The sequence below is a fragment of the Pteronotus mesoamericanus genome, unplaced genomic scaffold, assembly GCF_021234165.1.
Source record: "Pteronotus mesoamericanus isolate MK-2021 breed Mesoamerican mustached bat unplaced genomic scaffold, CSHL_Meso_final scaffold_54, whole genome shotgun sequence".
NCBI classification, from domain to species: Eukaryota; Metazoa; Chordata; class Mammalia; order Chiroptera; family Mormoopidae; genus Pteronotus; species Pteronotus mesoamericanus.
Window position 1 is genome coordinate 25,904,548 of NW_026555321.1, and position 72,089 is coordinate 25,976,636.

Below are 72,089 nucleotides of genomic sequence, written 5' to 3' on the forward strand. Positions count from 1 at the left end.
CGTGTCAGTAAAACTCAGTGTAGCCCAGGTAAAGGAGGTTAGTGAATGGAAAGTCGGGGGCGGGGGAGGGGGGGAATCTTGCCAAGGTAGCACTTTCCTCTGTCTCACTCTTTCTCAGACCTCACAGTGGGCCAGTTCTGCTTCTGCTCCATTTTCCTGACCTTCTCTGCAGGCAGGCTTTCTCTGCTCACTCATCAGAAGAGTATACTGCTGAAAAAGGCTGCTACAAACCTAACTCTAAATAGTTACTTACTTCAAGCCTTTACCATCAACTATAGTTCCGGTGTTTCTTAGTTTGAAATATTGAGAGGAAACCCGCTTGGTGCCTGGACAGCTGGGGAGGTTGAAAATGTCCTTCCTTCCACAAAGATATTTACCTCCTAATCCCTGGAACCTGTGAATGTTACCTTATGTAGAAACAGGGTCTCTACAGGAAGTGACTAAGTGAAGAAGTTTGAGATGAGGACATTATCCTGGATTATTCAGGTGGGCCCTAATAGCAGTCGTATGTGTTGGTATCAGAGTGAGGCAAAGGGAGGTTGGGCACAGACTGAAGAGAAGATGCTATGAAGATGGAGGCAGAGATTGGCGCGATGCAGCCATAAGCAGGGAATGCTCGCAGTCACCAGAAGCTGGAAGAGATAAGGAACGGATTCTCCCTAGGAGCCTCTGAAGGGACCACAACTCTGCTGATACTTGGATTTCAGTCCACTGATACTGATTTCAGATGACTGGCATCAAGAATGGTGAGAATAAATTCCTGTTGTTTTAAGCCACCTAGTTTATTGTAATTTGTTACAGTGGCTGCAGGGAGCTAATACAGCAGCCAGTGGATTCAGTCCTCTTGCATTAGGTGTCCACTCCCTATCCAATCAGTTCTGTCCGGGGGATGTTAATAGGGAAAGAGCCACTGAGGCCTCTCCTTTCTGGCTTTGGGAAAGTAGGTAATTGATCCTCAGAAAAAGAGAATGGCTGGGAGACACCGGGGCATGCATCCCACGACCCTGACGCCTGTTTTCACACCGGGGTGAGAGGAGGTGTTGGGAAGCACAGAACAGCAGTCATGCCTGAATGTAGCACCAAGCCTGGGGCTCTCCTTCCCCACCCGCAGGGAATGAATTAATATACAGAGCTATTAAGGGCAGTGAGAGAAAGGAGGTAAGATTAGAAGATGAGTCTGTCTGTCCCGCTTATTCAAACAAGTGTTCGCTTTACACCTTTCTTTAGCCAGGCCTTAGGATAAGTTCTTAGCACAGGCACCAACCTATTGTCCTGGGGAGAGTAAGACCTGCACATCTTGGACAGCTGAAAGGAAGATAATTAATTATTTTTATAATTAATTATTCATCTAGTCATTTCTTTGACATGTTTGATGTGGACATAGATGTAACAAGCTAGGTGATGTTACAATCAAATAGTCATTGTCTTTATGAGGAGAGGAAAATAAGTACAGATGAATGAACAAAATAATCAGCTTGAGAAAAGGGCTATGAAGGGAAGGAGTAACGTTCTGAGAGAATAAAGTGTGAGTTGAAGGAGATGATGGTGCTGGTGGCAATCAGGGTTTGGACTCAGGAGTTATAGTTCGGGGTAGGAGTTCTGTGAGAAGTTTGAATGAAGTTGAACAGGCAGTTGGATTTAAACTTGGGACTCAGAGAAAAGTTTTGGGTAGGAAATACAAATTTGTTATTTTCAGCCATGGAAACGAAGAGACGTCCTAAGGCAAAAAGAGCACAGGAGGCTCTACACTTAGAAAAGGATTCGGACACTTTTACGTGTGAACAAGAAATTTACCAAAACAATTTACAAAAAGGCTTCCGGGTCCCTCCTCCAGACTACATTTCCCAGAATTCCGTGGAGAGGCCGCGTGAGACCAGGAATCGCTCCCAGCAGCCTCCGGCGCAAGCGGCTTTGGGTAATTATGGCGACCCTCAGAGAGTCTCTGTCGCTGTGGACCCTCCTGACAGGTTCTCGAGGTCCTAAACGGGTCTGTTTCCGGGCCCGAAGTTTTCCCAAGCCCGGCGCTCTGCTGCAGCCGCTTCCTGGGCCCTGCGGGGCGAAAATGCCATGCTGTCGGTTCAGTTCCGAGGCCAGTAAGTGACCGCTAGGGCGCTCTGGGAGCCCAGCCTGCTTCTGGCTGGCGAGACCCACGCGGAGCCCCACCTCCACCCGCACCCCGCCCCTCCCGCAGCGCGCCCTTGCCTTCAGTCGGCCTTCTTCAATACCAGTAGGGCCTGTGAGCTCCCGCGTTTTTCATTCGTTTACCCTCTTAACCAGCAGTGCCGGAGCTCGGCCTTCCTCCGTGCTAAGTGTAGGGGACACGCGTGTTTCCCCGAAGGAACTTTTGGTCCAGTGGGGAGGAGGCAGTGCGTTGTAACCCGGACTCTGATAGGCGAACGCAAATAAGACTAACTCAAAACTAGGTTGCAAGGGCGGAGAGGGGTTCCTGGAAAGGTTAAGACCAAAGTCGAGACCTGGTTAACTATGCTGGGGAAGAAATAAGGAGCATTCCAAGTAGAGGAAACAGCATAAGCAAAAGTCCGGAAATGAGACTGAACACAGGTAGTTTGGGAACCCATTTTGGAGGTAGGATTGATGAGAAGGGTTGGCTATGACTTTGGGTCCAGGTTTAAAAGGAGAAATGTGTTGCCTCCCAAGTTTCTGACTTGAGCCGTTGAGTGGAGAGTGGTCCTATTTATAGCAAGACAGAAGGTTAATTGTAGCAGCAGTTTTTAAGAGGGAAGGTAGAGGAGTGCAGGTAGGGGAGAAAAGGCAGTAGATGAGGTAAAGAGATGGGAAAAGAGGAAGAAATCAACGTTTGCTTTGGACACATTAAATTTGAGGTGCCTCTGAGATTCAAGTGGAAGTGTCCAGTATGCCCACTGATCACTGAATGGTAGCTGAAGCTGGGGGAACGGGTCAGATTGTCTGAGGAAAGGGTAGTGCTGAACACCTGTTGGGTGCCAGCTACTGGGCGCCAGAGATGACAAGAGAGTTCTGGTCTTGGAAAATCACTGTGGCTAGTCGGGGACAGTGAAACAAGCAGACTACCTTGGCATTTTTCCTAATTGATGTTGGGAGCCATTGGTGAATTTTAAGCATGGGAGTGACCTTAATTAAATTTTAAAAATTAATTTTTTTCTGGTTTTATTGAGGTATAATTGACATACAACAGCATGTAAGTTTAAGGTATTCAGCATGATGATTTGAGTTACATGTATCATGAAATTATTGCCATGTTAAATTTAGTTAACATTCATCCTCCTATGTAGATACCAAAGAAAAAATAAAAAAAAATTTAGGATTTACTATCTTAACAACTTCCATATACACCATACAGCAGTGTTAAGTGTAGTGATCATGTCGCATGCCCATCACTGCGTCCGTAGTACTTATCCTATGACTGAAGTTTGTACCTTTTGATCACGTATATCCAGTCCTCCCCCACCTCTGGTAATCAACACGCTGTTCTCTTTAGAGTTTGGGTGTTTTGTTGTCTTTAGATTCCATATATAAATTATATCATACAGTATTTGTTTTTCTGTCTGACTTGTTTCACTTACTATAATGCCTTCAAGATCCATACACATTGTCCTAAATGTCAGGATATCCTGCTTTTTTATAGCTGAATAATAACACACCATATTTTCTTACTCATTCATCTGTCAATGGACATTTATGTTTTTTTCATGTCTTGGCTATTGTAAATAATACTTTTGTGAACATAGGGGTACAGATATCTCTTTGATACAGTGTTTTTGTTTACTTTGTAAATATTCCCAGAAGTGGAATTGTTGGATCATATGATAGTTCTATTTTTAATTTTTTAAGGAACCTTGTGCTGTTTTTCATGGTGACTGTACCAATTTATAGTTCCACTAATAGTGCACAGATTCCCTTTTCTCCACATCCTAGCCAGCATTTGTTAATCTTTTGTCTTTTTGATGCTAGCCATTCTACCAGGTGTGAGACAATATCTCATTGTGGTTTTGATTTGATTATCCCTGATGATTACTGATCTTGAGCACCTTTTCTGGTACCTGTTGGTAATTTATATATCTTCTTTGGGAAAAAAATCTATTGAGGTCCTTTCCCCACTTTTTAAATTGGATTGTTTGTATTTTGGTATTGATTTGTATGAGTTTTTTATATATTCTGGATATCCTCTTACCAAATATATAGTTTACTAATATTTTTTCTCATTTCTAGGTTGTCTTTTTATCATGTTGATTCATTCTTTTGCTCTGCAGAAGCTATGTAGTTTGATTTGTCCCATTTCCTTATTTTTGATTTTGTTGCTTGTGTTTTAGGTATCATATTCAAAAAATCATTGCCAAGACCAGTGTCAAGGAGCTTTTTCCCCTACATTTTCTTCTAGTTTTATGGTTTCTGGTCTTTCATTGACATCTTTAATCCATTTTGAGTTAATTTTTGTGAGCAGTGTAAGATAGGGGTCTAGTTTCACTCTTTTACATGAGTATCCATTTTTCTCAGCATCATTTCTTGAAGAAACTATGTTTTCTTCATTGCATATTCTTAGCTCCTTTATCAAATAGTCAAATATTAGTTGACCATATATATTTGGGTTTATTTCTGGGCTCAGAGTTGTATTCCACAGGTCTATGTGTTTGTTTGTATGTTAGTAACATACTGGTTTGATTACTATAGCTTTATAGTATAGTTTGAAATTAGGAAGTGTGATGTCTCTCACTTTGTTCTTTCTCAAGATTGCTTTGGCTATTCAGGGTCTTCTGTGGTTCCATATACAATTTTTCATTTCCGTAAAAAACACAGTTGGAATCTTGATAGGGATTGCATTGAGTCTATAGATGGCTTTGGGTAGTATGGACATTTTAACAATATTAATTCTTCCAATCCATGAACACAGGATACCTTTTCATTTATTTGTGCTGCTTTCCTCAGTGTCTTATAGTTTTCACTTCTTTACTATTTTATTGTTTTTAATGCTATTATAGATGGTATCTTTTTTAAATTTGTTTTTCAGAAAATTTGTTAGTGTATTAGAAATGCTACCCATTTTTTTAATGTTAATTTTGTATTCTGCAACTTTACTCAATTTGTTCATTTAATGTAACATTTTGGCATATTTTCTATACCTATAGGATTTTTAATATATAAAATCTTGTCATCTGCAAATAGAGACAATTTTACTTCTGCCTTTTCAGTTCTGATGCTCCCCCTCCCCCCCCGCTCCCCTCCCCCCTCTGCTCCCCTCCCCTCTCCCTCCCTTCTCCCTCCCCTCTCTTTCCCCTCTCCCTCTCCTCTCCTCTTTTCTCCTCCCTAATTGTTCTGGCTAGGACTTCCAGTACTGTGAAGTAGTAGTGATGAGAGGGTACCCCTTTCTTGTTCCTGATCTTAGGGGAAAGGCTTGCAACCTTCCACCATTGAATATGTTAGCTGTGGGTTTGTCATATATGGCGTATATCATATTGAGGTATGTTCCTTCTACACCTTAATTTGTTAAGAGTTTTTATCATGAATGGATGTTGAATTTTGTCAAATGCTTTTTCTGCATCTCTTGAAGAAATCATAAGGTTTTTTTCTTTTATTCTGTTAATGTGATATTTCACATTCATTGAGTTGATGTAGAACCATCTTTCCATTCCAAGGATAAATCCCACTTGATCACGGTGAATGATCTTTTTAATGTGCTACTGAATTCATTTTTGTAGTATTTTATTGAGAACTTTTGCGTTCGTATTCATCAGGGATATTGCTCTGTAGTTTTCTATTAGTGTCCCTTTCTTGCTTTGGTATTAGGTTAATGCCAGCCTTGTAAAATGAGTTTGGAAATGTTCCCTCTTCTCTGGTTTTGGAAAAATTGGAAATGATTGGCGTGAATTCTTTAGGTGTTAGTAAAATTCACCTGTAAAGCCATTTGGTCCTGGGCTTTTTTTCATTGGGAGATTTTTGATTACTGATTCAATCTCGTTCTGATTCTCTGTGTCTTCCTGAATTGGTTTTTTAAAAATTTTTTAATTTTTTAAATTACATTTTACATTTAATGTAATTTTGTATTGTTTCAGGTGTACAGCATAGTACAGATTGGTAGTTGAGTACAGCATAGGAAATATAGTCAATAACATTGCAGTAATTATCTATGGGCTAGATGGGTGCTGGAAATATCAGGGAACACTTTGTAAAGCATATGATTGTCTTCCTGATTTAGTATTGGTAGGCTGTATGTTTCTAAGAATTTTTCCAGTTCTTTTAGGTTGTCTAGTTTGTTAGTGTATAGTTAGTTGTTCATAGTGGCCTCATAAACCTTTTTTTGTATTTCTGTGGTATCAGTTGTGACGTTTCCTTTGTCATTTATAATTTTGTTGATTTGGGTTCTTTTTTTTTCCTTGATTAGTCTAGCTAAATGTTTCTCAATTTTGTTTATTTTACCAAAGAACCAACTCTATGTTTTGTTACTCTTTCCAATTATTTGGATTACACTTTTAGGAGATTACTCTGGTTGTTCTGTGGAGAATGTTTTATAGTGAAGTCGGAATAGAGACAGGGAGTCTGGTAAGGAGGCTAAGGCAGGAGGTGAGGATGACCTTGAATAGGGTGGTGACAGTGGGAAATGGAAGATTAAAGAAAATTTATGAGATGTGACAGGCAGTATATTCTGTGTCAGTGCCTTTTTTTTCAAATGGAGATAATCGTAGTATTTATGAGGTAATTGTGAGGGTTAAATGTGCTATGTAAAGAACCTAGCTCAGTAAGTCCTGGCCCATAGTAAATATCTAAAAAATGTCAGCTGTTAGTATTGTTACTACTGCTGCTATTGGCTAAGTGTGGAGGGTAAAGGAAGGTGTCTGGCTCACATGACCTACTGAATGGTAATAAGGTATGGAATAGTAGGAGAAGCAGGTGTAAGAAAGGAGAAAGTTGATGGGGTTCTGCTTTAGTAATATTGAAGTGGGTGTGAGACGTCTGTTGGGTTTTTGGCTGGAAGGTGATCTTGGCTGGAGATTCAAATTTGGAGTCTCCAACATAAAGAAGTAAGTTATAGGAGGCGAGGAAATCATCCACTGAGAATGTGAGAAGGGAGAAAAAGAAGGATGTAGTTCAGAATCATCAGGGACACCAGCAATTACACGACTAGCAGAGGAAGAAGTGGCCGGGAAGGAATGGCTTTCGTTTCTTCCCTAATGGAAGTGGAAATGGAGGTTAGGCAAACGGATGGGCAACCTGCAGGGGACAGAACTGAGATCTGCATCTCCTCTCCTGTCCGTGGCTCCTCCATGAAACCACATGGCCTCTTCAGTATCATGTCCAGTAATCCAGGCCTCTGTTTTCTAGCTGCAACTTTTCAGCCTAGAATTTTCCCCTCCGTGTTTCTCTGTCCTGTTTGGGCCACTGGGAAGCCATCCTTGACCCCACCACACCCTCCTTGCTCCCAGGCTATGTGTAATTCCTTCCTCAGCAGTCACACGACTCCCGCGCCTCGCTTAACTGAGGTGCACTATGATTGCGATTGATCTAGGCTCTAGAATCAGATAAACCTTGGTTTAAATCTTAGCTCTGTCACTTAATAGGTAGGTCTTTAAGCAGGCTCCAGTATCCTCATTTATAAAATTGGGATATCAATATCTATTGTGGGTTGTTCTAAGCAGTCCTGAAACTGTATGTAATGCCTGGCATATAGAAGACAACTCTGTAAATGAAAGCAGCCATTATTATTATTATCATTACTATTATTACATTAATTACTTTTTTCCTGTTGCTTCCTCCACTAGACTTTGAGTGTCTTTTTGGCAGAACTGTATCATCATCATTGTGAATATTCAATACATTTTAAAGGAAGGAATGAACCAATAACTGTATCTCATAGATATTAGCGTTATGTGTATTGAGGTAGACATTGTAGACACTAAATCATTTTTATTGTTAACTTTTCTATGTAGAAGTCATGTTGGCTTGTCATTTTTTCCATTTCTTATTTGATAAAATTATTTTAACAGAATCTGGTAGCTCAGCGATCAAGAAGCCTACATTTATGGATGAAGAAGTCCAGAGCATACTCATCAAGATGACAGGCTTGGATTTGCAGAAGATTTTTAAGCCAGCTATGCAAGAACTGAAGCCACCAACCTATAAGCTAATGACTCAAGCACAGCTGGAAGAGGTACATGGATGCAAGAATATTGGTAGAATACTCCTCTATAAAGGGTTAATGAAGATTTCCAGAGGACCCTCCAGATGCTAATAGTTGTTCTTCCACAGGCAGTAATGAGGGGGAGTTCCAGGCACAGAACTGAGAGAAGGAATATGCAGGGGCAGGCAGAGGATCAGGGAGCAGGGCACAGTTAGGCAGCCTGTGCATGTGGGTCGGCAGGTCTGGGTGTTTAAGCAGAGCATCCTCTGCTCTAAAACCAGTCTGAGCATCCTTCCTTTGTCCTGCTGCTCCAGCTCCCTTCCTGGAGGAACAGTTGTCTTGAGCTGCTTTCAGACTGAACCTTTGGTGAGATTACAAGATCCTTCTGAACAGCATTCTGCTCCAGGTGCCAGGGTCCTCCCGAAGTCATAGGGATTGAGTACTTTGTGAAAAAGGCTTCAATTTATAAATATGTGAAGGATTATTGCTCTTCTTACTAATTCAAAAGTAATTTATAATCATCGCAAAAATTCAAATATCCAGTAGTATTCTATCTATATCACATGAAGAGCCAGAGCCCCCCCTTCACCTCTCAGAGGAACCATTGTTAACAGTGCAATGTGGGGCAGTGCGGTCAGTGGTTAAGAACATGGGTTGGAGTGGAGTAGCCTAGGTTCAAATCCGTGCACTGCAACTTCCCAGCAGTTTACTTAGCATTTGTGTGCCTCTGTTTTCTCACAATAGCATTAACAGAAGGAGGTCACGATAACATCATAAGGTAGTTGTGGACCAAATACATTCAGAGTATTTGAACAATATGTGGCACATAGCAAGCACCCAATAAATGAAGTCCTTTATTCTATCTCAGGCAGCTTTTGGGTCATGGCTCTGCCTCAGAACACTCCTTTGCTGTTTTGAGAATGGTTGAGCCTGTAGCTGGTGCTCTCAGCCAAACCACAGAGGCAAAGACCAGGGCCCAGGAGCCCACTTGCTGGTTTACTCACTGACTCATGGCTATGGCTTCTACTCTTTGTAGTCCTTAGTGTTTTTGATTACTGTCTGCTTTTGTCAGATGATCCTTTGGTCTGCAAACACCTGGCTTTCCTTAATAATATTTTATTTCATTAGGCTACAAAACAGGCAGTTGAGGCAGCTAAAGTACGATTAAAAATGCCACCGGTTTTGGAAGAGCGTACACCAATAAATGACGTGTTAGCTGAAGATAAGATTTTGGAAGGAACAGAAACAGCCAGATATGTGTTTACTGACATATCATATAGCATACCACATCGGGTGAGTATATGTCTAATCATGAATTGATCTTTATTTGAAATACTTTGTAGAGATGGGACTGAGGGACAAGGGTCAACTTCATGTGACCCAGCTGTCTCTGAATCTTCCACACCAGAATTTCTGTGTCTGTTTGAGAATGTTCTGAAAGATACAGCTTAAGGGAGAAGAGAAATGCAGACCAGCCCCACATGATGTGACCATTTCCCTACAGACTATGAACACAGTGTATTTCAGGATGACTGCGAAGAAAGAGACAGGCGTACTGAGACAGGACAAGGGGTTTACAGACAGAAACCCACTACCAGAACACGAATAGGCAAAAATCTTCAAGGATGGAAGAAGGGAGATTCTTCCTGTCCAGGTTAGACTGACTTCCTCAGCTGATGCTTTTTGGAAAGGTAGTGTTTCCTTCCTGAAAATACTTGATGATACCAAAAACCCAGACTACCTTAATTTTTCAGAATTTGCAGTAAAAATGGTGTATTTCCCCAGATAATTTTCAGACAGCACCACTTCTGCTGTAGTTTTTACTCTCTATCTCCTCTTCCCTCGATTGCCAGTTCCAAAAGAACACTCTGACACCTATAAAGTATATCAGTTTTGTGTTTGAACCTTTTCAAGTAAAGAGTAAAAATTGTAATTTCTAATACAGTTCAGCCCACGGAATGCAGTCGAATATTACAGTGCTAGGGTTGGGAAAAGGACCGCCCCACATTAGTCTTTTTATTGTATATGATTATGGTTAGGAGACATGATTCGGGCAACATTTCATGTCTCTGCACGAGCCACCCATATATCTGATACATACATATCACAGGGTTTCATTTTAATTATAATTTTTGCTTGGGGGTGCTTTAATAAATGTTTGCCATGCTGTCAAGGCTGGTTTGTGGGAGCATTCTGTAATCTGAAAGGAAGAAAGGAACTTGAAATTCAAACTATCAAAATAATTTTGAGAAACAATTGTGTTATTTTGACATCTGCCATTATTTATTTCTAAGTGCTTTGTTTGATGAAAGTTTTAATTATATTATCCTTAAAATGCATTCAGATTCTTTATCTCTGAACAGCTGAGTCAGTACCATCCCGTTAATTTAATCAGATATGTATCCATTATCTGCTATATCCACAGCTCTTGAGTAAGTTACTCTGGGTGTTGCAAAGAATTATAATCCACAGTCCCGGCCCTTTTCTGGTTCTATAACAATATCTGAGAGGTGTTAAGAGTCCTGCACATGATAAATTGTCAGTTGACTGGAGTAAGTAGAATTCAGAGAAGGAGGTGATCTGCCTGCCCCGGATGTGGCAGGTGAGAGCGGAGAGACCAGAGGCAAGTGGACCAGTCAGTCTGATACATCTGTGTTCCATGCCACTATGAGGAATCACAGTGGTGTGGATTATATTCCATAGTCTTGGGTCTGTTGCTTTTATCCCCAGAACTTTAAATGTAGATCATAAAATAGTAAAGTCTGTTTAGGTGAGACTTTGTTATGGGGAAATTAAACAATTTGAAAAGGTTTTAAAAGCATGTCTTTTTTCTGAAATGCATTTAGATGAATCTCACAGCTTTTTTTAGTTGAACCATTTTTTATGTATTGAACCCGTTTTAGGACTATAGTTGGCACTTGGTAAATACTTTCATTCTAGATTTCCGATTGTCGGAGGCACAGCAGTGATTAGTGAAGGAAGTGTCAAGTCTTAGCCAAGGTTTAGAGGTTTAAAATTATCATTGAAATCATGCACATGATTGCATTTTATGTTTTCCAGTTGTACTTTATATTGTTGATTGCAAATTATGCTTATAATGGTGTTTAGAGGGGCACAGGAACTAAAAATAAGTCCTCATAAACTCATCCTTGATTATATTTTCTACTTCAGGAGCGTTTTATTGTAGTCAGAGAACCAAGTGGCACACTACGCAAAGCCTCTTGGGAAGAACGGGACCGGATGATACAAGTTTATTTCCCAAAAGAAGGTCGGAGAACTTTAACACCAATCATTTTCAAGGAAGAAAATCTTAAGGTGACTTAGTTTCATAGCATCAGTGGTGATGGCTTCTTTGTTGATACACTTGGCTCTGGTGCTGCTGAGCATTTCGCTTTGGAAGACACAGATAAACATTTCTAATGATAACTCAACCAGAGTTACGTATCTTGTAGCTGGGGCTTGAATTCAGGGATAACAGTTACAAAGCCTGTGTTATTTCTACACACCTCTCGGTGGGCACAGATGTGGCCGATATGTGGGTGGGTAAGCCTGCCATGGCATCAGGATAGGTGTCGAACTCTCATGTTCTTCCTGTCTAATTCCACCTCTGCTGTGTGATTTTAGACCATGTACAGCCAGGACCGACATGTTGATGTCCTCAATCTTTGTGTTGCCCAGTTTGAGCCAGATTCTGGTGAATATATTAAAGTGAGTATATTTTGTAGATTCTAAAATATGGGCTTAAATATGATTATGAGTAAGATTTTTAACCTAGCACAATGAGTTAAGTTATAAACTTTGATAGAGGGTGAAAGAAGGGAGATACTTGAACACCTATCAAGGACCTGATGTTTATCAGACATTTTATCCTTACGACAACCCTTGAGTTAAGAATGAGAGAATTTAAGCTTGAAGAGTGAAGTAGCTTGCTGAAAGTTGCACAGATAGTGTAGAGTTGGGACCCAAACTTGACAAAGCCAGTTCTTTTTTTCAATTTATAACACAGGAACAAACTTAACTACAGTTTACCAAAATGCAGTGTGCATGTGTCTTACATTCAGTTTAATAAGTCGTCATGGAGTAGGTGATGACGTCAGCTGGGGGAGGGGATGCTGTGTCAAAGCTGGCGGTCCAGAGAAGATTGTAGGGAACGGTGCTACCTAAGGATACAGATAACTTACCACCTTAGGTCTAAGATGTTAGGTGCTAAAAGAAGGTTACCATGTGCTCCGTGGGAAGGGTTCATAGGGATCTTAAAGAGGTTCTAAAAGTAAGGTGAGAAGAGGTGTTTCGGGGAGAGGGGACAGTATGAACAGGCGGGAAGCAACAGTGTATGTTTAAGAAATGGCCAGTCATCTGATAGGCTTGTACATGCAGTGTCTATGTAGGGGGTGGTTCAGGATTAAACTAGGGGTAGATGGGTCCCTGTCACAGGCAACCCTAGATGCTAGGCTGAGGCATCATGACTTCAATCAGGGGGTCTTTGAAAGCCTTTGAGCATAGGACTGCCCTCATCTAAGTCTTCAATCTGGAAGGAGAACTGAAGGACTATTAGTTAACAAGATGGAAGGGAGTCGTTGATGGGTAGGGTAGCTGCTGAGATGGGGAGAAAGGGAATGAGTGAAAGGATATTTTTTATTTCTTTTTTTCCCTAGTGACCAAGCAGTAGCAGTCCATTATATTCAGTGGTCTATATATGTAATTGGTGCTTCATAAATAGTGGTTGGCTGCTGAAAATTGATACGGCTATGAATGTTTGGCAGACTCGTTCCAGGCTGCCATGCGCATCTACAGTGGAGGGTTGGTCTAAATCTAACCTACTGGTTAATGATAGTGGAGGCAGGTATAAGTAGACCTGGTTTTGCTTATGCTTCCTTGGGCAATACTCATGCTAGTAAATGTATATCCAGTAGTGCTACTCACTTTATTTTCATGTTTCTGAAAAAAACTGTATCTTACGTGGACAGATTCATCATCAGACCTATGAAGATATAGATAAACATGGAAAGTATGACCTTTTACGTTCAACAAGACATTTTGGAGGAATGGCTTGGTATTTTGTAAATAAGAAAAAGATTGATGGTTTACTGATTGACCAGATTCAGAGAGATTTGTAAGTATGATCTTAATTAGTAAGTAAGAGAAATTCTTACCATTATATTTAAGCTGTTATTTTTCCAGTGATAACAGTGTACTGTCCATTGATAAATAGCTTTCACTTACCTTAGTTTATTTATGGGTTTGTTTTTCCAGCGTAACCCAGTTTTCTGTGTTTGCCTTTGTGTTATGTAAACACAGCTAGATTCTTCGAAAGAGTAAGTGGCTTTGGATCTGTTCTGTATACCTGGATATTGACTTATCCCTGGCATGGTCAGTGCTTGTGGGTATCAGTAAACTTTCCAGATACTCAAAGGGCATTAAGTAAGAAAGTAAATAAGTTGACATAGCTTGGGGGTGGGGGGGTGCGGTGAACTTATTTTCTGGCGGGACTACTTCTAGGGCTTTTCAGTAAAAGTCATTTATGAAAATACCCTTGGTTTTGATATTCCTTGGCTTTTGCAACATCTAAAGGTATTTAAGGTTACCTTACTCAGAGTTGCATGAAACAAAGAACGTCTGTTGTATTTTAGGATGCTCACAGCCTTCTAGCTGAAATAATAGTGTACTTTACAACTTGTGATAAAACAGAAGAGAAAATTCTTTTTGAGTATCTTTCTATTGATTGGATTAGAATGGCCAAAATGACAAGGGAAAGAAACCAACTAAGAAAGTTGGCTTTCCACAAAAAGCCCTTTCTGGACTCAAAAGTCTGAAGTACAAGAAGCAGGTGTAATGAATTGTCACCTTCAGACTAAGGTGTTTTGATTCACAGAGTGTCTGCTATGTTTTCCAAATCATTCATACAAAGGTAAGGCATTTGTAACTAACTAGAAGGTGCCATAGACATGTCTAATAAATACAGCTCATATTTGGAAACCATTATTTCTTATAGAAACAGCATTCTTAACAGGTGGTTTCCAGCCAGCCCACTGCAGCATGTGTAGTGTAAACCAGTGCGGAGGGCAGGAATACAAGGTCTGTCCAGAAAGTATCCATCCATGCACTATGAAAAGGACACTTACTGAAGATACAAAATATAAGAAACATTGTACATAGCGACAGTGGTGCCTCATTCCCCTTCAAAGTGGGCACCTTGGGATCTCACAGTTCTCCCAAATGCCATTGGCTGCCCCATCATATTTTCCTGAAAGTCATTGACATTTTGAAATCTCTTGCCTTTCAAAGGTGATTTTAGTTTTGGGAAAAGTCCCAAAGTCGCAGGATGCCAAATCTGAGTCTAGGGGGGCAGAGTCATCTGGGTGATTTGATGTTTTGCCAAAAAAACTCTGCACAAGATGTGATGCATGTGCAGATGTGGTGTTGTGATGAAGCTGCCCATCACCAGTTGCCCATAGCTGCGGCCTTCTGAATCATTCAAATAGTTTCCCTGGAGGAATGTTCCAGCTTAATGCAAAATTTGATGCAGATTCCATGCTCTTCTGGCCCAGTCCTTTTGAATGTGATGGCCCCACAGTACACATGCTCACTCAACGGCATCTACTGCCCCCACTAAACTAGTAGTGAAGTTGTCATTGTTCACACATATGCATTCCAGTCCACTTGAATTGGTTGCCAGGTTACATTGATGTCACTTCTTGTTATATTAACAATGGCTGGACTTTTTCTGGACAGACCTCGTATACATACTCTCATCCCAAATAAATGGGACTGGCTGGTGGTCATGAGGATACTCAAAATTAAATTGCTTTAGGTGCATGACAACTGACATTACCTGTGAATGAATTTTCTTAAAAGTTTCTCAAATGTAATCATTCTGAACTTATTTTACTATAAAAACGAACTTTTTCATAAGAAATAAGAGCAACTCAGAAATGTCCGAATTTGAACATTTTACTGAGGTATATTAACATGTGATAAAACTCATTATGACATGTAAAACTTACATCTGAAGCAGTTTATTTGCATATGAGGAAGGAGTTTTATTTTTTGAATTTTTTTATTTTTACTTTAAAATCATGTTTATTCTATTACAGTTGTCTCAATTTTTTCCTTTTCCTTCCTCCACCCATCCCACCCTGTCCCCCTCTCCGTCAATTCCCACTCTGTTGTCCATGTCCGTGGGTCACTAATACATGTTCTTTGTTTAGTTCCTTCTCCTTGTTTCCACCATTGTCCTTGGGGAAGGAGTTTTGTGTACTGAGTTAACCTTTCCTACTCTGCAGAAGTAAAACTGTTCTGTGGGAATTCTGTACTGGACAGCTTGCTGCAAATCCCAGGTTAGCCAGTAGAGGGTGCATGTCCTCATTGAATGGAGCCCAGGCCAGAACTTGGATTCAGCAAGCATTTCAGGCTCAAGTCCCACTGTTGGTTTTGAATTGAGATTCTTTTTGAGCGTGTACCTTTTTTAAAATTTCAAATATGGCTGGTCGTGAAACTAAATCGTCCTTTGAGACACAGGCATGAATGTAATGAAGCCTTAAACATGATTCTAATATTACAGAAACCCAGTTAAGCTCTTTACAGGGTCACCCGCTGAAGCTCTAAAGGGATTTATTTTTATATTATTTATTAATAATATTAATTATATTAATTAATTTTTATTATATATTTGAGGAGATACTTTGTTGCCACATTTATTAGACTTTGTTAGATTATAACAGATTTATTATGAACATTTTTGAATTTTTTTCCACCGGAAAGTTTTACTACAGGAGCAGGTCTGGTTTCTCAGTTCCCGTAAGGGATGGGCCTTAGGGTGGATGAACCTTGGGATAAGCCCAGAGCATTTCTTTAAGACGTGAGAAATTCTTTACCTACTCCCGAGTCACCCCGCTCTTTAACCCCTAGCTCAAGTGATAGGAAAGCAGGGGAGGTCAGAGTGATAGCTGGGGGAGCACTGAATTAGGGTGTCCGCACTGCCCCCCAACCGGAAGCCAGTACACAGTAGAACCACAAAAGCACAAGCATACTAGAAGGGTTATTTCTAAATACCCCCTCAGCTTTGAGGTGGTGAATAGTAGGAAGGTGCTGACTCATGAGAAGGTAGTGATTGTTTGGTGAAGGACAGGGAAGATTTTATTTTGTTTCATTGAGAATTTAAGGGTTCTCTTATTTTTTAATTATCTTTTATTATGCTATTACAGTAGTCCCAATTTTTCCCCCGTTGCCCACCTCCACCCAGTACCCCCTCACTCCCTTACGCCATCCCCACATCGTTCATGGGTCTTATGTGTAAGTTCTTTGGCTACTCCATTTCCTGTGCTGTACTTTACATCCCTATGGCTATGCTCTTAACTGCTTATTTGTACTTCTTAATCTCCTTAACTCTTAACCCATTGTTTATAATTTCTAAAAATGTAAGTATAATTCTGAATTGCTTTCTTGCTCTGGCTTCATCTTAGACAGTTGTGTGACACAGACATTAGACCACTGGAGCAGAACCTGGCCCTCCTTTTATGTGCATTTCAAATTTGCTTCACTAGAATTTTTCTTTATAACAGGCTCCTGTAAATACACAGGTAGCCTGGGTGTCTTTCCTTGGACTTCTAGTAGGGGTCTTGTAAAGGCATTTATCCACTAGTTCAGAGTCTCAATGAAAATTTTGTTAGCAGGAAACCACTGCTAACAAACACTTAAAGGCAGTGGCTCTGAGCAGCCCTCTGATGACTAGCTTGTGGCTTATGTGAGATGAAGGTATATTCCTATCCTCTGAGTTGGATTACATTATTATCTGCTGGTGGAGTGGGCTGGCCTAGAAATCATCTACCATTAGGAATGATGTTTCCATGAGAAATGATGCTGCTTCCAAAAGTAATTCAGCCACTTTTAGAATATATTCACTTCTCGAATTGGACACGGCCTGTTGAGAATCCTGCCCTACCTAATGTAGAGTTATGAATCCTAAATTAGCTGATTTCCCGGAAAATTCTTTTGAAAATATAAAACTGGAGGATTAAAACATTTTTTTTCTGGCCCAAGGAAAACATGAAATGTAATTTAGCTTTGAGTTGGCACACCCTTTTGTAGGACTTAGCAAATGGAGAAAACAGTAAACCCTTTCTCCCTAGAGTTGATGACGCCACCAGCTTGGTCCAGCTGTATCACATCCTCCATCCAGATGGCCAGTCAGCTCAAGAGGCCAAGGAGCAGGCCGCCGAGGGATTACATTTAATTAAGGTAAAGTGAATTTTTTCCCCATTGGCTCTTGCGTGATGATAATTTGGGAAGAATTCTGAAATAGGTAATTATTTAATGGTAACTCCACAGATTTGTGGCCTTGAAACAGTGATTAAAGCCCTATATTTCTCCATCCTGGACACTAGGAACAGTGGATGTGGGTGGGGAAGCTGCAGCTGGTGTCTGAGAACCTTAGATACTGGGGCCACTGCCCCCTTGATTTTTGTAGTACCTTCATCTGAACTGATCAAGTCAGAAGAGCATGGTGGAGGACTCGGTGGCATGTCTCCATTGCAGCTTCCTGTCCTTCCGTATGGTCACATTCTTGTTCAGGTGTCCAGAAGGGGAGATGGCAGTGCTTGTCTATGACTAAGCCTTAGCTGCATTATTGTTTTGAACTGCAGACCTCTCAGACCATGGGTTTACACATATTCCTCTGTAAATGTTGAGAGCTGATACTTTTTTCAGGAAGGGAAGGGGAGATCATTGTATAATTTTCATCTCTTCTGATATTCAGAATAGACATGGTTTTGTGGATCTGGCTTCTATCCCGATATCATCTTGTGCATTTGCAAAGCAGTTATAGAGTTTATTAAGAGTAAAATGACCAGTGATGAACACTAGGAGGAGCAGAGAGGAACTACAACACTAACACACTGATTTTCTGTGACCAGATGCTTTGGGGAAAAAACACTCTTTAAAGTGAAAAATTAGTTTGCTGATTCTGATCTTCCAGATTTCTCTTGAACACAATAGCTCTCATTTTGATTTGGCAGAGGTACTAGATCAAATTTTTTCCTTAGTTTTTTCCTGAAAGATGGTAGCCATATTAGGATACTTCTGGTGTTTAGTAAAAATTAGTATTTATGTTTGAACTGTGCTGGATCCTGTTTTTCTGTCTTCATGTATGCTTATTGCTCTATAATCAAAAAATCATTGTGAAACTCTGAAAGCTTTCTAATCTGGTACTAATCTACTACAGAAATGTTAATGATGTCTAAAAATTAAAAACTTTGTAGATTGTGTATGTTCGAATGCTTTAAAACTTTTTTTTTTAAATTTAAACAGGTTTTTGCAAAAACAGAGGCACAGAAGGGAGCATATATAGAATTAACACTGCAAGCTTATCAAGAAGCATCCATTAGCCATTCTGCAGCTTCCTGAAAATACTTTTCAAATAAATTTCCTTTTGCTAAATACTAACTGGCTTTCTCTTAATATTGGTTGAGCTGAGTGTTTAAAGGTACTGGTTTTGAGTTCCCCATAATTTTTTTTAAGTTCAGTTCCAAAAAATTCCCCTAACAGAAATACAAAGAAAACTTACCTACTCTCTTTCCTAGGCTACAAAGGGATAATTGAGAAATGTGTTTTTGTGTGCCTGGGTATTAATTTCTCTAATCATATAAGTGTAGCATAAGAAAAAAAGTACCATGCCTTTCAGTGTTACAGAGCCCAGCTTAAGGATGTTAGAGGATCTGGGGATTCAGACTCAGGCTGCAATCAGGGCAAGGCAGAAGAGGCCCAAGCCAGACTGAGGGAACTAATGCAGTGAGATTATGAAAAAAGGTTAAGAGAATTACAGTATGGCTAAGAAAAAAATGTGGTTGATTTAGTGATGCAAAGAGAATGCGGGCTGATGTGTACAGTGAGGCTTAGTTTTGGCTCACCACTCTAAAGCTAGATGTTTATTTTTATTAGAAAGGAAATTTTGAAGTGTCTTTAATAATTCAAAAGATTTTATGATATTTGGTACAATGACAGTTTGAAAAAAACAAAGCCCACCTCTATTTTAGTTAACAAGGAAACACAGTGACTTTGATGATACACACAATTCTTAAAACAAAGAGGGAGTTCATCAAAATCTAAGAAGTTTCTTTCCAGAGTCCACAGCACTCTGGTCAGGGTGATGATTAATACCTGTCCATAATAATGATCCATTTAGTAGAGTAATGGGAAACATTACTATTCAGTCATCCAAAATCTCTTCATCCAGATTGATATCTGTTGTGTCAATATCTTCTAATTCCAAATTATCCAAATCTACTTCCAGTTCGAGTAAACTCTATGAAAAAAGGAAGAGGGTGCATTATGTGGTACTATGTTAAAGAAAAGTTCTGATTCATGATCCAAGGAGAACTGAAACAATGCAGGCACACCTTGGAGCTATTGCAGATTCAGTTCCAAACCACCACAATAAAGTGAATAGCTCAATAAAACAAATCACATCAATTTTGTTTCCCAGTGCATATAAAAGTTACGTTTACCCTCCACTGTAGTCTATTAAGTACACAATAGCATTATGTCTAAAAATGTACATACCTTAACTTAAAAAGACTTCACTGCTAAAAAATGCTAACCATCACTTGAGCCCTCAGTGAGTCGTAATCTTTTTGCTGGGGTGGGGGTTCACCTTCAGTGTGTAAAAAATGCAGTAAAAGTGCAATAAAATGAAGTATGCCTATAGTCCGTCAAAAAGGGTCTCCTCTTTCCCTTTCCAAGCCTCTGCTCTGAAACTGATTACATGACTTAAAATGCAGAGGCCTGCACACCTTGCAGACATTCACAGGGAGGGAGAGGTGAGAGGCTGGGGTTCGATGGGAAGTTGGGGATGATGGACATACCTTTTCTTCTTTGTTGGCTGAGTGGGCTGCTGTGATAATGGGATTAGGAGAAGCGGGTTTCCCATCAAGTTCCTGAAAGCCCAAGTGGAAATATGTAAGAAGACAAGAGAATTCGTTCAGGAATTTAAAAGTTTTCCCCCCAAGGGAAGACCTATCAGGGTTAGGAAGTGGGAGATAAGTACTTAATCAACAAATCTCAACAAGATTATCTCATTAGCACTTTACTGACCTGTTGAGCTACAGATCTTGAGGGCTGAAAGCCTTTTGCCTCTTCCATAACATTTCTTTCTTCATTTGGCTATCAGAAGAAAAACAATAAAATGAAGTATTCTGAAGCTGTAATTCATCTGTGAAGTTGGTTTAAACCCGCTATTAGCTTTTATTCCAACAATGATATGTAGTGTTCAAAACCTTGAGTCCTGAATGCACTTTCACCCTGTATTCACACCAAAGAATGCCTGGCACCCTGGCCACTCACCGTGACAAGCGGGTATTGTTTAGCTGGCCACAGACTGGTATGGGTTTCCTTCACCCATTCTTCTGCAACAAAGGCTTCTTTTAATCCAGGGAAAAGGTTTTCATACTCCGTTGGATCAGCAAGGGATTCCGCTGCTTTCTGATTGACTTTTGAGAGATTCTCTCTCCACAGTTTCACCACCCTAATATAGATATCATGGAACGAAAGGGAGACTAAATTTGTGTACTGTTTTTATTTGAAACATTTCTTCCTAAAATTACAAGTCTGTACCTTGAAACCTGACTGGGTAAGTAAGTCCGGGCCAGGAAGGCAGCTTCTGGCAGTCGCCCAGTTCTAATCAAGAGCTCCAGGCAAGCATCAAGCCTAAAGATTAGAAAGCAGAGGCAGTGTTACCCAGAATAAACTCTGCTCTAACTCTGGCATACAGGGACATAGATTCAGTGTTGCAAAGTCAGCATTCCCTCTCCAACTCCCACAGATGTGCCTCATTTCTGTCACTGAGCCCATTAACTTGTCATCACCACAATCCATGGACTCCAGGTGTGAAGGGTGAGAAAGCTTTGTGACCATTTTCAATCTCCTTGTTTTAACAACTAAGGAGAATCAAAAAGGGCTTTTCAAGGAAAGGTAAGGCAAGACAAGGCAGGTGGGATAAGCACCTTTTAAAGGCTCCAGGAGACAAGGGAACAAAACAGGTTCACAAGTGGGAATATGGAGGGCAGTGTCCCCAACATGGGGTGTGCTGGACAATCCACTGATGTCCAGTAGGAAAACACCCACGTGCCTATTCTTAATTTCTTTTTTTAAGCTGGATGTGTTGTAGAATGCAGAATTCTTTTGATTTTAGAAAGGTAATACAGTACATATAATTACCTAATACCAGTATCAAAAAAATTAGAATATCCTGCAGTAACATAAAAACTAAATGCTATTAAAACATACCCAGTGGCATAAAGGTAACTAAGTATTTCAGAGTTCAGGTCAGGTTTTGCCATCAAATTAGTTATTTGTTATAGTTTTATTTGCAGTTATAACTATTCAGAATATTTTTGGATTTTTGAATTGGTAAGGAAGAGTGGATCCAGTCTTACAGGTATAAAATTTAAAAATATATTGTCTAATTATATGAAATACATAAATATCAATAAATGGTAAATACACAGACTGGGATGCACATTCAAAGTTTTTATGATAGTCATGGGATTTAAAAAGCTAGCATGTAGGGCACGATTAATGAATACTTTTGTGTTTTATTTCATGACATGGTCAACTACTGTTGAAATGATTTGGTTTGTACTAACTGCCAGACTTAAAAATAGGATATGTTTATGCTTGACAGTTGGACTCAAATCTAAGAGTAAATGGCATCTTCATCTCCCTTTATTCTTGCCATGAATAGATCAGAATTATCTGATTTGAGTAAAAGCATCAACTATTCAGGTACCAACTGGAGCAGCACAAATAACCTGCCATCATAATAAAATAAAATATTTCAGCCAGTAAGTGGCAGGGCTGTTGAGAAATTTCTCCCAATTAAGCCTCCCTGAAGAGCTCATTTTCCTCAAACATTTAGACCAAATGGGCTGAGAGGATCCCTTGCTGAGGGGGGTTGTGTCCCCACTAGCGACACCATTTGGTGGCCAAAAATCAGATCTCTGCGTACGGTTCATTCTTCACAATCCTCTACAAAAACCACCTCAAAGTCAATGCCAAGAGTAAGTGCTTTTAATTCCTATGGCTGGGTTAATACTTACTTGCCCTGTAAGAAGTAGCTCATGAATGCCACATTATTTTTGCCATCTCTCTCTGCACCCTCTGCTAGCTTGTTCACCATACTAGCATTTCCAGAGGCAGTGGCCAACAGCAGCAGACCCCCATAATCCTGTGCATGGTGCAGGCACTCCTGGGCTAGGCCAAACTGACATTTACTAATGGCAAGCTCAGCAAGTTGTTTCCACTTCTGTTCTGACTGTAAGAAAGTTTCCAAGTTAAAATATCTTTGGAAATAAACATCTGAATTTCCAACATCAGTATTACTCTCTTAACCCAAACAATACCATGCTGACAATGGGAGATATTTGACACACACCCCCACACACCCCCCGCCCCCCCGGCAGAAGTAACACCTGCTTGAGTGTGGTTGGTAGGGTGGTAATATGGGTGTAATAATTTATAGTTTCAATTTGAACATTTCACCTAAAATGTCATGTGGTGTGCTTGAGTGTGATATTGTTATGTTGCAGAATTACACGCTTATGATTTTGTAATAAAAGATTTTGTAATTAAAAAGGTGTTTATTTGTGCTGGACCTCGTATATTGAGCTGTGCTTGTTAATCTCGTTCTATCAAAATAAAATGGAATGACAAAATGTATAATGAAGAAATGGAAGTTATTCACATATTCAAAATTAATTCAAACAAATCAATTTTGGTGATACATGAATAATCGTCAACCCACTGTATTTTTATTTTGTAGTCAAAATAAAAAAACCATGTAATAGAAGTTTTAATGTAATTAGATTGCCATCATTTTAATGAGTGATTTAACACCATCTTTTGAAAGATTAGAAAATTGTTTCTTGTGTCCTTAAATATTTAGTAATAAATATCTGTCATTTGTAGCTTTTAAGAATTCAAAATGCAGCACATTTGGATGAGCTTAACATAGCTCAAATTTATTTTGTACATCTGAAAATAACTTACCAGTAAATGCTAGACTTAAGCCACAACTGGGATCGCTCAATATACAAAGATCCATAAAAATGTCCCTAAACTATCAAAATGTCAGAACCCTTCTTCAAAACCAACATCTTTCTCACTACTTGGGGATACTGGCAAATTACTGCTACATCCGCAAACTTTTTGAAAGAGTTCTCAGACTAGTTTGCCTACTATCTCACATCATTCCTTCTCTTCCAAAACAGATTTCCTTAAGATTTGTAAACACCTTTTCATAAACAAATTAGAATGCTAAGAATATCTCCAGTGCAATCCATGGAGTTTATGCAAAGATTAACATAATGCATTTTTTTAACAAGACCAAAGAAAAGCAATAAGCACACCAAAATGAGTCTAATTTGCATTTCAGGAAACTTTAATAACAATTTATACTTAACAAAAAGAAGCACATATGGACCTGTCAGTTACTAGTACATACCTCTGCTTCCATAGCTAATTGGTACGCAGTTTCGAGTTCTCCAAGTTGAAGAGCAAGTTCAAAGCGATGCTCAGGATCTGTGGATACTGTAAGAGCTTGCTGCTTGAAGCCCTAAACAGATTTTAAAAAGTGTGTGTGTATGTATATAAAAATGTGTGTGTAGTCTGTATGTAAACATAGTTCACACACGAGCACTCAGCAAATGATCCATTTCCCTTTCAAACTAATAGATACCCTGCTGACACAGAAACCCCATTACTTGAATCAGACAAAAGTAACAGATAACAAAATACTCATGAGAAGATAGAGAAAAATTAAGGAGTTGTTAAATTAACTGATATGACCCCAGCAGAGAAACTTCAGTCACACAGTGCCTACTTTTCTCTTAAGCAGTGGAAACTGTGACCAATGATAGAGACACTCGAGTAAAACAACAACTAGTAAAATCAGAAATGTAAAATTAAAATGTCAAAAATAAAAGGATTTTAGAAAGTTGACTGAACAAGAATCATTTAAAAAAACAAGGCTGTTGGTAGTTTACTCACTAAGCTGGGTCTTAGATCCTCTAGTCCAGTCCCTCAAAGAAAAGGAAGTCAAACATAAAACATTCCAATTTTCTATCATCTGTAGGTCACTTAGCAAACATTTGCTTTCAGGTCCTAACACTGATTAGATGTCATTACCTATGCTTTTAGTGTTGGTCTCATGTTCAATTTATTCATCAGCAAGTGTTCCTTCCCATGCTCCACTCTACAGTCATCAGAAACAGGTGTTTAAACAAACTACTGTAATTTCTAAATTAGCTTCTCTCCTAAGACGAACAGTACTGGTGAGGTCTACCCTATGGGCAAGGTCTCCAACTCTAGAGAAGTGGTGTGTTAGACAAAAAGCTCACCCTTCATCAGGATGAGAATACTGTTACGGGATGGTCAGAATAGAGATGCTGGATAGCTTTCTGAGTTGTTCAACTGGATCTTCAGGATGGAATGTTTAATTTCCCAAACTATGTAAGCTATCCCTCCGTTATTGCCCATGAGTACAAAGTAAAAAGGCATTCTGTGTAACCTGCATACTCCTTTTCCCCCCTAGCACTCATGTAGACAATATAAAGTCTCAGAGTGGAGGATGGAAGATCTATCGAACTAGTCAGATGCTGGCAAGCACAGAGCAAATGAAATCAGGTGGACTAAATACAGCAGTATCTCGGTACTTGTCATTAATTCATTCCGGGACTCCGGACTAGTGCTGAAGCCAATGAGTACCAAAACTGACTCATACAAGTTCTAGCAAGTGTGACAGGTCCTGAGCAAGTGCCAGGTGCTGAAACTTTTTTTTCCTCATCAAAATGCGGTGAGTACAGGGTCTGATGAATTCTGAGGCTGACAAGTTCCAAGGTATGACTATAAACTTTTGTTTTCCTCCAAATCCCCTCTGAAAGGACACTAAAGGGATTCTTTTTTAAAGGCGTAAACTTTCAACGACACACAAAAAGAGGAGACATTCGTAGCACTTTTGGAAGCTGCAAGTCTGGTGGCAGAGTATAAACATCAATTAAAACACTAGAGAAAATTAATCCTAAATCAAGAGTGAAGACAACATAGAAACACCTGATTCACACCTCAGAATCCCCAAAGATGTCTCGTGAAGGGCAGTGTGAAAACAAAACTGCCTGAATGTCTGCACAAGAAGCAGTTCGATAACACAGGTCCCCCACTCCTCTCCTTCACACCCCTTACACACACAAAATACAAGGTTTATTCCTTGGAGAGGGTATCTGATCTGAGGGGATACCCTGTCCACTTGGAGGAAAGAGTCTTGAACATTGAAAGGAAAGTAAGAGATTATGAAAACGGATGGTGAGACTAAATGAAACACTACATTCTGAGATGCTAAGCTGTTCTCTCCTTAGCCCCCAGGATAGTGGTGACTGGGGAGCTTCTCTATAAACCACCCCAAGGGGTATGACTTAAAAAAACTAAAATGTCAACAAAAAAAACAAAATGTCTAGCTGACATGAGGGCTACAGGTCAGCTAGAACAGTGCCTGGTACAGTGTTAAATGTTCATTAAATTCATTAAATGAATACATGAGTCATTAAACTCATTAGATGAAGATACTGACATTGAGATTCCCCAATCAAATGGCCTACTAACATCACATATTGTAAGTCCATACCCAACAAGCCCAATCACAAACTCAGACCTCTGATCTGCTTCTTAGGCCTCCACTCTTAAGTGAGTGCCCAAGTACATCAGACACCTGAGGAAAACCTCTAACAGGAAAAATAGAGATCAAAGTGAACCAACAACCGTCACGTGACAGAAGCCTACCATGTAGGGGAAAAACTTCAAAACAATAAACTCTCACCTACATCCTCAGAAAAATGAGGAAAAACTTTACCCATAAACAAGATTTACGAAATCCAAGAATAACTAAATGAGAAAATGAGTGCAGGAGGTCCAAAGTAACAATTCCACTGAGAGACTACAGAAAACAAAGGAAGGAAAGCATCAGAGAAATGATTTCTAAAAACTCAAAAATGAAGGCTGCGTGTTTCCAATTAAGAGTTCGTCTCATACCCTGCAGAATGAATTATACTTGGCTCCTTTCAAGGCCCACCACCACGATATCGCAGAACAATAGGGACAAGATCCCAAAAAGCTTCCAAAAAGAAAAAACAGATCGGGTATCAAAAATAAGGAATAGAAATGACTTTTGACTTCATTAATAACTAGAAGCTAGATGGCAATAGAATGAAGTCTTTAAAATTCTGAGAGACAATTACCTCCAACCTAGAAGTCTATATCCAGTTAAATGGTCGATTGTATTTTAGGGTAGAACAATGGCACTTTTAGGTAGTCCAGGTCCCAAAACTTCCCTTAATAAGCCCTTTCTCAGAAAACCACTGACGGACATGCTCCAGCAAAATGAGGAAGTAAACCAGGTAAAAAGATAGGGAATACAGTGAACAACAGATTCAACTCAAGAGAGAGGCAAAGGGGAGGCCCAACATGATGCTGAGGGGGGATTATCCACGATGAAAGCAGAAAAACCAGTTCAGACTGAAGCAGACTAAACATACTAGGAGATTTTAAGGAAATCTGAAGAACCAGCAGAGTAGGAAAATAACCATAAGTACATTAAAAAAAATAAGCAAAGTATAAAAAGAGAGGCAATCATTACTTTCAGGGAAAACAAACTGCAGGGAGGGAAAGCTACACCACATGGCTCAGTTGTAAACAACGGTTACATAGCCACAATAATGTAAATATTGAAAGCTGATCTAATCAAAATCATAACAACTATATTGGAAGGATAAGGAATAGGAAAATGACATGTATGAGGCAGAAGTGTAGGGGTGGGGTGAGAAAAGTAAACTCTCATTTTCGATAGAGTGGGAAGTCATAAGAAAACACCTTAAGCTGAGAAACATCAATATAAGCCTGTTATTTACAATCTGGAAATAAATACAAAGAGTCAGCTAAAAGAATTAAAAGTGATGACCTCTAGACAGTAGAAATGAGGGAAGGGAGGGCTGTTTTTTCCTAAAGCCTTGTAAAACTATGTATATATAATTTAAAAATACCGCATTAAGAAAAAGGCATATCACTCATGGTAAATTTTATGTGATGTGTATTTTACTATAAAAAAAAATAAAGCCAGCCCTGGCTGGTGTGGCTCAGTGGACTGAGTGCCGGACTGCGAACCAAAGTTCGCTGGTTCAATTCCCAGTCAGGGCACATGTCAGGGTTGCTGGCCAGGTCCGCCAGTAGGGGGTGTGCGAAAGGCAACCACACATTGATGTTTCTCTCCCCCTCTTCCCCTCTCTCTAAAAATAAGTTGATAAAATTTAAAAAATAAATAAAGCCAGCTAGGAGAGATAGAAGCATCAAAGAAATGAAAATATTAATAGAATGGAAAAAAATCTACAGAAAGGGAAGACTGATAATTACCCCCAGTATTTAAAGGGGGGGCTAAGGATCTTGAGAAAAAAGGATGAGTATAACAAGTGACTTAAATTACAGGAAAACTCCATTGCCATAAGGAAATCAGTGGTAATTAAGAAATAAAGTCTTTCAAATTCATATTAACATTCTTTTGAATTGCTGGTTTTAAGAAACACACACACAAAAACTAAACCAACAAAACAAAACCAAACAAAACAAAACCCTCTTACCTGCTTTTCCAAAAAGTGTGCAACTCTGGTCCTTTGTTCTTTTGGAATGGTAGGAAGGACCTTATCAGCCATGCTGAAGTCCCTCCTCATGACAGCCGTCTGGTATTCCAGCACTGAAACCAGCAGGGAGTAGCTAACGATGTTCAGTTCTTTATCGCCCAGATAAAGCCTGTTGTCTTTAGGAATATAGCCCAGGAGATACATCGTTCTGTGTAAGAGACAGACACTAATTTAGAAGCCCTAATCAGAACACGCACATACATACTACACTGCGTCCTGCTCAAAATCTTTTCATTTGATTGATGTAACTTTGGTTAGCAATTACCAACCTACTAAAACTATAACAATGAGAAAAATCAAGCCTATCATTCCTACAAGTCAGCAATAGGTTTGTTTAAGAAGTATACTCTTAAATTTAGGATGCTTAAGACAAAAGCAAAATGATACTCAGCTACCTGTCCAAGTGGGCAATGGTGACGATTTCTCCTCCGACATAATAATTTAATCTGTTCACAGAACTGGTGTAAATGAAGCAATCACCTACCCACAACCCTGTTTTCACAATTTCCTGAATCTCACCAAGAACCTACAAAAAGAAAGGAAAGTTTATTATTACCTTATTCAACATTAGAAATCCTGTCAGTAACAAAAAACTGGATATAATTCAGGGTGATAAGGCAGAGTAATGAAGGCAAGGCAAAATCCTATTTCAAGAAAGAAAATCTATCCTTGGAATGTCTATCTTCACTCTTCATTTAAGAACAAAATTGGGTGTAAGTATTTGTAATGTCAAATCTCTGTTGTGTCAAAGCTGTGGTCTAAACTCCTAACACACATTAAATTGGCATAATAAGTATTTCATACAGTCTTCCAGGATATCTCCACAATTTATCTTTACTTGAAGGCTCATTTAAATCATTCCACCAAATTGTCTTAAGACCAAAACACCTTCTAATTTCCTTAATGAAAGATATCAAAATTAGTCTTAGAATTCCCTTAAGTCAAAGCACAAATTTCTTTTAAACATGAATACTTTCAAACCTTGATCTTTGCTCCAAGATTTTAATTTCCACATTTTACCGTAACTCTTTAAATGCTTAGCTTCCCCAAGCCTAATTTATACTAAAATGTTAAAATGAGTGAAGTTCTAAGAAATCACTTAAAAACAAAGCTAAAGTTGTGCTGATGTAATTACCTCGAATGCATCTTCAATGCCATCTTCAGTGACTCCCTCATGTGTTTCCTGTGCAGCCAAAACTTTTTCTGACAGATACTTAAGGATAAAAAATGACTCCTCAGTGGCAATACAGACTAGCTCTCCAGAGTCAGACCAGAAAATCTGTAACATGACAAACAAAAACACAGACAAATTATTTTGGATTTCAGAGTGGATATGATAAACAGCACACTTTATTTCTCACAGATTAATCTTACATCCGGATGTAGTGAACATATACATGTATTTGGGAAGGTGGACAGGGCAGTGCTGTTCTACTTAGCCTGCAAATGGAAAGACAAGGGAGAAAGGAAAGAGAGCTGTCAATGTTCAGTAGATGTGCTGTAATTTAGAGGAGGGGTAGCCCATTCACTATTGTTCTAGAATAGTGTTAATTCAATTCTCTCTGAACTTTTTTAGACATTGTTTTCATAATCACCTTCCCCTATGAAATTTTAATACTACACATACTACTGTATGTATGTTTATATATGGTAAACATATTACATGATATGCATATACATATAAATACATACACATTATAGATAAAAATAATTAATTTTTTTCACCCCTCATGAACCGACTTTTGTCCCTTTGCCCACTGAGAGTACACGCTATTATAGCAGACAGAAACAGGACCCTAGGGAGGTGGATTGTCTCCAAAGATACTTTCCTGACATTGAAAGCTGTCAAAGAAGCAGAGGCAGTTCTAAAGGTAGAACAGTTTTGCCACTGGAGACAGTTTCCTAACGTTTAAACAGCCATTATCAGATAAAGTATGAAAAGACTTTCTGAAACGAATGGGAACTTTAATGGCCTTTCCAAGTGCAGGACTTCATGACTTCTTGTCCTCAAAGCTTTTTTTTTTTTTTTTTTTTTTCCTCAGTCAGAAACTATTTAAAATGTGAAAAGCACTCAGCATTTGTAAAACTTTTTATATTTTTCAAACTATGCAGCATCCATTGCCTTATTTTAATATCACAACTCTGAGTGTTAAGCAATCCCGAGGTAAATGGCGCCATGGTCAACATAATGGAACAAGGACACTAGGATACAATGACATTCCCTGGCCTCAGGGACCCAGAGCTCATCACAAAGATGCACAATCCAAAAAAACAATGGAGGGAACTCACGTGTTTGGGCTGAATTTCTATTCTGCGTATAAGTTCTGTATTGTCCCAGTCATAGAAAGCTAGGCCATTTACAGATCTGACCCCCAATAAGAAGCCTCCATAGATACCTAAAAAGAAAAAGGGTTTTTTGTACATGTTTTTCGAGCCATCACAAAGCTTCTATAAACATATAGTGTATAAATAACACTCACTTTCAGCTCCAAAATCCGGTTTAAATGATTTTTTTTCCTTAAAGTTCTTAAATATCTTTACAACGCTGTTGCTCTCTCTTATTGCATATCTGGGGGGGGAAATGGAAGGCAAACATAGCATATTATATACTAAACCATATTTCAACCACAGGTCACTAGTTTCTTCAAATATATTTAAGTAGGGAACTACGCAAAAATATAAAATATTTGAAGATTCACTAATTTATTTTTTCCCTAAGTTCAGTGAACTCCTTACAGTTGGACAAACTATAAATGGGTTTTACACTATTACACAAATTATTAGGGCTTACCAACTATTTTAGAAACTGAAAAAGACCCTAATGTACATCAACAGGTGAATGATTAAACAAGCTGTGGTATATTTGTACAATGGATACTGCTTTGCAAAAAAGGAACCAATTATTAATCCATGCAACAATATGGGTGAATCTCAAAAACACTGTGTTGAGCAAAAGAAACCAGACAAAAGAGTGTACATTTATATAAAATGCTAAAGAAAACACATCTAATCTACATGGTGCCAAAAATGCAGATAAGTATTTGCCTGTGGCCGGGGAGTAAGGGCAGCATACTGACTATTAAGGGAAAACATGAGGATTTTTTTGAGGTGACAGAAGTGTCCTCTATCTTAATTGTTCTGGTGGTTAGTGTTTGTAATTCGTTTAAATTCACTGAAATGTACACTTAAATTATTTGTATAAATTATACAGCAATAAATGTGACTTAAAAAATAAAAAACAACTTTTACAAGTGGCTCACTAGTCATCCATGTTTGGCAAAAACTTAAGAAAATTGTATATAATTCAGGCTTCTGCCTTGCAAAGGAGCTGTAGCCGTTGCTGGCTATTCAAGAATATTCATTGACAAGTGCTATGCTCAGAACAGAAAAGATGCTGAACAGTGTCGCAGCTGGATAAAGTGAAAGAAGGAACTACCAAGCCAGAGGCAGGTATGTTGGGAAAGGTAAGGCAAATCGAAGTTCATTTTAGTACATGGAACTACGCATGAATGAGTGTAATAAGGAAATTTATGAGAACATCAAAATAGTTCCTTACCTCTCAGTGAATCTTTTTGTTTAAAAAAAAAAGTGCATATTTTTACACAACACTTAGGCTTAAATTATCCACTGTTGGAGCCAGAGGCAACACAAAATATGGGAAAACAAAACTAAGAAACCTGTGAAGGTATAATTCAGAGTGTGGCCTGAAAATGACCAAAACCCTAATGTTTATTACATGCACCAAACTGGAATCAAAAAGGGACCAGTCAGTGACTGACTAGTATAATAATTCAGAGTTAAATTATATTTTTCCTGTTTTTAAGCGGAACACTTTATGAACATTCTGAATACAGACCAAATTTGTTTTATTAAGAATGGGAGGTAGTATCACAGAAAATGAGTTTTTTAAAAGATTCAATGAAGCTCTTATCAAGATGACATCAGACTACAGAATCTCTCCCAGACTCATCTCATAAAGGGATGGCAGCGCCTGAGGGCACCAGGTCAGAAGATCACCCCAGGTCACTGGCCAAGGACCTGATTTGAGAGCCTACTTACCTTGCGCCCAGGCCCTGCCATGGGTTACCATCAAGGAAATGAATGCTGGGTCCCCAGTTAATGGGATTACTAGGTCAGTTTGCGTGAGCCAGCTCAATCCTGAATTTAGAAAGGGTAAAGGCAGCTCACGCTGCACAGCTGCCTCTGACTCTAACCCTCTAACAGGCAGCTCTGATGAGAGCTGTTCTTTAACACAGAGCAGCACAGCATACACTGGGCCTCAAGAACCTCTTTCACACAGCCACACACAGAACACCCATTTGCAATCAGGGCCGGCTGGATATCACAGTCCACTTACTCTGAGGAATCATGGGCCCATGCAAACTCCTGGGCAGACCCAAAGCTCTTGTTCCTCAATGCCATTGCTGTATAGATGATATACTCGCCATCACCACAAACCACAACAAACCTAGAAAGTACAGAAGCCAGGGAGGGAATTATAGAGCGCATGTACAGGAAACAATGATTCATATTTATGGTAAAATACTTCTTTTTTTAATCCTCACCTGAAGATATTATTATTGACAGAAAGAGAGGAAGAGAAACATTGCTGTGAGAGAGAAACATCAGTTGGTTGCCTCCTATATGCACCCTGGCTGGGGATCAAACCCACAGCCTAGGTATGTGCCTTGACTGGGAATCAAACCTGCAACCTTTTGGTGTGCGGGACAGTGCTCCGACCAGACCACCCAGCCAGTGCTATGGTTAAGTATTTCCAATAAGTGTTACTTCAATCAACTATTACAACTGAACCTATTTTCTTTTAAAGCTATACATATCTATGGATATAGAGCTAGATTAAATATTCTACCCAACAAATCCAAAAGCAAATTATGAAATGGGGTTATTGCTGTAGTGGCTTTCTTTTAGAAACAAAGGAGAGTGGGGATGGGAAGATGAGAATCACTGGAGATGCATCAGAGAGGATTCCAATAATTCAACCAGTATTGGTTGAGCACCTTGCCCATTACATTTATACCATAAGAAGGCACTATCTTGTTGCAAGACTATCTTCATTTTAAAACTGATCATTCTAATGAACAAAAATATCTCACTCCAGTTTTCACTGTTAAATTTATCAAAATAAACATATTTTAGCATTTAAATAATGAGTATAAATAGCATGTTGCACAGTCAAAAATTTTCTCAATAGACATAAAGCAACCCTCTTTAAAAGTTGTAATTTCGAATACGGTATTGGCTGCTTTTGGATTGTCAATGGTGAACTACAACACTTACAGCAAAAAATGTGTTATATTAAGGGAAAAATATATAATGTGTTCTTAATCTTCATAAAAACACTTTCTTACAAATAATTATTTGTATCACCATTTACTGAACTAGGCAGCACAGCTGGTTTATATACTTTGTCTTTTTAAAAAAATACTCATATGCCCAGATTTACTGTAAATTAATTTTTAAAGCTCCACAGGCTTAAATTCATTGTGCTAGCAACTCTTCTCTCACAAGAAGTTTGGTGATTTATAAATCTTAAGGGAGGAACAGAACTGATGGTTCAAATTACAGAAAAGAAAAGGAAATACTGCCAATTCCCAAACCTTTTCAGCCCTGACCAGTGCGTGTCAGTTGGCTGGGTGTCTTCCTGCAAACTGGGGCGGGGGGCGGGTCACCAGTTCAGCTGCCTGTCAGGGCAACTGGCTGGGTGCACGTTCAGTCCCCCAGGTGAGGCACGTATGAGTGGCAACCAATCAGTATTTCTCTCTCAAAGCAATGTTTCTCTCCCTCTCTTCCTCCCTTCCCCTCTCTCTAAAGATAGATAAATTCTTTGGGGGGGGGGGGAATATATATATATATACACACACACATATACACACACACACTTCAGAGCCAGCTCTTCTCTTTAAGAGCAATGAGTCAGCAAATACTGAGAGCGTACCTACTGAGTCTCAGAGTAAGACATGGATCCTTGCCCTCAAAAAGAGCACAAGGATACCAACCCAACGCATTTGAAATAAGAGTAAACACAAAACTACGTATCTGTTCAAAACTGTATGATGGCACCAGGCCAGGAAGGCAAATACGTTATACCTTGTGTGCCAACGCGACCCACTGGTATGGCTGCCTGCCGCTGCACTGAGGATTGTGAGGCCAGGGCAAAAGCTCAATAAGGAATGCCCGCTGCAGGGCAGGAGTGCATCTTCTGTGGCTATGCAAACCCTGCTCTAACATACACAGAAGCTCAGAAAGAGATTTTGGTTATGGCTTACCGCCCATTAGGATTGTGCTGAATAGTCTGAGGGTAAATTTCACAACTGCCCATGTCCTTTACGGCCAGTGGCAATCTTTCTCCATCTTTAATTTCAGCATCTCCCATTGCTTTTAGGTTGGCCTGCTGGATTTCTGAATGCTTGGCCCAAATTATCTTTCCATTGGCATCCATGGACATGGCAGGCTCCTCCCGACCAAGCTGGAAGAATGACAAATGACTTTCAGCAATGAAAAGGAAAAGCAAGACCACAACAAAATAAACAGTGCCTACTTTCCTTTCTTCCACTTCAAATCTCCAGTGCTTAATCTCTTGTGCTTAATAAAAGCAGTGCCAGTTTAACAAAACTGGTGACTTGGAAAATGACTGTACTAAAACACAATGAAAATTGCTTCCCCTGGGTCCATCCATTCAGAGAGATGTTATAATTAATGATTACCTTAACAATGATACTCCCTTCATCATAGCCCAAAGCGACATTGTTGGACCCTCTCAGACTGGCCACACACCACACCCTCTCCATTCCGTAATTTAATGTGCTCTCAAGGCGATACGTGCTTGAATGCCATATACGCACAGTTCCTAAAAAGAAGAATGGAATAATCCCTTTTAATTTAAACACTGACAATGAACTGTGTCAGTTGAACCAAACACATGGAAGTCTTTATATTCAAACAGAAAACACTTCCTGACAGCTTGATTTTTTTAAATCTATAGTCTATAAGTGATTTTATAAAGCAACATAAAGAATTAGTAATAGAAAATATATAAGAAACTAAGAAATATAATTTTATTTTATATTTTTTAAAGGTTTTATTTATTTATTTTTAGAGAGAAGGGAAGGGAGGGAGAGAGGGAAACATCAATGTGTGGTTGCCTCTTGCGCGCCCTCTACTGGAGACCTGACCTGCAACTCAGGCATGTGCTCTGACTGGGAATCGAACCAGCGACCCTTTGGTTCACAGCTGGCACTCAGTCCAGAGCCACACCAGCCAGGGCAAGAAATGTAATTTTAAGTGTGAACTAATGAAAAGATTTCCTGGCTACAGTGCATACTATGTTCCAGGTGCTTTATACATGCAATTTCTTCTCAGCCTTTCACTATAATCCCATGAGGTGGGTAAGTCTGTTCCCAATTCACAATTTGCCCAAATCACACATCCATGAAATGGCAGAACCTGAATTTGGCCCCAGATTTTAGACTCCAAAGCATAGCCTTTTTCATTTTTTCTTGAGGACTCTGGAGGTCCTCTTTTTTAAGCAATAGAGTCAAAACACATCAGGAGAAGGATGATGATGACGATGCTGCTGCTGCTGCTGCTGCTGCCGCCCCTTTACTCTTTTGTAGTTTAAGTATTGTACTCTAAAAAAATATTTAAAATCCTTGGAAAACTCCTAATACAACACAAGGCTGTAGCTGACTCAAATATCCACTTAGTAGTTATAAGCATAGGAATAAACATACATTTCCAACTTACCATCTTCTGAACCTGTGATGATGATTGGCAACTCAGGATGAAAACTGGCACAAGACACATTTTGGGCATGTCCCTCCAGTGTCTGCACACATGTTTTGTTCTGTAACCAAGACATAGAAAACACTTTCATTAGTGAAAAAAGCAACTCATCCTTAATTTTGCCAGGTACACAGATATATTATAAAAGACAGTGGTTATGACAGTCTAAAAGCATTCAGTATAGACAATTTTTAAATAGAATTATCTTCTGTGTACATATATCATAATAGAGGCAGATGTAAATATCACATTTAAAGACAAAAACACCCCCAACACCCTCAAAAGATCTCTGGTTTGCATTTTAGTATTTTTTCCCCAAATTCCTATAAAAATATCTTTAATGCTTTTATTCTGTATCTAAATACAAAACTGGTTTTCTAGCTCTCATTTTATTAACTGCTTGGGGAAATTTTTATGTGAGGAACAAAAAAAAATTTAGCAAAATCTTGGAGATAAAAACTATTGTATCAAGAGTTCATAACTAGGTTTATAAGAGTCTATGTGGCAAATGGTTGTACCATGGCTATTTCATGACATTATTCATTGATCTGCTAGTTTTCAAATATAAATGGAAGTCTGCCAATGATGATACTAGAAGATGTAAGCATTTTAATTAAAATGTTAAAATTTCTTTTTAATCTTTAACAGTTTTATTTTTTTATGTTAAATACCATGGGCCAGGATTATAAAAATGAACAACTAAGTTAACCACCACCTCATAAGGGATAAGAAAAACTCTGCCATGATATTAGCAAAGGTAAAGGAGAAAATTTACACAGTTAAGAGGTACCGTTTCCCCAAAGAATACCTCTTAGCATTTCTTGAGTGGAATTAGCAATCGAAATAAATCATATTTCAAGAAGTAACAGCAACAGATAAAATTTAAAGCAATTATTAAAATAAGACTGAACAATTCTTAAACTCTTATTAAAACCACAAAGAACAATCCTTTATTTATGAACTTCATAAAGGACTGACTGTGCAGCTGACATCTGCTAGTGATGATCTCGTAACATACAATTTGTCCAGTAGCCAAACAGTTCATTTTTATTGTGTTTTCTAATCCCAAGTGATCATTAAAGGCAAAGCGTATATGACACTGTACCCACACAAAAAAATGGTCATCGTGGGCCAACTACCAATGAAATGGCAGGTTAACAAATCTTTTTCTGGTCAAGAGAAAATAAAAGAAATAGCACTTTGCATGCTTCACTCTACAAGCTCAATTTCCCTAGCAAAAATCCAATGAAAATGGCTGCAATTACAAGAAGTGAAGGAAGAGGACTGGTGAGTTTATCTCTGAAGGATGCAGCTGAGGTTGATCCAGGTTTATCCAAGTGTGCTACCTTCCTGAGCCTTAAGCCTTTATCTCTCAGGAGTCAATTTTCTTCTGATAGCTTCATCATTTCTGCAGTGTTTTACACTCTTCCATGAGTTCCTTGTTTCAGTATCACTGAGTGAAACACATGTGTTTTTGGCATGCGTCCATCTTGTTCAAATGCATTTAGTGGAACAGCTTTGCTAGGTTCCATATAATTCAATTTATCATTTTCCCTGGGCATTCCAAAAACACATCTCAATTTAGAATCCATTAATTCACCAGGTATTGCCTCTTTCCACAAAGCTTCCATATCTGAAATGCTTGGTGTAGCAAAAACTGTACCATTAACTTGTGTTTACTTTTTTCATTGGGATCATAGTCAAAAGGCTGTAGTATTACTGAGTCACAGTCAGCCCTGGGTCAGTAATTCCACTGTTGGGCCTCACGTAGTACCCATAAGGTGCTGTAGTCTTCACTTTGAAACACACTTTTCTATCGGTTAGATTTCACAACTTAAGATCTGTAGTGACCACATCTGTGAAGGAGCCTTTGAATCTGAGGTCTGTGGGAGTGTTGAGGACCACCATCTGCTCATTCTTCACCACGGCCCCAGAGGCGGACACCCTCAGAGAGAGCAGAGCAGGGGCACGCCCATGGCAGCGGCTGGCTGGCTGGGGACAGGGGACTATAGTCGCAAGGGCTCAGCTGCAATCTATAATGGGCCAGTTCATGGCTCCTGCACCCCAACTCCCACCACTGTGTTGCTGGTTGGTGGGCTGCCTGCTGGGTCAGCAGCTCTGGGTCTCACAACTGACTCAACCCCACACCAGCTGGCGCCATACGGCCACATGCACTGCGATCCTCGGGGCCCCACGTGACAACTTCTGCATGCCTATGGTGTGCGCCAGGCAGCCAGAAGCCTAACATTTCTAATTTCTACTATAAATTAAAAGATAAACAAAACATGATAGCATTTTATTTTGTAAATTGTCATAGCCATTTGTTTTCATTTTTATGGGGAATTCTGGGACCGCAACTTAGGTACCAATACTGAGGCCTTAAGTTATTATGCTATGAACAGAGTTCCATAATCCAAGTTTTAACTGCCCGGTAAGAAACAGTAAGAAGCATGTTTAACATATAGCAAGTAAAGTTATAAAAGAACTGTACCTGATAGTCCCATATTTTAACCAGACGGTCATCTGCACCAGAAATGAGGTATGGTTTGTCGCCACCACTGTAGTAATCAATGCAATTCACGCCTTTCTCATGTCCCTCCAAAGTGAAGTTTGGTGATGAAGAGCCTAGCTGCCACACCTTCAGAGAGCAATAGCATCTGCCAGTCAGTATGTGGCAACATCTTTTCATCAGATAGCTCTAACACATCTCTGACATAATATAAAAAATGCAAAAGCCCAGGAGACAAAAACTAAAGAATCTTTTTTTCCCCCATGCATCTGGTTTCTGTCCTTCCTCACTGTACCTGAATTTCTAGGGGGCCGGAATCACTATGGAGTAATCTGAAAATGCCAATTTCCAGGCTTCATTCCCTAGACATTATGATTCAATGGCATGGAAATGAGCCTAGGAAACTAGATATTTTTTTTTAATCCCCACCCAAGGATATGTTTTTATTGCTTTTTTAGAGAGAGGAAGGGAAAGGGTGGGGGGAGAGAGGGAGACATCAGTGCTAAAGAGAAACATCACTCTGTCACACCCCTACTGGGGATGAAACCCACAGCCTTCTGGTGTCTGGGATGATGCTCCAACCAACTTGAGTCACCCAGTGAAGGCAGAAAACTATAGTTTTAACAGACACATCCGGTGATCAACAGGCAACATTTTGAGAAAATTTAAGGGTAGGAAAAGATTTTATGAGAGATTTAATGTAAAGCTAATGAAAGTAGATTTAGTAAGATGTCTTAAAAGGAAAAAAAATACTGCTTAATTAAAAGTAGCCAAAAATTACTATAGCATTCATGTTGAACTTTATCTCTTTACAAATATTTAATGATCACCTACTATATGGGAGTACCTGTGGGAAATACATTATGTTTATCACTTACTGTATACAACAAACTTTACGACAGCCAAAGAGAAGACAATTCTTATTCTCAAGACACCTTATTTAGTGAAAAAAGTTTAAAACTAATCTCAAAGTTTCCAACCTACGTCAAATGCAAGGATGATGCAATGAAAGGAAAAAAAGTAAGGTCAAACCCCTAAGGTATTCAGATATATAACATTTAATAATAATTAGGCTGTCAAACAATTAACATATGTTGTTATGTAAGGTAGAGGAATAATATTATATAGCTATAAGCTTACATGTGTAAGCAAAAATTAATACAATGTATCATTTTAAATCTCTGCATACAGAGCTATTTTAAATATTGTAATGGAAAAAGAAAATGACTTCATTCACTGCAACACAACATATTCAGCATATAGTACAGGCAAGACACTGTGCTGCTTGCTAATGAATGCCTGCTTGAGGGAGGAGGATGACACAGTTCCTGCCCCAAACACCAACATTTCAGGGGATAAACATTTCTGAAGACACATTATTATTCAATATGAAGGCCATAATAGAGGCAAAAAGCACAGAAGTGAATGTGATGAGCATGACTAGCTCTGTCTAGAGGTGAAACGGGTGTCTGAAGAGAGCTTCTCCGGGTAGATAACTGTGCTAAGCCTTCCTGCAGGAAGAGGGAATGGCTAAATAAGGTAAGATTCTGTGAACATTCATGGCATCTCTAGGGAATGGTGACTTTACCAGGGTTAGAGAAGGTATCTCATAATTTTGCTGAGTCTAGCCTTGGGAACTCTTGTATTCCATCCTAGGCATTGGAATTTTATCCTTAGGCTGGCAACTGATAAGATAGTATCCATGTTTTAGAAAGATAACTGGCAGCAGTATGGAAAAATGGAGTAAGAAAAAGAGAATGGAGGCAGATGAACTTTAAATAAAAACCAGCAGAGGTAAACAACAAATACACTAAAAGGAGAAGAAATAGTAACCTAGAGAATATATGGGCATTTTTAAAATTTTGGGTTTGCAAAGGCTTAATAGAAGTCTTAACACTGCTTCCACATGAAAAAACACTCCTTCATTATGAATACCAAGTTGCCAAAATATTTTTCTAAACAGAATATGCCTTTCTGTATTAAAATGAGAAGTCTTCGTTTGACTTCAAAATAAGCTTCTGAGAGAAACTTCTCAGAATGGAACAACTTTCTGGGCAGCCAGTAGTAAAATACATAAAACAACTAAATTTCACCAACAATCATAACTGATAGAAATACTGAACACCCTACCTTGATAGTTCTGTCCAAAGACGCACTGGCAAACTGATTGTTATCTTTGGGGTTGATCACAATCTGCATAACATAATGGGTGTGTCCTTCAAACACCTGTGAGCAAGACCATTTTTTATCCCAGTCCCAGAGCTTAATAAGCATGTCATCTAGACCAAAAGAAAGTCTCAAGTTAGCTGTAATTTTTATCTCTTTCATTCAAAAGTAAGCAGTCTCTGTGCCTTTTAAGGCAGATGTAACATAATTCATACATTTCACAACTTCCAGAAATAGTATCGGAATTGAATAGGTTTTCAAAACCTTTATTTATTCTAAGAATAAACTTAACTCTAAAAATAGTGAAAATATAACAGAGAAATTACTAATAGCAAATACAAAAATTTCATGGAAATACTGAGGACAGACTCTGGGCTTCACAGAATGACAAAGGGGTAATGCAAGTTTGATTAGAGTATAAGTATGACTGAATAATGATGGCCAATAACTATTAAAGGAATAAGCATGTCTCTTAAAATACAAGATTGGTTTAAAAAGTTTGAATTACTTCTTAATTTTTAACTTCAAAATGTTTCAAAGAGCTCTTACCAATTTAATGCAACTTGTTTTAATTGCCTTCCAAAAGGTCCACTTTTTATACATAATACCAAGGAACTAGTCTGAATATAAAGGTACCACTGACAAGGGTATATGGCAATCTGCCAAAAGCTCACTCATCAGCATATAAATGAGCTTTCTGTTCAGCAGATGTTTAAGCATCTAGACCTTCAGGTCTTCTCTGACAGGAACTGGAGCAATTCTGCTACATAAATCCTAAATAGAGTTGCTATTTCATTAAAATATAAAAGCAAGCAGCATCAATAGCAAGTTAATGGATTTAAATAGTTTAAAGGCTGTTTGGAATTAGAAGTCTACTTGTAAGAGCAGTAAACAATTACATGTCTCACTGAATGAAAATAAATTACTCAAAGAGATGCATATGACCAAAAAGGTCACATCTTACCACTGCTAGTTAGAATGAAAGGCTGGGTTGGATGAACAGCGATACAGCGAATGTAGTCTGAGTGTGCTTCAAACATATGAACTCTCTCCAGAGTATTGTAATTGAACACTCTAATCTGCATGTCATCCTAAAAATGGAAATTTCAAAACTATCATTACAGTTATGAAGTAAAATTGCATGAAAAAGTACACTACAGACTCGAGTTATAAAGCCCATGCTTCCAAACATTGCACTAATTTACAAAACTATTCAAGAATCAAAATTCTGCAACTCATTTATATAATCTTTGACCAATTTAGAAAATGGGATTAGAAACTCATATAATTACTTACCGCTCCTGTCACAACCCAGTTCTTCCTTGCAACAAATTTTGCAGCACGAACAGGAAGATCACACACTTCAAATGTTTTCACCAGTGTCTTTAAAAATTAACAAGAATATACAACTTGAATTATGGGAGAATAACTGAAAAATCTATTCTGTTATACTTGAAACATCTAATTATTTAGATCACTTCTGATTTAAAAATATTCTCAGGCTAAAATATGAAGGTTCAACAGTGAAGTTAAAAAAATAGATCAACCATGTTTTTAACAGGTTCATAATTAAAATATAAAAGGTAAGAAAAAAACGAATGTCCACAAGATGGAATTCCATATCCTCTATGCCTGGGCCCTTCCCTACTTCTCTAGCCTCACCTTTGGCTACTCCCAAACCTACCTTTCCTGCTGCTGCCTCAGCCTGAAAACCTGCCCACAGAACGTTATACTTCCCTTTCTTAACTTTACACCTTTACGATCATGTGTTTAATGTCAATCCTTCCTGCTAAGCCCCTGAGGGAAGAAATTTTGTTTACCACTGTATTCCTAGAGCCAAAAACAGAGACTAGAAAACAACCAGTGTGTTATAAGTATTGGTTAAATGTATTAGCTCTTAGTTTCTTTTTAAAACAAAACCCACAAACTCAAGATACAATTTTTCTGTATACTTTAGCGTATGTATCCATACATATGCTATTATCTTTTTAGTAAAGTATGAGAAACTGATTTAAATGTACCTTCACGCCACTCCAAAAGGAGTACTATATACACAGGATAAAGGTAGAAAGCTAGGAGACCCTCCTAGAAACAGCAGGGATGAATGCATTCCTTTGTTCTCCCACTGTTATCCTCTGTTCTTTAAAATTCTAAAGAATCAAACTATGATTTTTCAATCTCTCTTTTTGTACCACAGAGTAATAAAAACAGCACAATCTTACTAATTAACCATGTAACTAAACAAAAAGAACAGGGACTAGTTCATCAGAACGGTTGAGCCTGCTTTGGCCTTGGGAAGCTTCTTCAGCCAAATAATGAATAAATGGGGACATGTCAGCTCCAACCTGTACTAATGCTACCAGTCGACTGTGATATAGAGACTAATAACAGAAATGCCATCTGTAAGATGACAGACAAATCCACAAAAGCTCACAAGAGGAGCCAACAAACCTAGGGATATGTTGAGCAGTAAAAGTAAAGCAGCTGTAGAACAAGCAGTCATGGTTAAGGCCAACGTTAAGTGTTGTGGCTGATACAAATAACATAAGAGTTGGTTTCCACACCCTAAAAGCTAAGCAATCTAACAAGGGGGAAATGTTGCACACTCAATATATAAACACCCTGTGTAAATTAGGGAAATAATGACTAACACACAGGTGTCATACACAATTTATCTCATCTGATTTAATCCATTTGACAATCTTGTGGTGTAGGAAAGGAAACAGTATCTTTATTTCAGATAAGTAAACTGAGCTTCAACATGGCTGAAAGGCCTTCCCATATCGTTTAATTAGCAGGATGGCTTCAGATTCTAACATGTTGATTTTTTTAACCATTGTAGTCACCACCTTAAAGGGTATATAATATCTCCTTATCTGAAATTCAAGTACTTCAAATTTACTTCCAAAAATCTTTTTTTCTTTTTCAAGAATTTTGCTCTCAATATACATGAGTGATGGTGATAATGTTACTCATGTATATTGAGTAACTCCTGTTGGTGATAATGTTAAAAAAAAAAATCAGGGAGAACCAAAAATAGATTAACAATGCAACAAAGTCTGCGCATGCTCTATAAGCCTGACTGCCAGGCATGCACTTGGAGCAGTAGTGGGAACTACGAATGGGATAATCCCTGCCCTCATAGAATAATCATTCTTGAAGAAAAGAAGAAAATTAAACAAGATATTACCAATAAGCTAAATAACAAAAGTGTAAGCAGGTGGCATTGCAAGAGGGCACGAAACTGAAAAACAAGGCAAAGTAAATGGCCCAGATTAAATGGTTTTATAACAGTAAAGCCTAGAGAAAAATAGGGGAAGTACACCTGGGCTTTAGAGTAAACTACAGTGAAATGACAGTTGAGAGATGGTTAAATGGAGCTGACAGAGGGATCCCTAGAAAGAACTAGCAAGTGTGGTGGGAGTGATGAGAAGCATCAGCATACTCCTAAGCATAAAATCAGAAAGGTTTCAAATATGAATGAAGAAGTAGACCAAAAAGAAAACAAAAAAACCCATGAAACAGAATGCATATTATCTGCATCAAAGGAAAGGAATCCACAAGATAAAAGATTGGAAATTGTAGAGGACAGAAACCCTGAAACAGTAATAGTAATAAATGGAATGTTTATGATTCATTAGCTCAACAAATAATTACTGAGCACTTACTATGTGTCAAATAATATTACTGGCACTTGGAAACAGCAGAGAACAAAGTGTTAATGTGTGTAAAATGTCACAATGGTGTTTTGATTTAGTGTGTATTCATTATTGTTTTACTGTAGGGACAGAAGGCTCTAGCAGTGTTTTTAGGTTTACTCCTGATGTTAGCACCCTAAGCCTATTTTTGCCATCTTAAATTCCTCAAATGTGAACTGTTATCTGGATTTCAGAACTTAATCTTGGATATTGAGGATAATTACTGTATAAGAGACAGGTAAATGGTACAGTATGGTATAGTGCTGACTATATGCTCTACTCTTTGAAAGAAAAAGATTAAGGATGGTCAAGAAAGAGTGGAAAATAGCATAATAAACTAATCTGAAGGATACATTATTTACTCATATGAAAGAAAACAAAACAAGCATTTAAGGCAAATATTCTGCAAAAAGATATTCTCATATGTGTAATCAAAAGCTGACTACAAATATTTCTGATATAATCTATAGTTTTAAGGCTGATTGAAACTTATCTACATATCATATTAAGCACTGGAGGAAAAATAAAATTAAAAATTCCATTCTTAAGACTGTTGGACTATTCACTAAATGGAAAAGTAAGTACTATTAAATACTTTCTCTAGAGCAAGTAATCTTATATTGGTGTCAGTTTCCTTAATCAAAAAAAAAAAAAAAAAAGGCTGATACTACCTACATCAGAATTTAACATTTATATACTGTATATTACAAGCCCAGAACAGTGTCTTCCACAAGCTTTGTTTCTCTTTATTGAACATACTTTGTACCAATTTGAGAAAGCAGTCTGTATATAGTTACTGGACGCTGTTATGTTAGTTCTTCTCTTTCATTATAAACACAGTCTAACACAGTATTTCTAATAAAGTCCTTAAAATTCCTACCTGTGTTTCATGATTCCAAACGCACACACTGCCATTGTAAAGACTCGCCAACATCCATGGCTCTGTAGGATGTAAATCCACACTCTTAACTCGATCAGATCGAGCAGTTAGCTTCCTCTTGATATCAAGTCGTAGAGGCTAAGAAGAAACATTAAAAAAAAATTAAATTGTTATGCCGCATAAAATGTTTGAAATTGTAACTAAAAATAGTGCATTAACAGGCCTACAAAACAATTCAGTTTTTACTCTCCAAAACTGTAGACACAGGAGCAGGTCTAAATGTTTGGATGGAAAAGTGGACCAAAAACAGCAACAAAGAACCAGAATGCATATTTTCCACATTAAGGCAAAGGAACTCACAAGGTAAATTCTTCTACTTCTTCACTCATACATACAAAAATATAAATATTTAAAATTTTAAAATTTATAGCAGCAGTTGTCAAACTGTTTGGTTTTAGGACAGTTTTATACTCTTAAATATTTTAAGGACCCTCAAAAAGCTTTTTTTTTTAAAAAAGACTTTTATTTATTTATATTTAGAGAGGAGGGAAAGGAGCGAGAAAGAGAGGAAGAGAAACATCAATGTGTGGTTGCCTCTCATACGCCCCCAAGTGGGGACCTGGCTTACAACCCAGGCATATGCCCGACTGAGAATCGAACTGGTGACCCTTTGGTTCGCAGGCTGGCACTCAACCCACTGAGCCACACCAGCCAGGGCTCAAAAAGCTTTTTATATGGATTATAGCTATTGATATTTACCATGTTAAAAATTAGAACTGTGACAACTTAAAATATTTATGTATTAATTCATTTTCAGAAAACAAGAATAAATCCATGTTTACTTAAATAACATACTTTTATGAAAAGTATATTCTCAAAAGAAATTTAGTGAAGAGTAGCAGTGTTTCACATTTTTATAAAACTTTAAATTCTAACTTAATGGAAGACAGGTGGTTTCTTGTATCTACTTCTGCATTCAGTATGTTGTGATGTGTTGTTTTGTTTGATGTGTATGAAAAAAATACTGGCCTCACAAAGATATGTAGTTAGAAATAAATATTTTAACTTTTTTTCCCAAATAATTGTGGACCTACTTCTTTGATATTATACGAAAACTTAGCAAGTAGTAGCTTCTTAAAGGTTAGCTGCACTGTAAAATCTGAAACCATACAAATGAGTTTTTTATACTTTGTACTTAAAACCCATTGGTCTATTCTGTATTTTAAATAGATCCATGCATCATTTTGTAACATCATACCTTGGTTATTTGGAAAATGTTGGTTCAATGAATTATGCAGGTCTTCCAAATGTTGAAATATTGCATTATACAGTACCAAAATCACATTCATTAATATCACCATCAACCTCAACTGCTAAGTTTTAGAAATCTGTTAAGATCAGTGGTAGAACTTTTCTAAAATTCAAATTTTCACTAAAAAGCTCTAATTTTATCATCAGCAACAAATACTGTCAGGGACTTCTTTCCGCTTTTAGAAAATACCAAACAATGAAGTCTGAACAACCCCAGGCAGTCAGCCATTGTTTCAAGCAAAGCTAGCAACTTAAACAACAGTATGCAACAGAAGCACTTTAGGCATACTTCCCATTTCAACACACAGAATAATTAAAAGATGTAATTTTATCACATGTTGATATGTGATAAAATTAGTATTTTTTTTACTGCTTCATCAATGACATTCTTAATGAAACTGGCTTTTTAGAAGAAAATTGTGTGACAGTGAAGAATTCACTATCAGTAATTTGGTGATACTGCACCAGCGGTTTCAACTTTCATTACTTTTAGAGTGTCAGTACAAATATCAACACAGTGAAAAAGGTCCATAGTGTCTTACTATTAGGAAAATAGTTTTAATTTGAGGACCTCCTAAAAAAATATAGGGAACTCCAACAAGATAATGGGCCACATTCTGAGAACCCTTGGTTTATAATAGACTATCTGGCAAATAAATATAAAATATCTAAATAAATTACAGTTTATGCCAATGTCATTAATGTCAAATAAGAAAATATTTGTAAGAGTTATTCATGAAGTCTTAATAATCCTAAATTATAATATTAATCAAAACAGTATAGTACTGGCATAAAAACAGGCATAGATCAATGAAACAGAATAAAGAACCCAGAAATAAACCCACACATATCTGTAGCCAAGTAATTTATGACAAAGAAGCCAAGAATACACAATGGGAAAAGGCCAGTCTCTTCAGTAAGTGGTAGTGGGAAAGCTGGACAGCTACATGCAAAACAATGAAACTGGACCCCTATCTTACACCACCCACAAAAATTAATTCAAAATTGACTGAAAACATCAATGTAATACCAGAAACCCAAAAAAGCTCCTTGACATCCATCTTAGAGATGATTTTCTGAATCTGACACCAAAAGCAAAGGCAACAAAAGTAAAAATAACAAGCGGGACTATTCAAACTAAAAAGCTTCTCCATAGCAAAGGTAATCAACAAAATGAAAAGGAAACCTACTGAGAGAAAATAATTGCAAGTCATATATTTGATAAGGAGTTAATAGCCAAAACATATTAAAAACTCATACTACTCAATAACAAAACAAAAAAAATTCAATCTTAAAATGGGCAGGTCATCTGAATAGACAGACGTATTTCTAAAGACGACATACAGATGGCCCCCATATACATGAAAAGATGCTCAACATCACTACTCTCAAAGAAATAAATGCAAATCAAAACCACAGTAAGATATCACCTCACACCTGTTAGAATGGCTATATCAAAAACACATGAAATAACAAGTATAGGTGAGGATATGGAGAAAAGGGAACACTTGTCATGCTTGGTGGGAACACAAATTGGTGCAGCCACTATGAAAAACAGTATGGAGTTCCTCAAAAAATTATAAATAGAACTACATGATCCAGCAATTCTACTTTTGGGTATTTTTCTGAAGAAAACGAAAACACCAACTCAGAAAGATATCTGAAAGATATATCAGAAAGATATATGGGTGAATAAATACAATAATATGTATTAATATTATTCAGCTATAAAAAGAATGAAACCTTACTATCACAACATAGATGGATCTTGAGGGCATTATGCTAAGTGAAATTAAGTCAGAAAGAAAAAGACAAATACAGCATGATCGCACTTATATGTGGAATCTTTAAAAAAAAAAATCCCAAACTCACACATCTGTTAATAGAGAACAGACTGGTGGTTGCGAGAGGTGGGGTTCAGGGGGCTGGTGAAACGGGTGACATCAAAGGGTACAGACTTCCAGTTATAAAGTCAGTCATGGGGATGTAACATACAGTATGGTGACTATAGTTAATAATATTGTATTGCATATTTGAAAGTTGCCTAGGTTAGATCTTAAAAGTTCTCATCACAAGATAAAACAAATTTTTGTAACTATGTATTATGATGGATATTAACTAGACTTACTGTGGTGATGATCATTTCACAATATGTATATACAAGTATCTAATCACTGTATCGTGATTAAGGTTATATTTCAATTATATATTGAAACCCATATAATATTGTATGTCAATTATAACTCAAAAAATAAATTGAGTACTTTGGAGAAAAGGAGATTTATTTTGACAATAATGCTGGGCAATGTAATGTGTGATCGATATGGGCTATATCTATGTCCTTGAAGGCCTTTGAAGCAAATGGAAGCGTTTATAATATTTTAATCGATTTAAGTTACAGGAACCTAATGGAAAGTAGAACAATTTTAAACAAGAACTCCAATACTCTCTCAAGAAAATACTAATAGTTTAATATTGCCTTTTTGTCCTGGCTGAGTAACTCAGTTGGTTAGAATGCTGTTCCGCCAAGATTGCTGGTTCAGTCCCCAGTCTGGGCACATACAAGAATTAACCAAGGAATGCATAAATAAGTGCAACAACTAACTGATGTGTCTGTCTGTCTGTCTGTCTGAACAATGAAACTGCCTTTTCAACTTGGATTCCTCACCTAAACCATAGAACAGAAAATGATTTAAATAATGATTTTCTTAATTCTCCCAAAGATACCATTCATTACTTGAATGAACTTTCATATATAATACATGATGCCTTATGGCAGTAGTCTTGATTCTCTCTTTTAAGCAAATTGAGGAAGACTGATTTAAAATGTATTCCCCCTTCAACAGCTCTTACACACAAACTAAAAGTTTATCTGGCAAATTGACTTATTGTCAAACTTTTTTTATGAACTTCCATGATGATTAATGGAACAGAAATGTAAGGTTACTTTTCAACTCAAAATGAAGACCACTAGATAATTTTAGCAAAGCCAATTTCCTGAAACAAAGCAAACACGTCACAAGACTTTTATTCATCTTTCTGCATCCGTATCAAATTTGGGTCATTGATTACTTCTAACTTTGTTCTTACTTCTATACACAGCTCCCCTACTTTTAGCAACAACTTATACTCCTTAATTTACTTTAAACGATTAGAGTTCTTTGGCTCTTCTCTACCATCACCACAAAAATGTTTCCACTGTCATCCCTTTGTCTCCATCTCAAATTTTCTACGTTCAAACCACCATCTTCACAATCTTTGCTCATTCAAGGAAGCAGGATGTTTTACTTCAGCCATTTCTGAATTTTGCCCCACCACAAATTTTAACTTTTTCTGATCTCTTCAGAGCCAACAAACATGAAGCGTCTATTATGTGCCAGGAACCATGGTGGGGGCTTTCATTAAGCCAGCACATCTCATATTTTTCCTCTTCTAAGTGAAGAAACTGGACACTTAGAAACTGTGTATAATTTATCGTGTTTTAAATAACTGATTACTGAGCAAAAGTGATGCTCCAAGAAGGTGGGCCAGGGGACTGCGCTATCCTAGTATACTTTTACCTACCCATAATGCAGAAATCCCACTTTCAAAAGCATAGCCAAGAAATAGCTCTTGCTATACTACTCCCAACATTGAAGTGACTGCTTTGAATAAGACATTGTACCAGGCACTCTAGAATAAATACAAAGATGACTAAGATACTCATACTGTACCCTCAATTCTAAGTGTCTCCTTCCATATTCCAAAAGCTGCATTCATTTAGAACTCAGCTGAAATGCTACCGCTGCCACCACTATGATCTTTCTGACTGCCCTAGCCATAAGTAGCCTTTCCTATGGGATCCTATAAATTTTAATCTTTAAAAATGTGTACCCATCCCTCCTTGATTTCTAGAGTAGATGCTCCTTAAGAGTGGGGTCATTGCTAATTCATGTTTTTATCTCCTCAGCACCTTATATAGCTATACCTCGGAGATATTGCGTTCTAGTTCCAGACAACTGCAATAAAGCAGGTCAAATGACCAAATGAATGTTTTGGTTTCCCAGTGCATGTAAAAGTTATGTTTACACTATACTGTAGTCTATTAAGTGTGCAATAACATTGTGTCTAAAAGACAATGTACATAACAATTAAAAATGCTAACCATCATCTTCAGTGAGTTGTAATCTTTTTGCTGGTACAGGGTCTTACCTTCGATTTGTCAAAAAAAAAAACCAAAACACAAAACCCAGTATTTGTGAAGTGCAATAAAGTAAAAGAAAAATAAAACGAGTTATGCCTGTATTTGGATATAGGTGTTTAGGACAGACAATATAATCCAGGTCTAGAGAATCATGTTGAATTCAAATTTCAGTTCTAGGACTCATTTAAATATGCAATAGTGGGCAAGCTTAACTTCTCTCAGGCTCAACATAGATGAAAGAGTGATAATACAATTATCTATCTTTTAGTGTTATGAGAAATAAATTCAGTGTTAAACAGAACAGTGCCTGGCCTACTCTTTATTTATAACTCACTCTCCTAGATGTTACAAGAATGAGGAGGCAAAAGTTTAGCAAGTGCATGGAACATAGTATTCTAAGCACTTCATGGTAAGTGAGTTAATAAATAAATTCATTTTGTATCTTAAACAAAAGATTTAAATTGTGTTAAAAAATGAAGGAAATTATAAAAATATATTCTTCAATGTACAGATTGCAAAAGAAAACTAAATTAGGTAGAGCCAAGGGCCATTCCCAAAAATGCCCATTCCTGAAAGCAAAGCAGACCCCAGGCCAGAGAAGGTCACTGATACAACTTCCAAGACCTCAAGTCTTGTTCAGGGGCTCTTAACTTGGGGACCCAAGAAAATTCATGGGCAAGACTTGGTGATAGGACATCTGTGAGTGAACCCACTGAAACTTTATGCAACACTGTGTTTCTCTATGCATTTTTCTGGGAGAATCCATAATGTTCAACCACTTGCCCTAGGAATCAATCTCTGTTGTAGTTCCAACTGCCTCAATTAGCCTCATACAAACTTAATTTTAGATTTTATTTTTTAACTGCCAGATGAAGAACTTTGACTTATTAATTCTGAAGTTCTTCAAGCTCCAAAATCTCTGAACCTGTGCTTCGTAATAAGCAAAATGAAAAAGGCAGAAAAATATTTAAGTATAAAATAAAATACTGTCTTACATTTTTTTCCCAGAAAGGATATTTTTACACTACTGTTTGTCTTTTTCTTATTATTATAAAAAAAATTTCACTCTTGTGCAAAAGTATTTCAGGGCATTTTTGAGGGAGAGGGTGATAAGAAAAAAGTGCTGTCACGACTGCCATTCTTACCAGACACCATATTTGCAATGCAGAAAAGCAGGCCACTTTTATCAACAATTCTCACTCTTCTTTTCCCCTCAGAAACCTAAGGCAGAATCTCAAAGCATTTGGAATCCCACTTTTTACTCCATATACACTTCATTTACTTTCTTTTTTGCTCCTCTGCTTAAGTTTGTAGTTTGTGGTCAGACTACACCAGGCACACTATACCAGGACTAAGTTCAACCACAGTACAAGACCAGCTGTCATCGTTTTAAGGGCAGAATGAGGTAATTTTGCCAAAGCCTTCTACGAATTTCGTTTATGGCCTTTTGTACTTCCGTACACCACGGGCCCAGCTGCAGACTTCAAGAGCTCCGCCAAAGGACCCTAAGCACTGGTGGAGTGAGGAACCGCCGCCCTCGTCCCCCGCAATTCCAGGTATTGCTTCTCCAAATCCCCCGTCTCCTGGCTCCCACCGCCTCTTGACGAACACAAACTAGATCAATACCCCCACAAGGCCTGAAGCGGTGACCGCAGCGGGAGCCCAAGCCGCTTCTTACTGTGGCCCCCAGTCCAGGAGTCGCATAAGTTGGACTCAGACAAAGGGGTCTCGCTCCCTTCTGCAGGGTCTGCACCTACCATGGCTCCGTCAGTCAGAGCCCGGACGCCGTCACTTGAAACCAGCAACGAACCGTCTGAAGAGACTCACCGACCCGCTGACCGACGGACCGACTGACGTGGAACTTCCGGGACGCTTTTACTCGCGATGGTGGAAGCCGGAACGCGAGCGCCTGCGCAAACCAGGCGTAGAGCTGACGTTTCCCAAGCCCCTCCCCAGTTTCCTAGGCAACTTGGCCTTCCGGGCTTCTTAGATCCCTCAAGCCGCGAGAGCAGAAGGGGTGTGGCCTCGGCCACTGAAGGCACGGACGCGTTACAGCTAAGTGTAGACAAAAACCTGCAAGTCAAGATATAAAAAGAGTGGCAAAAACGAAATGATTCATTCCCCCTGAACACTTAGGCAGGGGGTGCTCCTCACAAAAAGGATGCGTGTCGGAGAGGCTGAGAAGCACTATAAGGCTCGCTCTGACTCTGAGAGGGATGGAGAGAGAAAAAAGCGAGGCAAGATTCGAAGCCCACAGTACTCTGATGGGCTACAGAACGTGGCTCAGAAAGTACCCGGCGGGCCCGGGACCGGGCATTGATTGAGCCTGGGGAGGAATGGGCCGGACCCTGGGCTGAGCTTCAGCCCTCTGAGGTCAAAGTGGGAGAAGAGCCTTCAGCTCTGAAGCTCCCCAAAAGATAGGACGACTCAGCAGTGCGTGATCAGCTTTCGTTGAGCATAGAGCAACGACTGTTACTCATTTAACAAATATTTAATCTATCTTTGGTTGTGTGTCAGACGTACTTTTCTCTAAAATTCTACATGAAATCTGAATTATGTCCATTTTACTGATGAGGAATCTAAGGCTCAAAGAAGTTTAGTGTCCTGGCCAAAGCTGCATATTAAGTGGTAGTAGAGTCAGGATTTGATCCCAAACTGTTAGTTCTCAAAGTCTTGTGCTCTTCCTACAACATCAAAGTATCTCACCCTGACCCTGTAGTTCAGTTGGTTACAGCCATGGTTCCCCACACGTCAAGGTTACAGGGTTCTATGCCTGGTCAGGGCACATGCAAGAAGCAACAAATGAATGGTTAAATAAATGAAAAAGCAAACTCTTTATCTTTCTCTCTCTCTCCCCGCCCCAAGATTAATTTTAAAAAAGAAGATCCCGGCATTGGCTCAGTTGGTTGGAGCGTTGTCTTGGAAACCAGAGGGTCTCCAGTTCAGTTTCCCCTCAGGCCACATGTGGGTTGCAGGTTGTGGGTTGGGTCCTTGGTCAGGGTGCATGCCAGAGGTAATCAATGGCTGTTTCTCTCTCACATTGATACTTCTCTCCTCACTCTTCCTCCCTGCCCCTCTCTCTAAAATCAATAAGCATGACCTGGGGTGAGGAAATAAATAAACATCCTCATTAAAGAAAAGAAAAGAAAAACATGAAAATTTCTCTTCATTAAGGTGGCTGAACTCCAGAATAAATGACCTGTACCTTAGGGGTTACCAACTTAAGTACGAGAGTATTTGCTGACTATGGTTCACCCTCCTATATTTCCAAAACAAAACAGAACACCGTGAGCCAAATAAAACTTGCCCTCTGGCTACATATAAATGAGGACCTCTGGCTTGAGATAAGCCTTAGAGTTTTAGACCTCTAGATTTTTCAGAAAGGCAAAAATAAATGTGTGTATTGAAAGTAATATTTAGAAGAAGACATGGACTTGACATCAGGTCATTTGTTAGTAGGAGCTTTGCTACTGATGTGACCTTAGTTTTCTTCATTTAAAAAAAGATTAGGTTGGGTAATTTCTAACGATCCTTCTCTTTCTACTAATTTATGTTTCTGTGATATTCAGCAGTAGAAAGAAGAGTGGGTCTAGAGCTGGATTTTAGTGCCAGCAATGTGATGTTATGATATGTAAATTGAGACTATTAATTGAATACCTTGTTTATGTTCGGAGTGATTGACGATCACAAGAGTTAAAAATTTTTACAAGTATGAACTATACTTAATTTGCTTAAATAGTGAAGCTTCCAATATTTCTATTTCCTGCATACTGTTGCACTTCAACAAGTATCTTCACACTTGACACAGTACCAAGTAATACAAAATAAAATAATACATCGCTTCTATTCACAAGCAACTCAGTTGGGAATATTGAAATGCTTGCGGTACCCAAGAATTTACCCAGCTGGTATTGACTAGGGCTGAGCCCCCGAGTGTCACACTCAATTTGACTATATCTTTTCTTTTTCTTCCCACTGCAGTGAACCAACATCAAGTTCTGCAGTTGTGCAATGTAAATTCATTCTTTTTCCAGTCATTACCTACTGAATTTATACTATACCCAAAGCACTACACTAGGTGCTATGTGAAAATTATACCTATAAAAATCTAGTCATGGATTTTAGTTGAAAGAAATTTTGTTTCAAAGAAATAAGATTCTCAGATATGAACTAACACGAAATGGCATCAGTATATGTGTATATATTTCTGGGTGTTCAATTGTAGGTTTAAAGTAAAATATTTTGATTACTGTTTAGTTTAGAGGAGATTGGAAGTTTAGGACAATAACTCTGGAGAAAAAAAGAAATCTGGACAGCTGAGCAAATTGGTAAAGGGTTTCTCAAGAGGTTGATGTAATTGATCAACAGATCTTAAGTCTTGCCTGATCAATTTCTAGGATAACTGTTTTAACCTTGTCTTTTTGCTGCTCCTGGGAAAATTCCAAGTGGAAGTTCAGCCAGCAGTGCCTATCAGTACCCAATATACACGCTTCCCTTTCCATTCTCTTCCCACCCATTCAAGTAAGAAGTTAAGGAGGTGAAAATAAATACCAAGGAAAAGTCTACTTGGTGTTTAAAAATTCATACACACATGCCACATCACTTAGCAAAATGGTGAGTCAGAGCATAGTAAGAACCTAGTTTCTCTTTTCAAAGAGGTTGCAATCTAGAAGTAGGAAGGGTTAGTTCTGCACAAATAACTGAATACCATATAAAATGAGTACCCTGAGAGAAAGAGAGAAGTACCAATAAAATCCTCTGAGGATAAAATATCTGGCCACGGAGGAAACAAGTTCTATAAAGGATGCAAAAGTTGAGCTGGACCTTGAGGTGAAGAATATGTGATCCATTTGAGGACGGGAAAAACTCCAGTTTTCTTGGAGAATGGTATTCATTGAGAAGGGCAGTGAGGGGACAGGCTGGAGAAGAAGGATGGGGCTACATCCTGAAGGTTTTTAAATGGGAAGGAATTGAGCTTTGCTTTAGTAAAAATTTGGGAACCATATCTGTGCCCTGTAAGATATACCTATTGTTGATGTGAATGAAGAAATGGATTGGGAATGAGATACTATACAAGTTTCAAGGAAGTGGGCGTGGAAATAAAAGTAGTAACGAATAGCTTTTATTGAGTGCCCACTATGTACCCAGCTTTGGTACCTAGCAGCACTTTGCCTGCTGCAGTTCATATAGTAATACCAAAAGATAGACATTTTCTCCAATTTATAGATGCAAAACTAAGGCCCAGATGGATTAAGCAGTATGCTTCATGCCACACTGCTCAAGAATGAGCGACGGCCTTGGCTGGGTGGCTCAGCTGATTTGAGCATTGTCCCATACACCAAAAGGTTGCCAGTTTGACTCCCAGGCAGGGCACGTACCTAGGTTGTGGGTTTGATCTCTGGTTGGGGCATGTAAGAGAGGCAACTGATCAATGTTCTCTGTCTCTCTGTCTCTCTGTCTCTCTCTTTCTCTCTTCCCCCCCTTCTTTCTCTCCGCCCCCTCTGAAATCAATAAACATATCCTCAGGTGAGGATTAATTTTTTTTAAAAAAGAATGAGTGACAAATGAGATTGAACCCAAGTCTGTCTACAAAACTAATGCTCTTTTACAAGAATGTGATTTTTTCCTTTTTCACTAAGAAGCTAGAATCAACAGAATACACAAATATTTTAGTTTGTTGTGAGTTAAGAGATTGGAAGCTGTCTTGAGGCTAATGTTCTGAATCTAATGAACCCAGTGGAATATCTTTAATTAGAGAAAGAAGCAGAGCCAATAAATGACACGGAGGAGGAACAATTAGAATAGAACAGCTAGAAGAATTGTATGCCACAGAATGAAAAGGGAGGGAGGACATTGTAGGGTGACTAGAAGTCTAGATGGCTTTGGAGAAGTTAGGGCAGCTTGGTATTTGAGGAAAAAAACCTGTTGCCAATGAATTAAATGGATATGAGGACACCAGTAGCCTTCAAAACATTTTCAGTTGAGTAATGCTAAGGAAAGCAGGTATTCAAGGGATTAAGAAATGATTGAAATGATAAAGAAGTGGAAGTGGTGAGTGTAAACTATTTTACCAAAAGATTAGCGATGAAAAGGCAAATGTTGATGTCTCACTGAAAGTGGCTTGATTGTTCCAATATTTAGGGTGTAGTTGACATTAACTATGTTATGATAACACTCCAAATGGACATATACAACTAAATGGACCTTTACAGTGTGAGGAGGAACTAAGCAGACAAATGTCAAGTGGTTATGTATATGCAGGACATTCTCCGAAGAGGAAGGAGTGAGAGTTCGATTTTTCCAGAGAACTAAAGTTAGTTTTGTGTGCCTGGGCCAGAGAGCAGAAGAGGGAGGGTTGAGAAATGGAATTAGAAAGAGAGACGAAACTCAGATGCTGGAGTTCCATGATTGACAGTTTAAGGAGTCTGGACTTTACCCTGAAGGCTCTAGGGAACCATTGAAAAATGTGAAGTAGAGTAATCTTTATGCTCCATTACTGATTCATCATTGCATGTCAGCTACTTTCCCCATTAAAGGAAATGTTAAGGTTATCAGCTGAATTTCTCTATGCAGTGAATGACAGTGAGAATTTTGGCCACATAATGACATACCCACCAACAGCAGACTAAACTGAGTTGGAGAACTACTAAGCTGTCTTCCAAGAAGAATGAAGCTTGTGGTTGCCTGACACTTGGAGGCAAAAGCTTCAGACTTATTGCAAAAGCATCGATCAACTACAATGTTGTGCGCTTCATATGATTACCTTCTAAGAATTTAAAAGTTGTTAAAACATTTACTCCACGTGAGTTTGATGTGGGATTCAGAATGAAGGGAATGTTCATTTTTGTTTCCCTGACAGCATAAAAATACAGCTTCTTAGTTATGTATTTGTTGTGGGTATAATTTTAATTTTTCAAAACATGCATTAACTTCATGTTGCTTTAATAAACATTTTTAGAGGAGGCAGAGTTTAGAGTGAGCTCTAAATGAAATGGAGGAGGTGATTTCACACGTGGTAATTATGAGACACATAGATGTGGCAGTATGGTTTTGGGAGTTTATCATTTAGTAACCTCCATAGTATTCCACACACCCAGACATTCTATTCCTGGCTCTTCACACATGGGGCGCTAAGCCTACCCATCATATATCATGACCAGCAGGCTCTGGAGACTCTTCTGTCCCAGGATCTTCTTGTGGAGTTACCTCTCTGGGCCTCAGACTCCTTACCTGCAAAATAATGTTGGATAAAATAAACCCTAAATTCCCTTCCTATTTTAAGCTTTTTTCGACTTTTGAGTCTGTGATTCTATGTTTTGTTAAATGAAGGGGGTGGGGGGAGTGGCTGCAGGATACAGTAATAGACAGTTGTTTTTACTCAATTCATGTGCCGACAGTAGTTCTTCCCACATATTCCACGGCATGCATTGCGCTTTCCTCTGGAAGCCACCTTAAATCATCAAATTTTAGTTAAGGTTTCTTTGTGCTTAGAACCATAGTGTACAACCCTGGTCATCCTGGAACTCAAAACAAAGAGGAGACCAGGAGCAGAGGTCCACGTGTGCATGGTATGTGGAGGTCCCTGGTGAACGTTCTCTGACAACCAACGCTTAACTTTCCAGAGAAAAGGTTTAACAAAGTTTTACATCAGCAAGTTGATAGGTATAGAGCAATTATGTTTCCTCAAGAAATGTGTCCTTGCAAATGACAGTGCTGCATATAAATAAATGAATAATAATGACAAATAGCCTGTATATCTGGCATATAGCAGTTACCTTTAAATTAATTGAAAAAAAATTGATGTAAAAGTGAAATATCTGGAGTGACAAGGCACTGCACGGTATAATTTCCATCAAATTGCCTTATTCCACTTTTTTTCTAAAGGATTTGTCAGTGCAAGTTGATCTAAGGGCATACTGAATTTGAATTCAAATGTAGTTCAAGCCCTAAGGTTTAAAAATGAAGTCCTTGGGCTCTGAACTCCTGATATGTTTTTGTATCTGAAGATGATAATCCAAATCGTATTGAGCTGCATTACTAAGGATTTTTGTTTGATGTCAAAACAACTTTACATTGATAGTGCTTGATCTATTCACTAGAATCCAATAAAGGTATTGTCTCCAGGAAGAATAAATTGTTTCTTTTGCTAAATATGGCCGTACCTTGGGACATATGACATTGACAATAAATACCGAGATAACTTCATCCTAAAAAGGTTTCTATATAAAGTGAATGTTAATTAATTGGATCAGATACAAACTCACACACACACACATAGGTAAAGTCAGTATCTGAGGGAAGTGGGTGGAGATTATAGGTACTTCTGTTTATTTCTTAGCTTTCTATTATGTATAATAAAGAAAATTATTTTATAAATACAAAATGTAACAAAGGAGCATGTCATTGGAAGGAAGTATATTTTAAATATGACTATAGGGCAAAGAAATACCTCATTTGAAACATTTTTAATTGATTTTAGAGATAGAGATAGGAAGGGGGAAAGAGAGATAGAAACATTGATTTGTTGGACCACCCATTTATGCATTCATTGGTTGATTCTTGTATGCCCTGACTGAGAATTGAACCCACCACCTTGGGGTATCAGGATGACTCTAACCAACTGAGTGACCTGGCCAGCATCAGAAATATCTCTTCTTTTCTGCATAAATCTGGATTTTTATTTTGTAATACCCATTTGAGGTACAACAAAATAATACAGTCATATCCAGGAATGAATATACAAAAGAAAATATGCAATCTCTGTCTGAGTGTTCCAAGGGAACTAAGAGCCAGGTTTTGAGATAGAGAGTTGTCCTATGGCTTTTTGTTAAGGTATATTCCTGGTAGAACTAGACAAGGAAATAGCTTTGTTGGAAGGTTTAAGTTTGCCAGGGTTCCAGAAAGGAGACCAGTGACCAGGGAGCAGAGGAAGAGTGAAAGCTGCTAAAAGGTCTGGCGGAAGGGCTGGAAGCAGGACTTACACTCAGCTGGTATGTATTAGTACTGCTAACATGGGTATTAAAATACCAGTTGTTAGATAGCTGCTGTCTTGAATGTCTCTCCCACCCTAGCTGATCAGGTCCCTCCTCTGGGTTTCCACATATTCTAGCCACTAAAGGTTTAACAGCATACAACAAGGGGTGCCTCCAGGGTACTAATTTTGTAAACAGCCAGCACTGGTCTGATGGTGGGAATATTTTTTGATTGATGAGGGCAGGTGCCTTAGAATTGTTAGATATTGTATAAACCTTGCCTATAAGGAAGCGTAAGGAACCGTTCCTGATGCATCATCAATAGATAAGGAACCAATAGAAGGAGATAACAGGTGTTTTCCACCAACAAGCTATATTCACAGTAGGGCAAATCATAAGATAGGCCTTGCTGGTCTTTGGCAGCCAATACCCTCCCCATTTTTCACAAACTCTGTGTGCCTTTACAGGGCTTTGCTCTATAATTTTCTTAGACATCAGTCTGATGAACTCATCACATAGCCTATCACTTTAAAGTACAATCAACCAGCATGGGTTTTTCAAGCCTCTCCCAGAGTCCCTAGAATTTTATAGGGGACCACAGACTAAGAAAAGCGACCAAATTCGTTTTCAAAAAAAAAAAATTTTGTGTGTCTCTATAGTGTATAGAATTCTAGGTTAGCACTAATTTTCTCTGAGCACATTAAAGCTGTAGCAGTCTACCCTTTTCTGACTTGCTGTTAAAAGTCCATTGTCAGTAGCTCCTTTCAAGATCATTTCCTCCCCTCTGGCTCTTTTAAGGTTTTCTCTGTGTGTTGGTTTTCTGCAGTTTCATTATGCATTGTCTAGCCATAGATTTCATTTTATTCTGATTGGAATCCGCTGAGTCTCTTAAATCTGTGAATAGGTGTCCACCAGTTCTGAAAAATTCTCAATCTATCCTAATCTCTTTCATCTCTTCCCGTCATGCCAATGTTAGAATTTCATACCATATCCTCTGGCCCCATCTTCTGCATGCTTTTGTGTATTTTTCTATTGTCTCTCTTGGTACTGCGTTCTATAGAAGGTCTTCTGCCCTTTCTCTCAGTTCATTATTTCTCCCTTATAATGTCAGTATGTTACAAATACAATTGTTGAGTTTTTGATCTCATTTATCTTTTCTTTACTTTTAGTTTCATTCTTTTTCAGATACGGCATGTAACTTTTTATAGTCTCCTGATAGTTGATATCTTTGCGGATCTTTTTCTGCTGTTTTGCTGGTTCTTATTTTCTTGATACTTGGTTATCTTTGATTGAAGAACTGGTCACTGTTCTTAACTTATCTGTTGGGATACTCCTAAGCTTAGTTTGGATGTGCCTCTCTCTAGAGAGGTCTTATTTTGGTTTTGCCAGGAACCTAGGATCAATAACAATTGAGATCTTGTCATACAAAATTCATGGCTTGAAAGTCTCTGGCCCACCCAGGATAAGGAGACTCACAAGAGGGTGGTCTGTAGCCACAACTTTTCAGAATTTGTTCTTTGTAAAAATTTTCCTGCACTGCTGCATCACCAAGGCAGGTTTTCCTGCAGTTCCCTGAAACTGAGAAGTAAGGGAGGTAGATTGAGATCGGATTTGTCCTTAATCTACATGTATATTAATTTTGGGAAAATGTCCTATAAGATTTCATTTTCAGTGGCCTCTTGGCTGGTGCCCATCTAGTCCCTAGCGGCTGCAACAGTATTGACAGGTGTCCTTAGGGGCTCTGAGTATCCAGTAGTGTTTTTACCATTTTGGTAGCAGTCTTTCTCATCCAGATATTGACCAGGAAGTTCTTCTTTTTCTTTTTCTTTTTCTTTTTTTTTAAATCTTCACCCGAGGATATTTGTTCATTGCTTTCGAGAGAGGAAGGGGTGGGGGGATAAACATTGATTGGTTGCCTATTGAAGGTTTCCTGACTGGGGATCAAATCTGCAAACTCTGAATGTGCCCTAACAGGGAATCAAACCCGCAGACTCTCAGTGTACGGGACATTGCTCCAACCAGCACCGCCACACTGGCCAGGGCTGACCAGGAAGTTCTTTATCAGGCTTTCAGATCTTTGATTACTTTAGTGCAGTGGTGTTTTTAAAAATCTCTTTTAGCAGGATTTTTTGTTGTTTTCAGCAAACATGTCGATCTGAGCCATCTAGCCTGCTATTGCCAGAAACCAGAAGCCTGTAGGGAGTTTATAACTGGGTCACAATAAAAGCATTCTGAACATGAGAGACAGTCATGGTGATGAGTTATTCTGATTTAGAATGGAAGAAAGAGGTCTAGGCCGAATAAGCAAGGAGCTGCACAACAGAAGAGTAGCACGTACCAAAAGCTACATTTTTAAAGGAGATCAGACAGACTTCTCCATGCCCCCGAAAATTGAACCTATCCATGGGTGATGTAGCAGGGTAACATTTTGACATACTCGGCATTTTAATATATGCCAAGTATGGCAAATTAATATACATATCATGGCAAGAATTTTCCCAACATTTTTTCATATGCCTATTTTCTCCCAGTACTTCTCAGCCTTGACTCTCCAATAGCTTCCGTGCAATCACCTGTCTCAAGTTCCACCTGCATTCTCTTCGCCACTGCTGCCTCCTTCACCAAAACATGATGAAAGTGTTCACAGCAGTCACCAGCATTCCCAGGTCAGAGCAGGGTCTTCTCCCAAGTAAAGAAAAGTACAGGCACATACACTTTTTTCACTGAATTTTAAGACTTCATGGAACCCATGTTAAAAACCCAAGCTTCAAGCCTATGATGTAGACAATGCAATTAAATTCAGTAACATTTTCTGATGATCTATTATGTGCTATGAATCACATAGAGTTATAGAGATAGATAAAGACACTATTTCTATCCTAAAGGTGCTGAGATTATTATAATAACATACTAAAACACACTATCCTGCCCTAGCCCAGTGGCTCAGCTGGTTGGAGCATTGTCCCAGGCACCAAAAGGCTGTGGGTTCGATCCCCAGTCAGGGCATATATGGGAGGCAACTGATCGATGTTTCTTTCTCACATCAATATTTCTTTCTCTCCCTTCCTTTCTCTCTACCTCTCTAAAAAATCAATAAACATATCATAGGATGAAGGTTTTATAAAAAATTTTCTTCGCAAACACATCCACAGTGATTATTCTTTGAAGAGATTTCATAAAATTATTTTGCATGCATAAAAATAAAAAACAACAACCAAAAAATCCCCCAAAAGTTTGAATGAACTGTAAATGTCAATTGCAGCAAAAAGAGCAGGGGACTAGTTAGAGATTTTAGTGGCCTGTTAGCCACATGGCCAGACAAGTGAAGAAAGAAGGACACAGCACAGTGGCTACCGCACAGGTGTCAGCAGATCTTATACCCTGGGCGTGGAAGCCCTTGTTTCCATAGGTAGCTGGGGCCAATGGCAGTAAGAGAGCATCTGTGGGATACCAAAGAGAAATGCAAGCAGCACACTGAATGAGCCCTGGATGAGGAGGAACATCAATCTTGCATTTGGCATTAGGGGAGAAAGCAGAAACATCAGAAACTTAGCCACATCTTCTAACAGTCAAGATTACAGGGAGCAGGGCTCTTAATGCTGCATTAGAAAATTTTCCACAGATCAAATATGTTCCCCTTGTCTCATCCCCTACCGTTCGCACTTACAATTTGCTGAAAAGCTAGTGTGTATAACACAGCCCTGAGTAGGATTCACTAGCGAGCTAAGTGTACCTTTTTCTTTCTCATAGAATCAATGCAGACTAGAAGTGAATCTGCTGTGCCTTCCAAACAGCTCATTTCTTTTGTGCCATCAATAATTAGAACTGAATGAGATTCTGGGGTTTAAAAACAGGTGATTTTCCTATCACGTGCCTCTAAGTGCAATCAATCTGTGTCATTTAGTATTAACCCAGGAATCAATAATTAAAGGGGGGAAAGGCTGTGTTGGATTTACTGAAAGGCAGTATGTCAGTCTCCAGCATGGCTCCTTCCTTAAGAACATTTTAAGGGTTATTTTGTCATGATTTTGTATCGTACGCTAAATGTAGAACCCAAGCCTTGCTTGTGTGACTCTATTATAAACGTAAAATACATCTTTCTTTGTTGAGGAAGGGCAATTTAGACAACTAACTAGCAAATCCAAGGTGCTAAATGGGTAGTTTGTCATGAAGAATACTGTTTGGCTATTTCAATTCAATGCCTTTTTACAGAAGACTTACTGTGTGCAAGGAATTTTTAGGTGCTGCTAGGGGTACAATGAAAATTCCTTCTTTCGAATAGTCTTCACTGCCAGTGCTGAGCTTTAGGAAAAAGGTGAAAACCAAAGATAAAAGGAGGAGGGTGGGACACCATCGGCATTAGAAGATGGAGGAAGGCCTCTTGCGGGGCGGAGGGGCACCGAAGAATGGGCCAGATTTTAGCTGATGCCGATAGTAACAACAGATGGCCGTGTGCCGCAGAGTGCTTCATCCAACAACCCTGAAGTGTCTCCATTTTGTAGATGAGAAATCCAGTGGGCATAAAAGTTAAATAACTTCAAGATTACAATATGTGGTAGAGCTGGGTCTCAAACCCAGATGGGTGTTGTAAGGTAACTGCCCTGCCTAGGATAAGAATAATGTTATAAGGATAAGATTACCTAGGCTCCCAGAATGCTCTGTAATCAATAAGCACTCAGTAAATGTTAGTTCCCGTCTCTTCTTTCTATACTGCTTCCATCTAGAGCACTTAGCTCAGCAGTAAGTGTTTAACAAAAGGGCCAGGAAAAAGTGGGCTGGAGGATGGGCTTGAGGTGTGTAGGCCAGGGAACTGGTACAAATCCCTGGGCCCTGGCCTCTGGAAGAGAAACCGGTGTGAATCCCATGTAAAGATTTGTAGCTGGTTTTCTATTATCAAGGAGTTGAAAATAAGATCTTCACCAGGATACCCGAACCTACTATCTATGCATATTTGTTGATTAATTTCTGGAAAATACACACACACACACACACACACACACACACACACACACACACACACACACTGGGTTGGCCAAAAAGTCCATTTAGTCTTTTGCATAAAATAAAAGACACATTTTTCATTTTCACCAATAACTTTATTGATTTGGATATTTTGAGTATGTTGGCTACCTCTCACTTTGGCTTCTAGTGGGTAGAGGCCAGGGGTGCTGCTAAACATCTTCCAGTATATAAACAACCTCACAGAAAAGAATTATTTGGCCAAAATGTCAATAGTACAAGAAACTTTGCAAACTGCTTTTGACACATTTAATCAGCCATAGGACCTTCTCAATACACTGCACAAATCTTTTTTTTTTTGCATTTTAGTTGTGCTTTACCTATGCTTGAAATAATAAAGCAGAATATGCCTAAAATGTTGCATATCTTTTTCCACCTTCAATATTAAAATGGTTGCACAAAAATTCACTGGTTTCATAAGATTTTTTATTTTTATTTTTTATTTTTTAAAAATTATATTTTATTTATTATGCTATTACAGTTGTCCCAATTTCCCCTCTTTGGCCCCTTTTATCCAGCACCCCCACTCCTTCAGGGAATCCCCATGGGTAACGCATCTAAGTTGTCTGCTCCATTTCCTATACTGTACTTTACATCCCTATAGCCATTCTGTAACTACCTATTCATGCTTCTTAATCCCCTCACCTCTTCACTCATTCCCCTATACCCACCTCCCATCTGGCCACCATCAAAATGCTCTCTGCATCCATGATTCTGTCTCTATTCTTGTTTGCTTAGATTGTTTCTTAGATTTAGTTGTTAGATTTATTGCCATTTTATTGTTCATAGTTTTGATCTTCTTTTATTAAATTTAAGTCGTTTTGTTATTTCATATAATAATGGTTTGGTGATGATGAACTCCTGTAGTTTTTTTCGTGTCTGGGAAACTCTTTATCTGCCTTTTGATTCTAAATGATATATTTGCTGGGTAGAGTATTCTTGGCTGTAGGTCTCCGTTTTTCATGATTTTGAGTATTTCTTGTCAGTCCCTTGAAGCCAGAAAAGTTTCTTTTGAGAAATCAGCTGACAGTCTTATGGAGACTCCCCTGCAGTTAACTGCTTTTCTCTTGTTGCTTTCGAGATTCTCTCTGTATCTAGAACCCTTGGCATTTTAATTACGGTGTCTTGGAGTGGGCCTCTCTGCATCCATCCTGTTTGGGACTCTCTGTGCTCTCAGGATTTTCATGTCTATTTCTTTGACCTAACTAGGGAAGTTTTCTTTATTTTTTCAAATAGATTTCCAGTTTCTTGCTCTTTCTCTTCTCATTCTGGCACCCCTAGGATGTGAATGTTGTAACACTTGAAGTTGTCACAGGGGCTGCTTATACTATCCTCATTTTTTTAGATTTTTTTTCCTTCTTGTTGTGATTAGTTGTTTTTGCTTCCTTATTTTCCAAATCATTGATCTGATTCTTGGCTGTTGTTTCTCTGTAAGTTGTTCTATATTTCAATTAGTGTATCCTTCATTTGTGACTGGATTTTTTTTTATGCTTTTGAGGTCCTCACTAAGTTCCTTGAGCATCCTTATAACCAGAGTTTTGAACTCTGCATCTGATAGACTGCTTATTTTCATTTTGTTTAGTTCTTTTTTAAGAGTTTTGATCTGTTCTTTCATTTGGGCCATGTTTATTTGTCTCTTCATTTTGGCAGAAGCCCTGTGTTTGTTTCTATGAATTAGGGAGAGCTGCTATGACTCCCTGTCTTGGTAGTGTGGCCTGATGTAGTCGGTGTCCTGTAGGTCCAGTGGCACAACCTCCCCTATTATCCAAACTGGGTACACAAGATATACCCTTTGTGTGGCCTAAGTACACTCTCCTTTTGTAGCTGAGCCTTGATTGCTGTTGGCAGGTCAATGGGAGGGATTAACCCAGGCCAATCAGTTGCAAGGATTGGCTATAACCACTGACCACAAACCTCTGCCCTTTGTGGAGGATCAGCTGTGCAGGAGAGGGTTGTGGTGCTCCAACGTGATCTACAGCTGTCCACTGGGTGTGCAAGCCCTGGGATTTTGTGGGTGGTGCAGGCCAAGGTCAGCTCCACTTGTGTTTTGCCCAGGGCCACCCTGACTGAGCAATAGAGCAATCTGAGATGGCTGCTACTTATGCTGGGCTTCGAAATTCCCAGGTGAAGCCAAGCTGTGAATCTTGGCTGGCTGCAGCTAGTGCCAGCCCGGGGCCACTTAGCAAAAGGTATGGGAGCTGGGGGCTCACTAAGGCCAACTATTGCTTGTGTTAAAGGATTTAGGAAGTTGTGAAGCTTGAGCTACGACCATCCACTCATATGGAAAAACTGCTGTTAATAGCTATAAGTTGGGTGGGACGGAGCCCGAGGGGATCTCCAGGGCAGGGCAAATAGTGTTAGCCACATTGATGGAGTCTCAGATATGGCACCCACCTGCTGGCTCTGTGGCTCTGTTTGCCTCTCTGTGTGGGAGGAAGCTGTCCCCCAGCTCTCACCTTGATGCCAGATACTTCTGCTCTTCCCTGTATGCCATTGGTGCATTCCGAGCTGCTACCCTGGTGCTGGAGCTCAGAGAGAGTAAGTCTAAGTTAGTGTGTGAGTTCTTCAAGAAGAACTGCTGGGACTCCAGAAGTTTCTTCCTCCAACTCAATCCTTCCTGGTTTTTAGAGCCAGAAGTTATGGGGTCTTATCTTCCCAGCACTGGTACCCTTGGTGGGGGGCTGTTGTGGGGCTGGGACTCCTCACTCCCGACATATCCCTCCTAGATTTTTATCCACCACACATGAATGTGGGACCAACCTGTTCCGCATCTGGGCCACCCCCCACCAGTCTGTATTAATGTGGTTTCTTTAATTCCATAGTTGTCATACTTTCATTCAACTTGATTTCTGACAGTTCTGAGCGATGGTTGTTTTATAATTTAATTGTGATTTTGATGTGCTTTTGCGAGGAGATGAACTGTGTTTATCTATGCTGCCATCTTGACCACAAGTCAATAAGTTTTTAAAAAATGAATGCTGATATGACAGCTGTCACAATACAATCTAACACAAATTATTTCAAATGCAGCTAAATACAACTAAGCACTACTAGAGCCATTGTACAGAAAAAAAGTAATGGACTTTTTGGCCAACCCAATACTAATAAAATGTATATATAATATAGTTTGTGTCATAGATCCTTCCTGCATGGGGACACTCCCTATCCCCTGGCAGCTTGAGTGTAAGCATGGTCATACGGCCTCAATACAAACCTCAGGGTACTCCTGTTTGGACTGAACTTGAGAGGTGGGTCAGCTGGTGATAACTTGCAGTAGAGTCCAGTAGCACAGAGGGCATGTTCAGGGCATAAAGTGCAGTAGTGCCAATAGGGAGGATCCAAGGGCGGTGATACCCACTGTGCCCGCAGAGCCCTCGGCTCTGTGTGAGATCACGGCTAGGCTTGCTCTCCAGCCAATATGCTTCTGATCATGTCTAGAGGTGCTGTCTGTTGCTTTTGATCAAGAGCCCCGTCTAGCACAGTATCCAGTAACTGCCCATAAACAAAAGGTGGTGTGGTGCTCTCAGCTGTAGTTTTGAAACCTGAAGGAGAGCCGCAAATACTACATTGATCTTAGCAGTAGCCAACGCAAGTTTGGGACAGCAAATAACCATCCCAAATGGGCCTGGGGTTTGGTTATCGTTTATGGAAATAATGCTGTTATCTGTCTAGATATACGGGTGGTAAGACAACAGTCAAAATCAATAATCAAGCAAGGCCTGGCCCTTGGCTCTGTGTGACACAGTTGATTTCTTGGCTCATTTCTTATTTTTTCCAAACCCAGGTCAGACTGTCCAGGTGCAATATTCATAAAAACCAAAGCCTTAGTGTGAACACTTTCTAAGGTCAGGGTGATTTACAGGCTGTCCAGAGAAGCTTTTAGAGATGTAGAATGTGATGTAAAATGTGACTGTAATCCGCAATGCACTCTCATTACCCTTCCTTCCTATTAGAAATTGATTCTGGCATGGTTCCTCCAGTGGAAAGTGACTCAGTCAGCAATTGCTGTTTCCTTTTTCACACGTTGGGGTTCCCCCAACCAAAGTATTAAAGCACCTTTAATGTTTCTTTAGAAAAGGTTAAATACAGTTTTCACCAACGTTTGGAATTTTATATCTGCCTGCTATTTCCACAGGGTTTCACTCCCTGAGCAATTAATAATCACATAGCATGGAAGATCTTTTTCTCAGATTACCTGAACTTGATTACTCTGGATGCCAAGTGACTCTGAAGGAAAAAATAGCCAAACAAGGCACGCAGCCGTGGCCAAGGCTGGCAGCTCGCGTCTCCCTTTCTCCCTACCCGTACCTTGACTCTAGACAAGCCAGAAACCACACTGGCCCCATCAGTAGTTTAGGTGAAGCTGACAAAGAGTGTAGTCCATTCACTTTTGTATGTGGCTATTAGAGTACCTGCGATTTTCAGACTATTGGATGGCGTGAAGGTTAATTTTATGTGTCAACCTGATGGGATCTTGGGGTGCCCCTAGCTTTTTGTCTAAACATTATTTCTGGGGGTGCATGTGATGATGTTTCCAGATGAGATTATTATTTGAATTGGGCTGAATAAAACAAATTGCCCTCTGCAATGTGGGTGGGCATCATCCAACCTACTGAAGGCCTGAATAGAAAAAAACGGTGAAAGAAGGGAGAATTTGCTCTCTGCCTGACTACTTAAGCTGGGACATTGATCTCCTGCCTTCAGAGTGAGATTTAGACCATCACCTCCCCTGGTCCTCAGGCCTTTGGGCTCGGAATGAATTATACCACTGGCTTTTCCAGGTCTTAATTTTGCAGATAGTGGATCTTGAGATCTCTTAGTCTCCACTATTACATGAGCCAATTCTTCATAATAAATCTCTTTATTTTTGTTTCATGAAGAACCCTGACTAATATAGGGCTCTCTAATACACCATGTCTCTTAATAGTGTCCATGATGCTCACTTCCTGGTATCATGCTTTTTTTTTCTTAACCTTTTTAAATTTATGCCCCCTTTGGTTAAATATAAAAATTCTCTCATCACATATATGGAATATTACATTTTTCACAGATCCCCAGATGTCAAGTAGATGTTAAATATCATTTTCTTTAAACTTATTTTTCATTTTTAAAGTTTCCAAATATGGAAGCATATTGAATATGCCTTTTAAAGATTTGAGTCAGCCTTTATAGAAGAGGCCCCTATTTAAGAGTCATGGATTGTGGCAAACCTCCAGGGTGCTGGACCCAACAGCCATTTCAACTTTCTTCCTCTTGCTGCCATATACTTTAAACACCAGCTAGCTGTTCCATATTTCTGAACAGAAAGGAAATGATAAGAGAAGAAAACTTGAAGCATCACAAAAGAAAAAAGAATGTGTAAGCAAAATTATGGGTAAATATAATAGACTCTCCTTTTCCTCCTAAGTTTTCTATATTGTTTGGTAAATAAAGCAAAAGTTATATCACTGTCTGAAATGGTTCTAAATATGGAGGAAATATTTAAGACAATTATATTGTAGGTGGGAGAGGATAAAATATGTAAAAGGAGATAAAGTTTCTATACTTCACTTGAACTGATAAAATAATGATACCAGTAGACTATGATCTCCTGTACATATGGTGTAATACCTAGACCAACCACAAGAAAGCTATACAAAGAAATATACTAAAAAATGCTATAGATAAACCATGATAAAATCCTTTAAAAAGTTCAGATAACCCATAAGAAGGCAGGAAAGGGGAGACAGAGAAGTGAAAACAGAACAAACAGAAAACAAAAAGTAAAATGGCAGACTTAAGTTTTGATAGATCAATAATTATATTAAATATAAATAGTCTAAATATACTAATTAAGAGACAAGGATTGGCAGAGTAGATTAAAAACTGACTCAATTATATGTTATCTATAAGAAACTTGTGTCAAACATAATGATATAGGCAGATTAAAAGTAAAAAGATGGATTAAGATATAGCATACAAGCATTAGTCAAAAGAAAACAGAAGTGGCTATATCAGACAAAATAGATTTCAGAGCAAGGAAAATTTCCAGAGACAGAGAGGGACATTATATAAAAGCCTACATTAACAAAGAAGAAACCTCAATTCAATAATCTAAGTTCCCACCTCCTGAAGCCAGAAAGCAAAGAGCAAAATAAGCAGAAGGAAAGTAATAATACAGATAAGAACTGAAATCAATGAAATGGAAAACAGAAAAATAATAGAGAAAAGCAATAAAGCAAATTGCTGTTTCTTTGAAAAGATCAATAAAATAGACAGACCTCTAGCAAGACTGACAAAGAAAGAAAAGAGAGGAGACACAAATTAACAATATCAGAAATGAGGAAGGGGCTATCACTACAGACTCTGTAGACATCAAAAGAATAATACAGGAATACTATAAACAACTCTATATAAATACGACCACTTTGATGAAACGGACTAATTTTCAACAAACAACTTATTACAACTCAGTGAATGTGATATAGAAAATATGGATAGCTGTATGGCTCTTCAGGAAATTGAGTTTGTAATTTTAAAATTCTTAAAGAAAAGACCTCCAGGCCCAAATTGTTTCACCAAAGAATTCTGCCAAGTGTTTAAAGAAAAATTAACACTAATTCTACACAATCTCTTCTACAAACAAGGAGAGAACTTTCCACTTCATTTTATAAAGCTAGCATTATGCTAATGCCAAGACTAAACGAAGACAATATAAAAAGAAAAGAACCCTGCTGACCAATATCCCTTATGATCACAGACACAAAAATCCTCAACAAAATTTGAGCACGTATAATTTAGCAATATATAAAAATAATTATATGTCATGGCCAAGTGGGGTTTATTCCAAAGATGCAATTGTTTCAATATTTATAATCCATCACATCAATGGACCAAAAAAATCATATGATTGTATTAATTGCTGCAGAAAAAGCATGTGACAAATATCAAAACCTATTAATAATTAAACTTCTCAGAAAATTAGAAATAGAGAAAAATTTCCTCAACTTGATAAAAAGCATCTACAAAAACATTATACTTAATGACAAAGGATTGAATGCTTTCCTTCTTATATTGGGAGCAAGGCAAAGACATCCATTCTCATCACTCATATTCAACAGTGACAGAAGTTCTAACATACAATAAGGCAGGAAAAGGAAACAAAAAGCATACAGACTGAAAAAGAAGAAATAAAATTGTCCCTTTTTGCAGACATGATTACCCATGTAGAAAAATCTCAAATAATCTACATAAAAACTATTATCAATAAACGAGTTATGCAAAGTTGCAAAATACAAGATAAACATAAAAAAATAATATATTGCTATATACTAGCAATGAATACATGGGTACTGAAATTAAAAAATATAGTACTATTTACAATTGCTTAAAAATTAAGTACTTAGATATGAATGTAGTAAAACATGCATAAGACATATACTGAAAACTATACAACACTGATAAAATACATTAAAGAATCTCTGAAATACATACAGACATATCCCAGTCATGGATAGAAGACTCAAGATAGTAAAGATGTCAACTCTGCCCATATTGATATACAGATTACTATATATTGGTGATTCCTATAAAAATCTTAGCAAAGTATTTAGTAGATATAGACGAGATGATTTAAAAATTTTTATGGAAAGGCAAAGGAACTAGAATGGTTAAAACAACTGGTTAAATTGGTTAAAACAAATGCTGATGAGGATGTGGAGCAAACGGA

At 38.5% G+C, this 72,089-nt stretch overlaps 2 protein-coding genes and 1 pseudogene across 2 annotated transcripts; 1 reads left to right on the forward strand and 2 right to left on the reverse strand.

Moving 5' to 3' along the window:
- The first annotated feature begins 1,894 nt into the window (after positions 1-1,894).
- MRPS22 (mitochondrial ribosomal protein S22) lies at positions 1,895-18,643 on the forward strand. Its single transcript, XM_054595451.1, has 8 exons — positions 1,895-2,093; positions 7,977-8,140; positions 9,239-9,403; positions 11,282-11,425; positions 11,735-11,818; positions 13,078-13,223; positions 17,239-17,347; positions 18,416-18,643. The coding sequence occupies exons 1-8, from the start codon at positions 1,922-1,924 to the stop codon at positions 18,509-18,511; spliced, it is 1,080 nt and encodes a 359-aa protein (XP_054451426.1). The 5' UTR covers positions 1,895-1,921; the 3' UTR covers positions 18,512-18,643.
- On the reverse strand, positions 18,549-52,276 carry COPB2 (COPI coat complex subunit beta 2). Its single transcript, XM_054595450.1, has 22 exons — positions 52,148-52,276; positions 44,897-45,034; positions 41,615-41,701; positions 41,283-41,409; positions 40,283-40,431; positions 38,135-38,281; positions 35,605-35,704; positions 34,566-34,708; positions 34,128-34,327; positions 32,198-32,308; positions 30,321-30,409; positions 30,130-30,236; positions 28,976-29,119; positions 28,236-28,366; positions 27,781-27,988; positions 23,604-23,714; positions 22,201-22,415; positions 20,717-20,809; positions 20,447-20,627; positions 20,198-20,266; positions 19,969-20,040; positions 18,549-19,409 (listed from the first exon to the last, which is right to left on the reverse strand). The coding sequence occupies exons 1-22, from the start codon at positions 52,148-52,150 to the stop codon at positions 19,314-19,316; spliced, it is 2,721 nt and encodes a 906-aa protein (XP_054451425.1). The 5' UTR covers positions 52,151-52,276; the 3' UTR covers positions 18,549-19,313.
- On the reverse strand, positions 36,821-37,854 carry LOC129088452 (vesicle-associated membrane protein-associated protein A-like; annotated as a pseudogene).
- Positions 52,277-72,089: the final 19,813 nt, after the last annotated feature.

Bases quoted from the DNA above. Each gene is read 5' to 3' on its own strand.
- MRPS22 (XM_054595451.1), top strand. From the start codon at position 1,922: ATGGCGACCCTCAGAGAGTCTCTGTCGCTGTGGACCCTCCTGACAGGT. The intron at 2,094-7,976 runs GTAAGTGACCGC...TTATTTTAACAG, and splicing joins TCGGTTCAGTTCCGAGGCCA to AATCTGGTAGCTCAGCGATC. The intron at 8,141-9,238 runs GTACATGGATGC...TTATTTCATTAG, and splicing joins CTCAAGCACAGCTGGAAGAG to GCTACAAAACAGGCAGTTGA.
- COPB2 (XM_054595450.1), bottom strand. The intron at 38,282-40,282 runs GTAGGGTGTTCA...TGCTCTCTGAAG, and splicing joins CTTTGGACAGAACTATCAAG to GTGTGGCAGCTAGGCTCTTC. The intron at 29,120-30,129 runs GTGAGTTCCCTC...GTCATGTTACAG, and splicing joins TAGAAATTCAGCCCAAACAC to ATTTTCTGGTCTGACTCTGG.